Source organism: Lytechinus variegatus, chromosome 8, assembly GCF_018143015.1.
Source record: "Lytechinus variegatus isolate NC3 chromosome 8, Lvar_3.0, whole genome shotgun sequence".
Taxonomy (NCBI): Eukaryota; Metazoa; Echinodermata; class Echinoidea; order Temnopleuroida; family Toxopneustidae; genus Lytechinus; species Lytechinus variegatus.
In genome coordinates this window covers 30,280,989-30,353,077 of record NC_054747.1, presented here as the reverse complement: position 1 = coordinate 30,353,077, position 72,089 = coordinate 30,280,989, and the positions used below count along the sequence as shown (strand labels likewise).

The window sequence follows — 72,089 nt, the reverse complement described above, 5'->3', positions numbered from 1 at the left end:
GAACGCAATTTTTATTGAATTATCCGCATTACTCTTAGGCGGCTAATTGGAGGATAGGTTTATGAAAAGGGTATAAAACGAGCAAGAGAGACGGAAGGGAGGGGGAGGCAGTAACGTCTTTATAGTGAACTTTGGAATGTAGGACCTATTGAAAAGATGAAAGGATAACATGAATGAAATAGAAAAGAGAGAGAGAGAGAAAGGAGGGGGGGGGGTAGAATTTCCTGGGATGACATTGAACTAAAAAGATTAAATGAATAATGTGAATGAAAAGAACGAAGGAACATAGAGAGATAGCAAATTAAAAAAAAAAGAGAAATAATCAGGATAAACGCAGCATTGACAGATCATAGTGAATGTCTTTCTCTAATAAAAAGGTGAATGGCCTATTCAATGAAAAGAAAATATGACAGCTTACATTATTGAGATAAATCACCTAACCACCTGGGGATCAGGGTTTGAACTATTGTTGATGCTAATAGAAACTCTTGAATGTTATCTTGCCATAGATCTCGATCCTCTTTCAGGTTTCTTGGTCTGTTAAATGACCCATATAATCAGTGGTAAAGACAGCAATGCAAAGTTTGAACTTGTATCAACCTACCACTTGTAGGTGTATTTACATGGGTGACATATATCTGAGCTCATCTGGTAATGAGTGACAATTTATGAAAAAATAGCTCTGATTTTGATTTGATTTTCATATTGTCAGGAAACATATCGGTAGGCCTCAGGGAAAAAATGCTGTGTAGGTTGGGGCTTATGCGATTTTGCCCCCAAAATGCTAAGAAGTGCCCTTGAAAATCCCCATTCACTGCAATATTAAAGCTTATCCTATATTGTAGATGTGGCTAGTAGGCTGTGAAAAGGAGCCCCTTAAAGGTCAAGTCCACCTCAGAAAAATGTTGATTTGAAACAATAGAGAAAAATCAGACAAGCACAATGCTGAAAATTTCATCAAAATCGGATGTAAAATAAGAAAGTTATGACATTTCAAAGTTTCGCTTATTTTCAACAAAATAGTTATATGAACGAGCCAGTTGCATCCAAATGAGAGAGTCGATGATGTCACTCACTCACTATTTCTTTTGTTTTTTATTGTTTGAATTATACAAAATTTCATTTTTACGAATTTGACAATTAGGACCTCCTTGCCTGAAGCACAAAATGTTAAAATAATGGAATTCCACGTGTTCAGGGAGGAATGAAACTTCATTTCACATAACAATGACGAGAAAATAAAAATATTTCATATTTCATATAATAAAATACAAAAGAAATAGTGAGTGAGTGATGTCATCAACTCTCTCATTTGGATGTACATGTAACTGGCTCGTTCATATAACTATTTTGTTGAAAATATGCGAAACTTTAAAATGCCATAACTTTCTTATTTTACATCCGATTTTGATAAAATTTTCAGTGTTATGCATGTTGAATTTTTCTCTTTTTATTCAAATCAAGTTTTTGTTGGGGTGGACTTGTCCTTTAAAGATGAAAAAAAAGTAATGTCCATGTAGGTACAAGCAAGCCTGTTTAATACTGTGATGAAGAAATAGGGGAACACCATTGATCTTTGTAAAAAGGAATCACGTGTAAATGTGCATGCAACTTCCTTCAAAGTTTTTGTGATTACTGTTTTCAATTGAATTTATGATAAAAGATTGAGGGGGTATTGCAAGGAAATATTTGCAATCAATTGCAAATTTTAATTGTTACTTTACAAGTGAGCGATCAATTTCAACTACATGTACATGTATAGCCAATTGATTTATACTTGATGGTACAAGAGGCAGACCATTGATTAATTGCACAGTTGCAATTAATTGCGAGACTTACGATTGAATGGTGATCTAAAATTCTCTTGTAATTGATTGCCATTGGCTTTCAATTGATTACAATTTTTTAAAACACTCCATTAGTCAGTCAAGTTCACGGTACCTTTTCATAAAGACTTGTTATAATACAAACAAATTCCCAATTTCTATAACAGGTTTACTATCGACCAATCAATTTGAAAGATTTCTGTATCTTTAAAGATAAATTAAAGTAGTTGCAGTAAACACTGATTTCACAAGAAAGTCTGTAAAACCAAGTTTAATTGTCATTATATCATCGAGGATCCAGATCTGGTACAGTTACATAATCTGAACTTTGTGAAATTTTGAAATCTACGCTGAAAAATGTTCACACTGAAGATCACCAACACAGATAAGCGTGCGTGGGACAGTTTATTGCTTTGAATGTCGGCCCGACGCTTGACCCAAATCATGTGCTTATTTGCTAATTTCTAATAGCAATTACACAATTTCTTCCAGAATCCTTTGGCACATATTTCTTATTTTTACAAACAGACACTTTGGTGGTCATTTCATTGAATTCTGTACAAACTCATTTTGAAATCGTTGCCACAACTGGCATTTATCTTTAAACTGTTAAATATTGCAAATTTGTTACTCTGACAAGTTTATGAAACAGGACCCCAGATCTATTTAGAGCAGATACATTATTATCTAGCATTCAGCTTTTAGGCCTACTGTATCTCCATGCCTTCACAATGTCTTGAAATAATTTGGTCAGGTCTGTATAGCTCGAGAGGCAAAAGAAATGTTCACACTCTGCTTTCATGCCCTCAGTCTGGCAAGGAATGTGTCCTGTAACATCAAGCCCTGCTATTTTCACATTTTCCAATTTTCCAATCAGTGATGTCATGGACCATCAACTTCTTGACACTCTGTGTGATGGGTTACCTGGATACTGAAAGCAGACGGTCCGTTTGCAAACAAAGTTTGAATCGTTTCAGTTTCAGGAATAGTTATTTTGAACTTGAATCCCAGAAACTAGAGTATGTTTCAGTTTACGAAGTTATTTTTGTCTGAAAGGTGTGTCCACACACACCAAAAAAAGAAACCAATCATTGTCTTAATCCCCAAGTATGCAAAGATTGATAGTCTGAAGGCGGTGCTGCACCAGCCCGAGTTTGCTCAATCTCGAGATTTTAGCCCTATCAGCCCTCTTTACGATTTAATCTCGAGATTCAAGAAACCCCATCTCCACCTGGGCCAGAAGAGCAATTCGTGCTCGGGATCCAGGCTCAAACATCATGCTGTGATTTCCCACTTACTTGCTGCAGCTTGTTAAAGGTGTTGTTCTTCACTCACAATATGTGAAAGATGAATACAAGTATTATGAAAACAATCTCAAATTTTAGAATAGCTGCCTGCTGTTAACAAGCTATTATATATATGCTTGATGTTTTCACAAGAAAGGAGAATATTCTAAAGAGTGCTTTCTGGTCAAAGTGCAAGTAACAAAATGGAAGTTGCCGGATCTGCTAGTCTGCGGTTCAAGAAAAGAAAATCATTGTTTTTAAAGGTGTTTGAAAACAGTAAGGGTATCCCTAGGAGGTTGTTAAGATGTGATAAATTGAATCATGTTTATGTGGTTTCATGTTTATGGGTAGCTCAGCAGGATAGCACACAATGAGGTAGAGGTATGGAGCCTTCGGGCGTGTGACATTCAGACAGGTTTCACACCAATGAATGGCATTCATGTCATTGGTACAAGCAGTAGGATCCATGGTACAAGTATGCCAGTAGTTTTGGCCTCTTGTGAGAGGGAAGCTTCTGGTCATAGTCGATCATGATCTACCTGAGCGGAAGCAGTTCTCTTGACAACACATTTCGCGCATGCGCAATTATGATTAATATAGGTGCGTGATCTTGGATAATGAGCCAAGGTCACTCTTCCTTTGAAAAATCCAGGGGATAAAACCGGGAGACGGGGGACAATCGTCCAGACTGTTGATTTTCCGGGGGATGTCCAGGATGACGAGGGACAGTCTGAACAGGGTGTTAGTTGGGCTTTGAGGAAAGTGGATTCCTTTTCTCAAGTGGCCAAATTAGAGCTCTGAGCATCTATTAGGTCTATAGTTTTTTTGTAAGATAGTGGATGCCTCTTTTCCTCTGCCCATGCAGTGTTTTGTCAGGCCCTTCCTCTGGGATTTAAAGTTTCAAACAGTTTCTTGGGGTATACTACAAGGAATTTGAAGAAGATTGCAAGTAGAGAGTCACCTTGACAATGACGCTGGCCAATGCTTTGAAGAAATAGATTGCAACCTTGGAGATATTGATAATTGATGTCTGTGGAATTTTTAAACTTAATCTGGACACCTTGATGTAAAGTTTAGCAAATGACGTGGAACTGGTTTTCCGACTGCCCGTCAATAATCATTGCAATCAATCGTAGAAATCAGCCCCATAATTATTCGTAATCAAGCCTTATACTAGAAATCCTTTGTCCATTTTACATGTAAGTGATAGGCTTGGTGTAAAACAAATGAGCTGTAATGTAATAAAATTAATACTGGCAGCAAAACATGTCTCTGATAAAAACAAAAGGGGTGCCAGTGCCTTGCCTTGGGAACAACCAAGCATCGTGCTCTGATATTTCTATTATCATTTTTTTTGTCTGTAACATTGTTGTCTTCATCGCACCTTTTTATCATTTGCATCAAGTGTTGTCATTATTATCAATGTCAGCTTTTATCACAGTCATTACCTTCTTATACTCATCAACATCGTCATCTTAATTTACATGCCCTCTTCTACTTCATTGACATTTTTCTTGTAATGAATTAGTTAGTAAGTTTAGTAACTATTTTAGAAATAGTTTTGCATTTACAATGATTATTTTGAAGTGACAAACTTGACAACAGGCGCGCTGTTTCCTGGTGTGAAATCTCCAAGTTAACTCGATCTGTTAAATAGCCTGAAGGCAAAGATGGAATCTAGTTTCCTTCAGGTTTCTGTCATGTAATGTTCTGTTTTCACAACAAGGAAATAATATTTTTGTCAACCAAAGTAACCTTACAATTGATTTCAATTGAATAGTAATATGTAACTGTTGCACTTTACTGTTTGAAGAAGATTAGAAGAATAAATGGAGCAACTTCTTAAAATAACGCCCGCTCTTCGTGGAGTGAAGAGGCCGTTCTCATTACGCTTTCTAAAACTAGTTTACTGGAAACAGATTCAAGAAAGCACTTTGGAAGATCGCTTTGCTAGCGTTCTCACTTGATCACACGAAAGTGGTTGTCAATTTCACTTCACTTAAAGCGCTATTGTTGCTATGGAAACGCTCTCAGTGGGGTGACACTTTGGGTGACACGTTTCACGCGAAATTCGAAACCGCAGCATAGGCATTCTACACCTGTCGTGTGGAGTAGCGCGCTCAAAATGTGCGAAGATCGCTTCCCGAAGAACGGTTGTGTCCTCACTTTACGCTAAAACCACTTTTCCGATGTGACGCGATCTTGAAAACTACATCGCGAGGTGGTTTTCCAAACTGGTTTGGAAGAGCGCTTCGACCGTTCTCACTTAGCGTTTAACTAGTTTCCACTAAACTAGTTTCCAGTAAACTAGTTTTAGGAACCAAGTGAGAACAGCCTCTAATTTTCATTTCTTCTCTGTATTATCAATCTACATGTACATGTACATACTGTGTATATATGTTTTGATTCGTGAGCCTCATTCACATGTGCAGAAAACTGATTCATAAATGGATAAAGATTTGCTTTTAAGATATGCTGACAAAAAAGGATGAAACAAAGCTTAAATGGAATTGAAATGACGGACAACTAAAAATCTTATAGAGAAAAATGTTCAACTTTGATGCTATTTTTTACATGAAAATTCATTTTTCTACAATTGCAGGTCAATATCAGAGCAAGAGTAAAAACGAATTCATGAGACAAACCTAAAATGAAATCCCAATGAGGGAGGATTTGTTCAAAAGAAACATTTCCAACTCCAATAGTACCATTTTAAAAACAATTGCAGGTTAAAATACAGTGTGGCAGAGCATGATTTACATTGTCGCCAAGGAGAGGGGAAGTCAGAATCTATAAAGTTCTTGACAAAAAGTACTTTCGAACCAGAAGTTCGAGCATTTAATCGGTCATAATTTCAGACTTTGATGGTAAGTGGCTCTCATCGAGAGATAACACCTACCTATAAATCACAAAGGTTGGAGCATCAATGTCATCATCCCAACCACACACCAACTGAAATACGTGCCAGACAGCATGCAATGAAACGGTTACCATGGTTACGGATGAATGATGTTCCTATGCCCATCCCCCACGATGATCCATACAGATACAGGTATCTATTGAAGTCACTTGTGGCATAATGCACTGTCATAATTGATTTGTATTTGGAAAGTAATTACTGTAGAAGGAGCTAAATTGATTAACCATATCCTTTTCTCTGTACAGGCATTTTTTTTCTTCTGGGGCCTACTGTATTTGCAGCATTGGATGGGCTTTGACATTGTAGTGAATTGGGATTAAAAACATTTTCCAGGGCTAATTTCAGCAGGGGGGGGGGGAGAGTGGAAACTGCTGTGAATACCTGTCTCAGTAGTCAGTACAATCTTTTTTTCAAACATGTTGATGATTGGAGTTTATTCCTGAAACTTCTTGCAGGTTGCATTCAAACATCGTGGTATGAAGCACATGTGCTTTAATAGTATCTCTCTCTGTCTACCTCTTAAATTCTCTTTCTTGATCAATAGAAGTGCCATCCCAACTGACATTGGTGATCATCCTTAACTCTTTGCTTCTATACTTCTCTATTTCATGTGCATTTACCCTTTCCATATATGACCTACATGTGCCTTTGTGAGAAAAGTGAAAATATTCCTGGAGGATGGATCTGAATCTGATATTTTGGGGATTTTCTTTTTTTTTAATAATTCAATCAATTGGAAGATAGTATCCATTAATTAGGATTCAAATACTGAAATCCATATTTTAAATACTTTTACCAAACTTTCACACCAGCCTACTTCAAAAATAGCACATCAGGAAATTGATGTTCCCAGCTTCAATTAAGGGGTTTTTCCAGATATGATCCTGTATTGTGTCAATGTTAGAAAGGATCATAGTCTACTTTTCACAAGAAATGCATTCAAATACTTCCACACTTTTGGAGACAATATTTATGAAAATATATATCGTCACAGCTTTCCAAATGTATCACGTTGCGCCCATATCCATCTCAGTACCATGCCACACAGTGCCTCAAAGGATTCTTTTTGGATTATCTCCAGAATGTGAGAAAACCAATCAAATGGGATTATCCTAGATTTAGCTTATCCTCAGAGGAAAGTGTAAGCTTGATCCTTGATCTCTGTGTGTTAGCGTCCCACCCCCTACGTGGAGAGCTTGAGTGAAAATGAAGGAGGTCGGCACGAATGTTTCATTATTAATCCAATATTTCATCTGACAAAAGCTATTTACAGCATTCCACTCAACGTCTTGAGTGTTGTCCAGGCTATTTTTCCTGTTCACACTGGAATCATAAGAATACTGAAATTATGAATTGCTTGATGATATCCAGTCATTTGATTTCAAGTGTCTGAAGCTGCATCTCATACAAGCACTGAACTTCAGCTATAGAAACATGCACCTGCTGAATGGATATTTCCCCTTTTTCATACAGAATGCACATCTACAGTGTCCATTTACTAAAAAAGCCACTAATTACTTAATCAATTTTCACAAGACCTTCATATAATTTTGAAGGAAAAAAAACCTTGGCAACAGGCTATTGGTCATCATCATTGTGTGCTATTATGCTTTTTCTGCACTACGAACTCCATTTGCTAAGTCGGAGCCCTGCAGATTGGACAGGAACCCATTTTTTTTCTTTAGAAACTTCTTAATGTGAACAGGGTAAAGCAAAATGGATATCTCTTTGACTGAGATTGGCATAAGAGATCTAGGGAGAAAGGCTGCCACTTTGGTTTCAAAGCAGAAGTTCATGCCAGAATCGCTAGAGTTGGTAGATCACGTAGCAGAGTGCATCTATCCAGAACATCAAACCCATCTGTCTCCATCACCAGAAAGATGTGTTCTTTCTCCCTCTGCATTGGATTACTTAGGATAGTTTCAATGTTCACAATCACAGATTTGTGAATGGACACTTTTCAAGTTATTCACCTTTCAGGCTGGGAATTTACCTCATTGGTTTGGGTTGAACATTTTCACATCTTGCATTCACGAGATAAACTGCTTTTAGGAAGGCTATGTTAATGCGTACTTGTGCTGTCCAAATTCTGTTGGGAAGAAATAACTTTAAAAATATTTTTGTGAATATCACTGCATTTCCTGTGGCTAGGAAGGATCAAAAAGATTTTCAATATTGGGTATCTGGCCAGTGTAGGTCTACATGTACATATTCAGGTGTGTTCATCAAAGATGTTACCTCTGCTGTGCAACTTATCTTCAACATCCACTGATCAAACATCCACAGATCTGCTGTTCAAGCTCTTGTAAGATCAGTTGCTCAGGATCACCTTGAACAACTAGCACTGGTATTAATTTCATTTTACATAGCTCAGCTGAATAAACAGACAGAAGAGAGCAGTCAGTGAATAATTGATTCTTAAGGATGGCATGACAGCCTTGTTCGATGGACTTCTGGAATGCTGGCAAACAATGGCCATGAATAAATTAATTATTAGGGATATATTCAGTAGTACCTGTCAAGCCACCATCTATTGCCATCCTTGTGGTCCATTGAGAATTGATCGCTAGTGTGATGACAAGCTGATGAAAGGATTGCAACTCATGAATCATTATCACAATAGCTTTCAAGGAGAATATATGCTAACCAATCAATGGCATTTCTTCTCATATCATTTCATTCATGAAAGAACTTATCGCACCTCTGACTAATTGGTATTGATGGCTCGATGTGCTGTTGAGAAGCAACAGAGTTAACAGCGAAGAGCAACACAGACAGTCTGAGCTCTGGTATGAGTACTCAGTACACCTTTGCTCCAGGCACATGTACTCTGGTGAGCTGGGTATGTCTCTTTGATTCTCAACTATTGGCTTGCTTGGATTGCCCAAATAAATGTGGAATTATTGTGATCAGCATTATGGCCATGGATGAAAAACATTGTAGACCAACATAATGGAATAATTTTATCTTTTTATCATTGAATGCCTAATGGACAGTGACTCAGTAGTACAATTTATGCCTACAGTTGAAATAATTTTAACTGGTAAAACGTATTGAAGGTACAAATAGGGCGTCCATTTATGGAATCAATCAGTGAATTTTGAAAGTAATGAATGACTATGACATCCTATAGGGACTAGAAAATGGTCATTAGTTTAACTCATGTGAGATCTCTTCTCATCCCAAGATTTCAGCACTTGTGGAAGAACAGTATCGTCGCAGAGCCGATAGATGAACTTCTATGTGAAAGTACCTAGCCATTTGAAATAGTACTCACCAGTGGAATATTGTGGATTATACCAAATACTGTTGCGTATATTTCGATGCATCTTTAGTATGCCGAGGCAGGGGATTTGAATTGTTGCAATTAATTTCTTAGTGTTTACATGAGGACAATTCATGGCCACACACCCCAGATGGAGTTACGCTGTGAAAGGGTCCAGTTTGTGAAGCAATTCAACATGAATTCCAGAACAAGGTGGACCCATTACATGGATCCATATCATCAGGTTAGAGATAGTATACAAATAATGAATGTTTATGAGTGCAATGGACAGAATACTTCATGAGGTGAAAGATGAAATGATCCATGCAACGAGGCGTAGCCGAGTTGAATGATTCATTATTTCATCTTTCACCGAATGAAGTATTCTGTCATTATTTGGTTTATATGACACCTAAAAAATTATTTTTTTTTCTTATGAAATTCATAAAGTTTGATGTAAAACATGCACATGAAGTGCGAGTTCGGTCTGTTGATTGTTTCGTCAGTACAACATGGGCACTGCTGGTGCATGAGCTACAGTCTCGGTGCGCGAGGACAAAATCATATGGATCTAAAAGTGCATGATGAATGGATCCAAAATTGCACGGTTGATGACGTCGTTGCAAAATAGGCTGAATGAACGATAACAAAACAACCAATCAAATCACAAGGATCTATCTAGGTGTCATATAAATCTTGTTATAAATTTCCTTTTCAATTTTACTTGTAGAACTTTCCCCTTTGTTAGAGTCTATATTTCAAATTGAAAAGGGGAAATAATTCAAATGATGCTAAATGTCATCATAAATATATACATTGTTGATCTAGCCTAAGTCTCCCCTTACAGATTCTGTAAATGAATGAATAAAAAATAAAATGAAAATAATTAGATAAATGAAGTGAAAACATAAAATTGTTAAGATGAATAATTTGATACATTTTAAAAGAAAAAAAAATAACTAAAGAAACAAGCGAAAGGGGAAAATTTAAGTTATTATTAGGAAACCTACATGTAGACACAGGCCTACCTGTATAAATTGTATGTGTCAAATGATTGTGATTACTTTCACAATGATACATGTTGAGACTTTAAAAATAGATGCAGTAAGTACCCTATTAAGGTATTCTTATAAAAAGAATTGAAAATGATAATCTAAAGTGACTTTTTAAAGGGGAAGAGTTAATTTGAAAATGGGGATAGTATCAGTATCAGTATTGATATTTCATGCATTTATGCGTTGAAATGAAGAGGAAAGCAGAGTGTACATATGTATTTTAGTATAGAAAGAGTAATGGCTGAAAAGCAGCTAAAACAATGCTTACATGGATTGGCCAATTTCAGAACACTTGAAAGACTTGAGAAAAAGAAAAATAAATCAGAATTTAGTATTGGTTTTATGCTCATTTGGAGAGTTGGTGTGCATTCCCCACTAATAATAAGACATTTCAAGAACAGTTTCATCTTGGAAAGATGTGCATTTCCCTTGATTCCTTGAATGTGTGATTCATTGATCCAAGCATCCCACCGCTGCCACTCATTAATAAAGGAATACCCATTGATTTTATTGACTGTCCTCAGTGGTGAGGTGGGCCAAGAAATAACAACAATGCCAAACACAAGAATCAAGAACGTTGCTTGTATTGTACTCTGACAGCAGTGATCATTAGCAGAAGATGAATTTAATGACCATGCTCTTCTTGGGCTAAGCGGGTCAGTTTTGTTAGTCAAAAGAGAAAGATTACCCCAAAGCGAATTTCTCGGTATTGATCAGAGAGTTTGATATCGGTCTACCCTCAGTGATGCTTTCCTTTTAACCTCATTGTTGGCTAATCAAACTACTCATGCAAGTAAAGCTGGCCATTTGCATGGATCTGTCCATTTGGTTTTTATTACAGAATCTTTATTGGAAGTCTAGTTCTAAGGCACATGTCATTGCACAAGTATGCTGACGCAAGTGGTCGCAGTTTGCTAGTAGTACAACATACACATTATGTTGCATGTCTTGAGGCATGCCACAAAACAAATTACAGTTCATAAAAATACTCTGTGTCATAATGGAGGATTATGAAATATCTCATGATACATGTCAAATATATAGGGGAAGGCGGGGTAAGTTGAGCATAGGGGCAAGTTGAGCCACCAGCCCCAGGCCAATAATGAATGAGTCAGACATTGTGGTGGTGTCATGTATTGATGACCCATAGCATAACCCCTAACCCCACCACATTGTTTCCAACTTTGAAACAAAAAGTAGTTTTTTAGAGGGAAAAATGTGAATTTCAGCCAAAAATGTAAAAAAGAGTGTGAAATAGATAAGTGCTTTATAAACACACACGTCTTTAAATATAATAAAGACATGATAACAACATTATTAGTCCAGGTATGGATCTTCATTCTTGTCATAGTCTTTTATATGATGGATGCATAATAAATGTGTGGATACAAAATTATCGCACTAAGTTCGGACTGGGGTAAGTTGAGCCAAACGGCATGGGGCAATTTGAGCCATGGTAATTCCTATGGTAATGTATCTTAGAAAATAAACAAACCATAAAAATCGATTGAAATGCAGGCTGAAAGGAGCAAATTTACATGACTGCTCTTTTCCTTTTACAGGATGTTAGTATTTATAGAGAATTAGCAAGTGAAAAGACTTTAAACAAAAAATTGACATGCTGGTTCTCCCCCCATACATTTTGGACATAGTTTTTGTGGCTCAACTTACCCCAGAAGGTGGCTCGAACTTCCCCCATATATGGGGCAAGTTGAGCCATTTGACATCGTTTTTTTCAAAGGTCACAATGACTTTCAGTGTTGGGGTAGAAAGTTATATACAGTGCGTATCAAAAAAAACGGGACAGATTTGAAAAGTCTATAAAATTTGTGTTTCAAATTATGATCTCTATATTTTGGTGTCAATATGTGCTCTGGAGTCTTATCCTTCAAATGCCATTAAAATAATTTAGTTTCGTTCATGCTTGAGCGAACACGGAATGTTTTTGTTTGGGGTAAAAAAGGAGGCTTGCGCCAAAATGGCATAAGATGATGAATATGATGGTCGGACTTCTTGCAAATCAGCAGACTTCCTCTTAACCTTTTCATTATCTTTGTCATAATTTTCGAATTATGTGGTCAAAATTCATTTCCAAATCTACTTATTTGCTTGAATAGTCCTGTTGTTCCTTTTTGACATGTTCTCTTTAAGCTTTGAAAAATTTTAGTCCTTAGGCAACAACATTTTTGAAAAAGTCAAAGTATGGGAGAGCGTGTGTTTTTTTTTCAAATCCTTTCATTGTGTGCTACAAAGGTTATGGTGCCTTTGAACAGCTGTGGCATACTGAGGGGTGGGTGCTCCGGGTGCTCCCCCCCCCAAAAAAAAAATTATGACCAAGGAAAAAAAGTGGAAAGGAAAATAACAGAAAACATAGAAAGTGAAGTATGATATAATTTTCTGAATATTATGTCAAAATCACAAAATTTGATATTTTAATTAAAAGTGGAAATGTTAGCTTGCTCGCTTTACAACTTGCTCCTTCAAAACTGACTAAATACACCATTGCCATTGAAAGACATGAATCCTTTCCTATTTGTCCTGTCAATCACATAATTAAACATGGTGAAGGATTCAATAACCCTTGAAAATATGATTCATGTCTTTTATAGGTACCAAAACATCATTTGTTTCACATAATCATTATTAAAGGTATCATAACATAATTTGTTTCACATAATAAAGCGATTTGAATAATTACAAATTCTCCCAATTAATAATGAAAATCTTCTTACTTGGGTTGACAAAAAGTCTATTCTTTTCTTACTTATGAAGGAAAATTCAAAGGTAAAAGAAGTTTAAATGAAAAACAATATAATTCAGTTAAATAAATAAATTTGTAAATGAAATCTGACAGCATTATTCGAAAATTATGGCAAAGATAATGAAAAGATTAAGAGGAAGTCTGCTGATTAGCCAAAAGTCTAATTATCAAATTTCTCATTTCTGCAATTTTGGCGCAAGCCTCTTTTTGAACCCCCAACAAAAATGTCCCGTGTTCGCTCAAGCATGAACAAAATTTATTTTCTTGAATGGCATTTTAAAGATAAGATCCTAGAGCATCTGTTAACATCAAAATATAGATATAATAATTTGAAACAAATTTTTTATAGACTTTTCAAAACTGTCCCGTTTTTTTTGATACGCACTGTATAGGTGGAAAATATTTCAGAAGAATGAAATTTCAAGGCAAGGTACTTATTTCAACAAGATTATTAATCATATCAATTCGAACATGCAAAAAGCAAAAACTGTCACAACTTACCCCGCCTTCCCCTACTATGTACAATTCTGTTCTTACATGTAAGTCTGAATTTCAAGAGGGATGATCCTCCCCATCTGTGTAAGTTATTTAACTTCCTATTAATTTGCCAAACTTCAGCTGAATTTCGTATTGTCTCAAAAACTTTTCTTTATGAATTTACAACTGTAACATCTGGATTTTCATGTACACATTACGTACTGTATATATTTGTTTTTGTATTAAAGAACAATAATATTATGTGTGGGACAGTGAGTTGATGCCAACATAAAAACATGTACCAGTGATTGATACCAGATAGAAACCAAATACATGTAACCACTCAAAGAGAGCAGTCACACCATTATGATCAGCGCCCTCTTGTGGTAAGTTTTTGTATAAAGCTCAATGCATGCCAGTATCCTGTCATTCAGTGATCATTGTAGGTTTTATCATTCAAAGTCGACTCTCAGTAAAATTTATTTTAATCGTGAAATTAGAAAATGAATCCACAAAGACATTTTGTATTTATACGATGAACTGGAATCAGCCATAGACACTATTCTAATTTATTATTTATTTGTTTGTTCATTCATCCATTCATTTCATTCATTCATTCAATCGTTAATTCATTCTTTTTTCAGGGGGGATAACCCAAAAAAGAAGAAACATTTTAATACTTTTTGCAGTGGAACCACAATGATCCATAACCTATGAAAATACCATATTCTGAGAGTGGGTTAGCCTACACACAATTTGAATAATGTGAAATTGAATTTTTAATCTATTGTAATGATCTATATTTCAATTTTTTTTAACTTTTGTTTTATTCACTCTGTTGGCAAGAATCTTCATTTACTTTCTGTTTTATTAAGCGAAAATGATATATATTTTTTGTTTTGAAGGGCAAGCTTTTCTTCCCTGGATTTGGAATTTTTCTGTCATCATATCGCATCTATGAAAGAAAGAAGAAGAGAGAGAGGGGGAAGGGGGTGCATTTGTTTTAAGAAAATTGTACAGTACTTTCGTTTTCATTAAATTTTTATTTTAAAAGGAACTTGTCTCCAGACAAAGAAGCTATAAAGAAAGATTAATGATGCAGTTATGAACTGAAACTATGATTTTTTCTAATGAGTGGATAATTAACATTGATACTTCATCACTCAATTTTAATCCTTGCTTGCGCTTATCTAAAACAAAAGAAAGCGATCGAGAATCATTGCTTTAGAGGATTAGCCAGCGGATTTTCTCATTATATGCAGGAAGTCTTAACACTTTGAAGATACATGTAGTCAAAGAAAATCCAGTTCTCAGGATTTTTGCACATCGATGTGTTAGTTTTGTTACGGGGTGTGAAAGCATAATAATGATACGGATGAATGAAATTAAAGGTCAAGTCCACCTCAGAAAAATGTTGATTTGAATCAATAGAGAAAAATCAGACCAGCACAATGCTGAAAATTTCATCAAAATCGGATGTAAAATAAGAAAGTTATGAAATTTCAAGGTTTCAGTTATTTTTAACAAAATAGTTATATAAACGAGCCAGTAACATGCAAATGAGAGAGTCGATGATGTCATTCACTCACTATTTCTTTTGTTTTTTATTGTTTGAATTAACCAATATTTCAATTTTTACGAATTTGACGATTAGGACCTCCTTGCCTGAAGCACAAAATGTTAAAATAATGGAATTCCACGTGTTCAGGGAGGAATTAAACTTCATTTCACATGTCAATGATGAGAAGATAAAAATATTTCATATAATAAAATACAAAAGAAATAGTGAGCGAGTGATGTCATCAGTTCCTCATTTGCATACCGACCAAGATGTACATAACTTTTTTGTGAAATAAAGTGAAACTTTAAAATGCCTTTACTTTCTTATTTTACATCCGATTTTGATGAAATTTTCAATGTTATGCTTATTGAATTTTTCTCCTTTTATTCAAATCAAGTTTTTGTTGGGGTGGACTTGTTTCTTAATGGGGTCAATCCATGTCAAATCAACCAATGCTTGTCACCCGACCCTCTTCAATTTTCTTTAAACTCGCACCAAATGTTGCCCCAAGTGTCTGACGGAAAAATTTGAAATATTTTGCCCCAATGTCAAATGGTTGCTAAGATACGGCCTCCCATAGCAACCAATGCGCACTCAAAGAAATTATTTTAAATAAAATTGCCTATTTTTGATTGACTACTGCAGCAAAGTTTGATTGATTACAGTCTTCATTTTAAGTAAATTGGAAGAACTTTTGGTCTAAACATGCAGAGTATACTGTAGCGCGGACCTGTCAACCGGATTTCGCACACGAGGTCACCGAAAATGGCGTTAAGCATCCATGTCAATGATTTCAGAAGCATGTTTGGAGGCTCATAAATCCAAAACTAAATTAGCTTAGAACCAAATATTATGCACATTTATGGACTTTCATATACTCAACAGAATTACAAAAAATTGACCCAAGAGTGTGTGTCGTTTTCCTGTAGGGCGCCCTCAAAGTTGGATTTTTTTCAAAAGATGCCAAGTTCAAGGTCACGGATCACCTCCCGTCCCATCGAGGAGGGGGACCAATTTCTGTGTTTTGATAGACATTTACCCATATTTTCAAGTGTTACTTGAGAAATTTTGCTACCGGAATGTTTAGGGGCTGATTTGCGCATTCCAAAATGGTCGTAAACACCCTAAATTTGACGTTAATGACTCGTATATGCTTTTCAACACTTTTCAAATTGTGATAACTCAAAGATGAAATGCCAAAAGACATTGATATCTTCTGTGATGATAGTCTGTAATTGGTATTAAAAGGATATATCTTTAGAAACAGTTTTTATTGTTGGTAATGACCTTGAAAACACACCTAAAATTCAATAAAAACAGTAAATTGGCTAATTTTTCAGAATCATATGGCATTCAAATGGTGTTTACATTGACTTTCAAATGGGTGTCATTTCAATACAAAGGGTGAGCTTAAGCCAAAACTTGAAAGACATGTTCAACTTTTGTTCTACTTTAAGCAACATAAAATATTTGAACTCAAAACTATATCATTTGACCTTGAAATTATTCCAAATATAGCTAATTATTGCTTCATAAGTAGCATATTCAAATCGCGCGTGTACATTGCACTTTGCAACACATTTCAAAATGGATTTTCTCATAGAGAGAATACCTGATCAGGCTGATATTTGCAGTATTGGTAGTCTGTAATGAGTTCTTGGAGGATCTACAGATTAAGTACCTATTCTCTCATGACAATGACCTTGAAAATACAGCTGAAAATCATGAAAATCAATAAATCATACAATTTTCATTAGTAATCAAGTGTTTTTACCCACTTTTCATTGTGTGTTATTCCATCTTAGATTGTGAGCTCATGCTGATAATTGCAAATCATGTTCCACTTTTGGTCTACTTTAAGCTACATGAAATATTTGAACTCAAAACCTTATCATTCGACCTTGAAATTGTTCCAAATATAGCTATTTGTGCTTCATAAGTAGCATATTCAAATCACACGTGTACTTTGCAACACATTTCAAATTGGATTTTCTCATAGAGAGAATACCTGATCAGGCTGATATTTGCAGTATTAGTAGTCTGTAATGAGTTCTTGCAGGATCTACAGATCAAGGAACTATTCTTTCATGACAATGACCTTGAAAATACAGCTGAAAATCATGAAAAATCAATAAATCAGACTGAACTCAAAACCATATCATTTGACCTTGAAATTATTTCCAAGTATTGAAATGTGTTGCTAAACTAATGTACATGCACGATTTGAATATATGCTACTTATGAAGCAACAAATAGCTATATTTGGAATGATTTCAAGGTCAAAAGATATTGTTTTGAGTTCAGTCTGATTTATTGATTTTTCATGATTTTCAGCTGTATTTTCAAGGTCATTGTCATGAAAGAATAGTTCCTTGATCTGTAGATCCTGCAAGAACTCATTACAGACTACTAATACTGCAAATATCAGCCTGATCAGGTATTCTCTCTTTGAGAAAATCCATTTTGAAATGTGTTGCAAAGTACACGTGTGATTTGAATATGCTACTTATGAAGCACAAATAGCTATATTTGGAACAATTTCAAGGTCGAATGATAAGGTTTTGAGTTCAAATATTTTATGTAGCTTAAAGTAGACCAAAAGTGGAACATGATTTGCAATTATCAGCATGAGCTCACAATCTAAGATGGAATAACACACAATGAAAAGTGGGTAAAAACACTTGATTACTAATGAAAATTGTATGATTTATTGATTTTCATGATTTTCAGCTGTATTTTCAAGGTCATTGTCATGAGAGAATAGGTACTTAATCTGTAGATCCTCCAAGAACTCATTACAGACTACCAATACTGCAAATATCAGCCTGATCAGGTATTCTCTCTATGAGAAAATCCATTTTGAAATGTGTTGCAAAGTGCAATGTACACGCGCGATTTGAATATGCTACTTATGAAGCAATAATTAGCTATATTTGGAATAATTTCAAGGTCAAATGATATAGTTTTGAGTTCAAATATTTTATGTTGCTTAAAGTAGAACAAAAGTTGAACATGTCTTTCAAGTTTTGGCTTAAGCTCATCCTTTGTATTGAAATGACACCCATTTGAAAGTCAATGTAAACACCATTTGAATGCCATATGATTCTGAAAAATTAGCCAATTTACTGTTTTTATTGAATTTTAGGTGTGTTTTCAAGGTCATTACCAACAATAAAAACTATTTCTAAAGATATATCCTTTTAATACCAATTACAGACTATCATCACAGAAGATATCAATGTCTTTTGGCATTTCATCTTTGAGTTATCACAATTTGAAAAGTGTTGAAAAGCATGTATGAGTCATTAACGTCAAATTTAGGGTGTTTACGACCATTTTGGAATGCGCAAATCAGCCCCTAAACATTCCGGTAGCAAAATTTCTCAAGTAACACTTGAAAATATGGGTAAATGTCTATCAAAACACAGAAATTGGTCCCCCTCCTCGATGGGACGGGAGGTGATCCGTGACCTTGAACTTGGCATCTTTTGAAAAAAATCCAACTTTGAGGGCGCCCTACAGGAAAACGACACACACTCTTGGGTCAATTTTTTGTAATTCTGTTGAGTATATGAAAGTCCATAAATGTGCATAATATTTGGTTCTAAGCTAATTTAGTTTTGGATTTATGAGCCTCCAAACATGCTTCTGAAATCATTGACACGGATGCTTAACGCCATTTTCGGTGACCTCGTGTGCGAAATCGGGTTGACAGGTCCGCGCTACAGTATACTCTGCATGTTTAGACCAAAAAGTTCTTCCAATTTACTTAAAATGAAGACTGTAATCAATCAAACTTTGCTGCAGTAGTCAATCAAAAATAGGCAATTTTATTTAAAATAATTTCTTTGAGTGCGCATTGGTTGCTATGGGAGGCCGTATCTTAGCAACCATTTGACATTGGGGCAAAATATTTCAAATTTTTCCGTCAGACACTTGGGGCAACATTTGGTGCGAGTTTAAAGAAAATCGAAGAGGGTCGGGTGACAAATTGTCTGAAAATTGGTTGATTTGACGTGGATTGTTACTTAATGATACGAAAAAAATAAAATCGATCGCAATGTTTGTGATAACAAAAGTTATACAAATGTTAATATCATGACAATAACATTAACTAGTTGGGCTGTATCTAGGCCTAGAGTATGGTAAAAAACAATTTTACACTCGACAAGCATACATGTACACATTCCTTTTAACATTATTAAACATGCAACTTGAAATAAAAGCAACAAGCCAAACAAAAACCTCATGCCTATTAAATCAAAGGCTTTTCTCAGGAAATTTTCTTAATATGTTTGCTTTCTTTTTTTTCTGCCAGCTTTCAGAACAACCAATGCTCTTCTTTCTTACTAGGAGGAGACATATCCATGTATTCCCTTTCTTTTAAAGGACGTAAAAGCCAATGTTTGTCAAAGTTGTGCGTCATTCCCCAAATACTGTAAAAGAATAGATCTAATTGTTACTTTTTAGGGTGTCATGCCATGTGTGAAATCCAAAGGTGAAGTAGGTGAATTCAAAATTACACACCTTCGAGGTAAATACAGCATATAGGCCTAGCTGTGAAATAATTAAAACCGAAATGTAATCATTTAAACCACAAAAACAACAACATATAGCTTGAGGAAGTTTTGTGCAATATATCATCTTCAGGAGTCATATTTCTACATGGCTGTGATGCCTTTACAACCCACTCAGCTACATGTAGTTTGATATGATGATATATTGATCATCTGCTTTCATACCTACATATATATATTGGTAGTGTACTATAGACTTATGTGTCAATTTTATTGGAGCTAATGTTTGTTTGAATGTGCATGCAGAATCAATCTTGCCAGATAAGATTTATTAGTCATACTGTACTTGAAGGGATGGATTGTACTTGATATGATTTATTAGTTGCGCCAGTCAAAAGTTCTTGAGACAATAAAGTCAATATTGCCTTGTGATGCGACCTGATTGGAACCAGGTAGCAAAGTGCATGTTTATTGGAACGGGTTTTCATTACAGCAGGGCCAATCTAAAAGTATTGCCGAACTGTCCTGGGGTGTGTTGTATGAAGCATCTTGTTGCTGATTTTCAGAGACAAAAATGCTCTTGTCCAATCAGAGGCAAGGATTTCAGTAGCTTGAAACAGTTGTCAGTGAAAACATGTTTCATGATATATGGCAGTATTTTATGCTGGCATACATATTGCAGATTGTACCATTTGTATACATACCAGCCTACATTGTATGCATATGAAGAACATATTGGAGTTTGTCCGTGTTTTTGCATCAGTAAACTGTGAAGAGAACTTGTTTGAAACGGGATGCATGAAGAAGCAGTTATAACTGTCAATTAATTAGAACATATTGTTTTGTCTTTTGAAGAGTTGTGCTACCTGAGAATGGACATACACGTAGGCCTATGTAGCCAGAATTAGCCACAGAGACTGGTGAACTGAAAAAACAATTGTTTTTACAGTGTTAAAGTGTTGTTATTGTTGATCATGCCTAAGATATGGTGTCTGTCTTGTCTGCATCATCAAGATGAGGTGAGTACTGTGAAAATGAATTGTAAGGTGAAATTCAGAGATTAATTCGTTTTTTTATAAAAAGAATGAAACTTGTAATTGGCGAAATTTCACTACACAGTGTATGTAGGTACAGATGAGATTGGAATTCAATGTATCCAGTGCAATATTGCTAGCTTCAAACAGCCTGCATTTACTTTTAATTGTTTAGAACTGAAAGAATACAAGTTTTTCTTTTATCGCCATGGTTATAATGTTATCCAAAGCATGAAGAAGAATTCAGATTGTCTCTTTCATTTCCTGTTTTAATTATTCCACTCTGCTTTCTTTCATTGTGTAACGTTATGTGGTTCTGTGGTTTTATTGTGGGTGCACTGCATGCTTTTCAGCTTTGGAATGAATCGAGGTGAAAAGTTTACCTTCATTCTCAGTTGTAATTATGGTGATCATGAGGGTGATTTAAATTAATGTACATACTTGAAATTGGCTATAGTTGAAAGCTACTATTCATTCAATTTGATTTGCTGAAAGCTGACTTGTAGTAATTGTGCATTTGTTGTCCAAGCATTTTGAAAGTACATGTAGGACCCCGACTGAGTGAATGCATGTTTGTTGTGTTACATACACACCAATGGTGTACATTCAAACTAGGAAAGAAATTACACGGGGGCTAGGGGCAATTTTGCCCCCAAAATGCTCAAAAGAAACGTAGGAAGTGAAAAAAAGAAGAGCCCCGGGAGGTTCCCTTTCGTGACAGTGTCAAAGCTTCTCAAATGTTGCACATTCTTTTAGTACATTGGGAGAAGTAGCCCCCACCCCCCCCAAAAAAAAAAGAGAAAAAAATTGCTTGATTTTTACTGACTGATATTGATGCTGGATAGTCTGTCTTTGGAAATAATGTAGGCATACTTCTAGATTTTGTTGTTCTGAAGTGGATTTTTGCCTTTCGATTTGTTCCTTGAAATAAATAGATGAATCCTTATGTTCTTCTATTCCCCCCCCCCCCCCCCCCCCCCCTCTCCGCGTGCCTTCCCAAACATGGATGGTACATGTAGGCCTATGTGTAGAAACATTTCTCAATCAGGATTATTTGGCAGCACATATCTGTAATCAGTTTTTGAGAGGGAATTTTCCTCTTTTTTGTTGGGTCTTATTCATTGAAAAAATACTTCATCTAAGGGGTTAAAGCTTATTATAATTTGCCAAATTGTGTTTTTCAGATATTAATGAATATCTAGGGGAAGTAGAAATGGATTGCTTGGAATACTATACTAAATCATTTCGAGACAGACGTAATGCTTTAACACTGTACTCTAATAAAGAGAAAGAATTATGCAGCGCCTGTCTCTAAAAAAGACATAATTTAAATATTGAATAATGAAATGCAGTTTGCAAAATTTGCTGGTTGTTTCGTGCCTGCATTCAATCATAAATCAAATTGATACCAACTTTCATTATTCCAATGACATCCATCTTTCAAATGACCATTAAAAAGTTGACTTATCAAATTATATTTTCACTTTGTGATCTGAGAAATCGTGTCCGCCTACTATCAAGATAAATTTCAAAAAGTTTTTGTTCAATTAATTTTTATTGACTTGAACATTTTTTTCCCAATGCCACACTTCATACACACACACACTACAGTACATGTACAGTCACAAGTACTCTTGCAAAATAAAGTTATTCAAATTGGAAGTGATAAAATTGCATGTTCAAGTTAATAATTCATGCGTAAATATCCATATTGCTTTCCATTTTGTTTCAAAGGCATGCTATTTTGGAGCTGGGCTGGGTCCAAATAACAAGGCAGCAGTCACGATTTCTCTTATCAATAAAAATCAGATGCTGGTATATAGTGAAAAATAAAACAAAATGGTAGTTTTTTGTAGGTGCAGACAAGGAAATGTGGAAAGAAAAAAGTAACAAAGAAAGATGAATAAGAAAGAGATTTAGAGATGGTGAGGCTGTTGAAAAAATCCCTTTTTTGTTCTCTTTTTTTTGCAAGCAATTTTTTTTCTTTTGCCATACATATAGCTCTGAAAATTGTTTCATTTTTGTTATAGGGACAAATGGTGACATTGTAAACCAATTTTCTATTACCCTTTACCATTGAGCTTATGGAATGTAACTTTACAGATTGTTAACATTCAACAACAGGTTTGATCATGTCATCAATCATGGCTCAGTAACCATCATGGATTCTTCTGTAACAGTCTTCAAACAGGCTCTTTCCAACAAGATTGCGCAAATTAGGATTAGAAAAAGGAAAATATGTGCCGAGATAGGGGCAATATTAGCCCCAATATTTAGAAAACCTAGTTTGTAACTTTTTAGCATTCAACAGACATGAAGCATATGTACAAAATCATTTAAATTCACTTTCAAACATTAATCAAAAGGTGTCCTTGTAACAGTCCTTGGGCTCCTTGCCTACACAAGCAAGGTACATACTATGTACATTTTCTTGAATATTTTTGTCAAAATTACCACATCCTTACCCCAAAATAATGTATCGGCAAATGTATCTATAAAGGGCCACATGCTCGGTACGATATAGTATTACCCCAGCTTTAGCATGGCTACCTTGATTACGTGCCCGAGCATTCACAAAATTCCTTCCTACTGGGTACCTGTTTACTACACCTGGGTGGAGAGTGCCAAATGTAGATAAATACCTCAAGTGACAAAGAGAGGGATTCAACCCTCGGTCCTTGTGGTTCAAAGTCCGGAAGCATATCCTCAGAGCCACATCAACTGTACAATAAACAAAATAAATCTATACATTTGTTGATAGTTGAAAGGACACAGCTAGGTCACAGATTTTCATATGGTTTTGAGGAGATTCTTGGGTATTTTTTTCTTCTCTTTTACCTAAAAAAGCACAGGTCCATGAACATGTAATTCAGAAGAAAGAGCGCTATTTCAAATTCTTTATTGAATGAAAGTCAGTTCGAAGGTTGATGAGCAATTAGGCATGACAAAAAATGCTTTATTTGGTGTTGTTTGTTTGTGATTTGAATTGTATGGTAAGGAGAATCCACTTTGAACCAAGAGTATTTCACACTGGGAGAAATGCATGTACAGAAATTTTATTTTTGTATGAACATTAAATTTCATTTTCATGTATTTTTTAAAGGAAAGTATAAAGTAACGATTCAAAATTCATTTTGAATTTTCTATGCATTGGTACTCATGCCCATGAAAATTTTATTCTTTAAAAATGATATGAAAAAGAGAATCAATGGCTACAGTTTGTATTTTTAGAGTCTACACCTAGTTGCTCTTGACCCAGTTGAGGTACCAGTTCTGGCGGAACAATTCGTAAAGAAGCTGTGAACACTGAAATTGGTAGCTTCGCTTGGGTAGTGAGCGTCTTGAGCACATGTATGCCCAATGTTAGAAAAAACAATTACACAGGGCATGGGGCAAATTTGCCCCGGAAGTGCCCTAAAGATCCCTGGAAAACTATAAAAAGACAGCTAATGAGGTCAATTGTAACTTGTAATAAAGTTTGTGATTGATATATCTCCACCAATGTACATGTAATTGATACTTGCAAGGTGTTGAGAGGGACATATCTGGCACTCATGACCAAAGAGAACCCACTCCTTATAGGATGATGGCTCATCTGAATGTTTCCTTACATTTATTCTACTCCTATTCTCCCGATTGTCTGCAGTCTGAACTGGGTTTTGAAGTCAATATAGAGAGGTGTTGATGGATGGTTTACACTATGGATTAAATCTAGAGGAAAGGATTTCTCTTTGTCAATCTAAGGATCAACTTGATTGTTAGGATTTGAATTCAGGAATGTGCTGGTATTACTGTAGTATCAAATCAGTTTCAGTCATAGGGCTGAACTATGGGAATATTCAGTAAAAAGGACTCCACAATGATGCCTTTGGCTTTGAATGTTGTATTTTCCACCAAGCCTACTGAGTTTTTAATATTGATAGTCCAGTTTGTTCTGCACCTGTAAATTAGTAACAGCAATGTTATTTGGAACATCAACACATAGTTGGCCTTTAACTTCATCATTTGTTGGTTGAGGCTTAATGTAAACATTTAGTTTATTATCCCACAAGTCTTCTGTGAAGTCAAATTTGGTTTCAGGTTTAACAAGTCATTTTCAGACAAAAGGAACATGTACATTGTAACATGGCTCTAAAAGTGTGTGTGTTTTTTGTGCAATGGACATTTCATGCCAAGGAATTGTACAGGAGTACATCCATGGAAATACTGTGATAGTTTTTAAGTGGACGGATCTAGAGACTTACATCTTAAATGTTGGCCAAACATTTCTGTCTCATGAGTTGAGTAACATTTGGATTCTTGAACAAGGCTGTGCAGCGTACTGGTAGTCTTGAACTGATGTTCTACTTTTGTGCATTTTCATGCTTGTGTATGTTTGCAATACCAGTAACTTCCTGTGGATATTGGATCAGCCATTCATTGTTTTCCATTTCATTAGTAAAATTTGTTGCATGGATTAATGCTCAGAATATCGAGGAGATTTTGCCATCTTCCCACACATTTAATGTGGGAGGAGAAAGAAGGGCCTGTCTGATTGACCTTTTGATACACAGGTTCAGTGCTGCATTCAATCAGCAGGTTCTTTTTATTTGACAAAAACTTTTTTTTATAGTGTTTGATTTGCTTTGCAGTGGTTGGGCTTGAAATATATCATCTTCGGTGAAAAGAAATTTTACTCGCTTCCAGTCGCAGTCTTTTGTGTTTGCACTGAAAGTTTGGATTCATGTTTGTGATCATGGCTTAGAAAATCAACTGAACACACCCCAGAGAGGTGGCCGAAGCTGATGAAATAATCATTAACTTCAAGGATGAAAATCTGCAGTAGTTCGGCTTGAAACCTGCCTCAAGTGACAGTCTATTTTGTTTGCACTGAAAATTTGGATTCGTAGCTTTTCGAAAATTATCTGAACACACCCCTGAGAGTAGGCTGAACCTGATAATATATTGCTATCAATCAAGTTCACTCTCTGCTGTAAGGTGGCAGACGTTTACACCATTCAGCACCGTGCAGCTGTCTCAAGCATTTTATCGTGTGTTTCAATTCAGCGAGCTACATGTGAGGAGCTATCGATGCTTCCCTTTGTCGTCACCGCTTAGCATGTGTGTTGTGTCTGGAGAAATGGATATACACTGTATAGCAATGTCAAGTTCATAAACCTGTATAGAACGTATTGCTCTACTAAAAATTTATCCTTTGTGACGAACGGTACAGATGCCTTTTCTGCTTGAAATTAAAATCATTATTCTATTAGACAAATATTTGATAAACATTTTAAATAGATTTTCTATAACTGTACTTATCACGGTTGTTCTGAAAGCTGTAAAGAGAAGCACTGTCTGAATGATATGATTTTTTGGTTTGAATTCAGTGGATTTTATCACATTTTCTGGGATTTTTGCTCTGCATATTTAAACTTCTTCAATTCATGCGCATACATGTGTTTGTAAATGTATTTTGATTTGCAATTGCTTTGGAAAGCAGTGAGGGGATGATGATTTGTTATGAAAAATAATAATCTGCAGCCGTCTCCTTACAGGAATATTATAATTGGACGTGGCGTGGCTGGAGTGCACGTAAATTAGATGCTACTTGGTGTGTAATTAATTGGCTTGTGAGACTCCCAGTGCTTCAGCCAGCTGATCTCACAAACTAAACCAACCACAGCCGACGGATGTACTGAGCAGTGCACTTGAACCTGGTTGTATAGAGGGTATGGTCCTCCGCTTAATGCAAGATTCAGACGGAGTGTGTCAGGCTGGCGTGAGCGTGAAATTGTGCAAGCCTTTATATGAGGACAAATGAGATACAGTCTGTCGACTCGATAGTGGATACACGTGCATGCTGCGGGATGGAAACGCATGAATCTTAAACCTGCGAGATGTAGTTTGTGGATAAACCAATCGAAAGGAATATCTTCCGTCATTGTTTATTATTCGATGTGGATTATGAACTCATCTCGCTACATCCAGTACATGTGTCAGCATCAGTTGATTAGATGCTTGTTGTACATGTATGTATTGATTCATCACTCAAATATTCAGACGGAGCGCTTGCACATCCTCCGGCACGGATGCTTAATGAATCCAGCTGCTCGCGTCTCTCTCTCCTCCTGTCCTAGATTATGATGGAAGTGTGCCTCCACTATCCATCTAACATGTAAACTTGATTTGCTCTCTGACACTGTGACATTTGTATGATTGAAGGGCAGTCAGAGGGTCTTGGTTGTGACCTTGATGCAAGGAGGGGGCAGCGGCGGAAGGAAGCGATGACGTGGAACTGATCTTCGGCTATCTACATTAGATGGCAACTTGTTTTGATCTGTACAGGTTTATAATGCTCTGTTGTTATCCGTTGTCTTACTGATGTATATCACTGGAATCAAGTTTGTGTGCATAAAAAGATCCACTCATTCAACCTGGACTTCAAGCAGGATCCTTCAAAATTTAAGCCTTTAGACATCTTATCAACGACAGCGAATGTTATCCGATTTCCTTCAATGTCGACTTGAATCCTGTTGATATTTTTTGCATTGTTGTTGATTGTTTTTTTGTCGCTTGACTGTTAAGAGCTTTGTTCAGCTTGCGAAATTCTAATCTTGATAGCAGAGGTTCATGGTACCACTGTTGGTATTTCTGTTGAATCACTGTAGATTTGTGATTTTTTAACAGAATTACATCTACTTCATGTACACAGGTTTAAATGTGTTGTAGCTCAAGGACATTTTTATGTAGTTCCTCTTTTTGCTCCCATGCACCCGGAAAGATATCATTGAGTTTTTTGCAATGTATTGGCTCTCAAGTGTTTAATTACCTCAAAATCTAGTTTCACATCGTTTGAAGCTAAGCCTTTGGCTGTACAGAAATAACGGAGTCTGCACAGCTGTAATTTTACATACATGAATTAGACCTGCTTGAGACCATTGACTGAAAGGAATCTACATGTGTATGGCTGATTAAGGACAATTTACAAAACAAGGAAGTGATTATCTAAAGAGGAAATGTTGTATGAATATTTGAATTGAGAAATACTGTTTTAATATCTCACAGGAAATAGTTTAAGGAGGAAGGAGGATTCCCTTTTAGAGGTGATTTTCTTGCTGTCTTTATGATCGAGAAATAATTGATTTCCTTTTATTTGACGATACACATGAATTGGGATGATTTGTTTGATTGTTCAGAAGTTAGAAGGCAATGGCAGCAACATTTGAAAAATGAAGATGATCTTTTGAGATGAATTCATTGTACTTCTCTTAAAAATGGAAACCCATTTTGACATCAAATTTGACTTCGCAAGATTTTTATCAACTCGGTGAATGAACTGAAGTGGAGCCACTTTGAACAAACTCCTTTGAAAGAACAGTATTACCTTTAATACCTTTGGGCATCTTTATAATCTGTGCACACATGCACTTGTGCAGTGTATGTCCTCACAGCATTGTTTGATCATAAACTGTGAGCCAATTACCGTTTATCGTGACTGTCTTTGACCTAAATCAGGAAGCACTTTAGGGACTGTTTTTCCATACCTCGGTCCCATCTTCTTGATCAGTACCGCAAACATGGCGTGTGAATTCCACATATCAGGGAGCGAGTCCTCATGCAGCCTGCGCTTAGAGCAGCCACGGCCAACAAACAACAGAACATCGCAACTCTTAGCGCTTCTCAGAGACTTGGTGCTCAAGCGATGGGAGGTGCTGTATGCTTGGCAGATTTATCAACAGGTAGGTTTGATCTGGGTTCAGTGACACAAAGGTTAGCGATTAATTGTACGCTTAATTTCCAGGATTGATTGTACGTTGTAGTCAATGCAATAAATCGTTGAAAAATTATCTACAATCAGCTTTGTTTTACGGGCCCCTAGTCAGAATAAGGTTTTATATATTGTTAAATGTCAATACTTGAAGACTGAAGAGAAAGTAGGCCCACTTAAAAGGCTTATGAAATTTCATACACATCTGGGAAGGGGTATGGGGCACTTAATTCTTAGGCCAGTGTGTCATGTGAGTGACGAAGCAGGTTGTTAAAACCACAATAAGATAAGTATATTTTTAATTCAAATATATCCTTTTCATATATTTCAGCATAACTTGTTTTTCTTTTCTTCCCCCACATACAACTTCATCAAAGAATGTCACATATTAATACAGACCAAATGGGTAAATGCTGCTATTGCAATCTCATTGACACAGATTTTTTTCTTTGAATTCTGTTTTTTTTTCTTGAGACACATTTTTTCTTTCCAGGGTCTCGGACACCTTAATAGTATCATTGGCATATCAGATATATGCCAATGTATATCTAATCTTATCCAGGAAAAATAAATCTTCTTTTTTTTTGGGGGGAAAGGGGCTACATGTAGGCTTTTACAGCGAAACCATTGATTTGCAACAAAGCTTGGGAACTGCATACAGGAGCAAACGATGATCACATCTACATGTATGAATATGTTTAATTTCACGTTTCTTGGCATTTAGATTTACCACATGTATTCCTCCACTGATCCGATCAATTTTCTCATTGCCGCCAGGCATGTATCCAATTACATGCTCTTGCTTCATTCATATGTAGGGCCTACTTGCTTTAAACCTTCTTTTGATATTTTACTTTTTTCTGTTCAGCATTCTGAATTGCATTGATTAGTACCATGCATTCTCTTTTAATATTGGACATCTTTCATAATATCTCTTTTGCTAGTGTATGTTTACTGAGGGGATTGGGATGTACCATAGGAGCATGGAAGTACTACTAGAAATGCTTAATCACAAAAACGACACTGAGCTGATCATTATTATCATCATTTATACAATATCAAATATACTGATAGAAGCGAGTATGCTCTCCTTGAATGTAACTGTTCATGTAAATGATGTAATCCTCTGAGGGCTTATTTTGAACTTGTTTTCAATAAGGAATTGCACACCCAATTTGTTTGATTGTCAATGCATGGAGGTATTGGTATAACTCTATGATCCAGGGGCAGATCCTGGAGGGTGTTTCATAAAGCTGTTCGTAAGTTAAGAGCGAATTTAAGAATGACTGGTGAACCTTTCTTACGCACAAAGCTATCACCAATGAGCATTGAATGGTGCATATTCACCACAAGAAAGGATCGCCAGTCGTTCTTAAAGTCGCTCTTAACTTACGAACAGCTTTATGAAACACCCACCAGGATTATTCAAAAGGAGGGCACATTTTCCAGAGGAAAAATTGGACCCAAAAATGAAAAAAAAAGGTTTTTCAACCTAAAATAATGACATTTTGTCCAAACAAATTTTTTGACAAGCAACAAAAAAGATCTTCACTTTCAAAGGGGGGTGGGGGACACTTCTGTTATAACAGCATTTTCACATTTCAAATTTTAATTGTGCCTATCAAAGGGGGGGGGCGTGGGCCGGCTCTGTGCCCCCCCCCCCCCCATGGATCCGCCGATGCCATGATCAATGTTAGCACCAATATACTGCCATTTTAAAAGTCAATACAACAGAAAGCTATTTACACTTTGATTTGAGGTACAGGTGTATAACATATAATGCCAGATGTTTCATAATTTCTCAGTTTTGCTGAAACTGAAAAAGAAGAAAAGACTTCCATTTGTATATGATATCACATGTTTACAAAAAGTGTGTGCTTTTCGCAGTGGAGAAGGTCAGACAAAAGACAACTATTATCCTGTTACACCCCATTTGTTATGTTATTGTCCTCTAATAGACAAATCGAGGTTGATTATGAGGTCAAATAGGTCATACACAGTTAAAAATTAATTTTCATAGAAAGAAAACAATCTCCATTGCCCTACATATTTAGCATCTTCATAGATATTAAAGTGTCAATTATTCTACATACAGGTATCAAGTTATTAAACTCACGGGATCTAGTTAAAAGCTACATGTTAAGTTCTGATTAAGATTGTAAATCACTGAAAACATCTTGGATTAGAATTAGCAAACAAGCACTGACAAAGAATAAACGTTTAGGATTAATATTCCTATAAATGCAGCCAAATTATATTTACAGATTAATAAAGGAAAACACTTCAGCGCAAAAACATTTCCTTGAAGTATGGCAATAAATTTCCTATGTGTTTGCACTCTGATTCCCGATCAAATTTCAATCCATTTCTCTGTGCAGTGTCATTTGCCTGGATTTTTTTTATGAGTTTTGAATTCTTCCCTTCTCGGGAATCATTAAATGCCAATATTTCAGGATGTCAAGTCCAGTTGGACGGCACAACTCAAGAGAACGATAGAATACATTGACATTTATGTTTTAAAGATATCTCTCAAGCAAGATAGAGTACTTTACTTTCCTCATCCTGATCGGTATGAATTATTGATGAATCCATCTAGGAATCGGGAGTTATTGCATATTGTATCATCAAAACAAGAGTTTGGGGCTGGGATGGGGGGACTCACCAGAAGCACATCATTGCTATTCATTTCAAATTAATATAAAATGATTGTGAATATTATGTATTAGGGCATCGATAATTGAAGATCATTTTCAAAGTTGTTTCCCCTTTCCAACATTTTCAATTATGAATTGGCCTTCCCTAAATGTTGTTGTTATTGGATAAAGAAGAAACAACATTATTAGCATAGATAATGAACCATTAGATATCTGGAATGTAAAATGATAAATGTGAGATTATTCTTTCTTTCAAATTCCTCCATTTTTTGTATTCCAACCTCAAATTGAAATACTTGTGTACATTGGAATTGACATTTCATCATTTTTAGGCTACAATATTGCAAATCCAGCAAACAAGTTATTTTGTAGAGGGCATTGACATTTCCATTGTCTTTCAACTAGTAAACCTATTGGTAATAAAGACATTAATCAAATAATTTCATTATTGTGGTTGTAGTTAAAGAAGAATATATCTTTGTAATTGTATTTGTTGATTTATTGCTAAATTTTCAATACAAACTTTATAATAGTAATGAAAAATTAAACGGAGCTATCCCTAATTTATTTTTATTCAATAGAGCAAACTTTATAATAGTAAAGAAAAATAAAACGGGGCTATCCCTAATTTATTTTTGTAAATTACAATATCATTAATATCCCGCAGGCATATTACAATAACACATCACGGCAGTTGCAGACATCCATGACAAATACTGCATTTATTATTGCTTCCATCTATATGGTTTGACTCGGGGAATCAATAAGCTACCATCTGCTACCACCAATATCACTCTTCAACATGCCCCGCCCACCAACCATTGATCTTATCCCAGCATCATATAAACTCTATTGTCTATTCTTGGATGACTCACATGTCGTTTGGGAGTGGCTTTTGTCATGAAAATTGAAAATATTATATGGCCATCATATTCAAGGCTGACAATTTTATTGCCTTTCTAACTGTAGAAAATTAACTTTCAGAGATATACTGAATTCTAATCACGAGATTTTATGCTGTGGATGATATGGATACAATACATGCAATTTCTTTTTCATTTTTCTATTTGTCTTAATATTTATTCAGAATCAACATTAAAAATAAGCACTACGCGTTGATTATATTGACATCGTTTGGGTATGCTTGCTGTAAATATCATGAATTTAATTGTCATTTTATGATAAGTAGCTGTTGTAGTTTATTACTCCTAGAAACCATTTTAAAATGGAACAAGTCTAAAAAGAAAAAAAAAATAAATTGTCATAGAAAATTGGTTGAAAGCATATTGTGACACAGTAAAAGTACATTCTAGCTGTTGGTAAAATTGAAATTAACACCCCTAATTGTAGTATTAAATATGAATGATAAAATGAATGATTGTACTGTACATGAATTTCAAGAATTGAAGAAATGCATATAAATTTCATGATGATTTATTTTGTAATTTCTGTGATAAATTAGTCAATACAAATGTGAAAATAGGAAAAGATATAACTGGAGCAATATGTCCACGTAGTGTTGTTAGGTTTGAAAATTCTTATAAAAAAGTATTTTCAAAATGAAATCAAGGAAGAAAATGTGAAAAGTATATCAAAAGCTCTAGAAGTAGAAAAGGTTCGAATTACATCCATGGACTGTAAAAATCAAAATATTGTGTTTTATGTGTAGTTGGTATCAATATTATCTGACCCCTTATATCTCACATACCTGGATGACACTTCAACCTTGGCTGTTGCCATGGAAATGGCACGCTTTCCCAGTAATTAAATCCATTCAGTTGCTGTCTGAAAGTAATGATATGACACAATGCTGATTGTATTTATATCAAATGAACCAAATGGTAATTTGGAAAGTACTTGAAAGGGGTATAGAGAGATGACACAAAGTTGATGATCATTCTCGTGTATGTTTACACACAACTACATGTATACTAGGCTACCTGTTTGTGCGTCATCTGATGGAAGAAGAAAATACAAATTATGCATTTGTCAAAGAATCATATCAATTATTAGAGAACAATTCACCACAGTCATACTTTGTTTTTAATTTGTCTCATAATATTAAAATGATGTTTGCTTCGATTAAGTGAATTAGGGAATGAAATAATTTATCTGCAATCATATTTTGTTTTTGAAAATCATATTCTATTATTGTTTACTAGGATGAAAAAAGGTTATATGATAAAAACCACAACTACATTTTTTTCTCTTTGAAAATCATCTTTTAATGTTTGAAAAACACTTTCACATACTTCGATCATCATAAAGGTTTTGAAGTCCAGATAAAGAATGCCATTTAATTTGTTGACTAGATTACATAAGATCCCCAAGATGTAATCAGTGTGTCCAAAATTAGACAAAGTTACGTAGAACTCCCGAAAATGTATTATGATTCTATAAAGCCTCTGAAGTTTTATGGGTCATTTCATTGGCATTCCTTGGAACTAATGACTTGTAACCTCTTGTTTGCTATGAATATATCTACATGTTGCAAGAATTTGTTTTGGTTTGGAATTGTCTAATAAGGGAGTCATTCAAATAAAAACACTGTCTAAACCATTCTAAAATACAAAATTAGTTTATTTCAGGGTTATTTGACGGTTATTGTAAATTACATGATTTGGAGCTAGTAATTGCATGATTGGCTTTGAAAAAACTTACTGATTTGACAAAAAAAAAAGAGTCAAGTGATTTAATATCATGTTTTTATGCAAAATTTGAAACAGCAGCAATTGTGTGGAGTAGCATGCCCAGCTTGTGCAAAGATCGCTTCCTGGGGAACATTCCATGAAAGGACTTGTCGGAGGCTTTATCCGACAGTTGTCATAGTGACCGTGCTTCTCAGCCAATCAAAATCAAGGAAAGTTGTCAGATCTGACCACTTGTTGGATGAAAATCTTGATACAACGCCCCCCCCCCCCCCCCCCCCCGAAGAACGGTTTTGTCCTCATCACGCTTCATCTAGTTTAACAAGGCAAAGTGATTCTTGAAAACCACATAACAAGGTGGCTTTTCAAATTGGTTTGGAAAACCCCTTAAAGATCGCTTACAGGACCGCTTTGAGCGTTTTAGATCAATGTTAATGGGGTCTGAGATAAATTGGGATATTAATTTGTCAATGAGAACGGGGTTCAAGAGTATGCCAGTATCCAGTCTCAAAAGGGCAAATATAACAGGTCAGTGAGCCTGAAAAGGGCTGATATTCACAAACGCCTTTCAGAAGGAACTACCAGGGGGGTGCCATGCTCTGCGACAGGTCATAAAAATCTATTCAGTCCTCCCCCTTGGTTTCCTCAGCACTATGCCATTCTCAACAAAGTGCTTTTCTCCACCTGAGGAGATGAAAAGTGTAGTCTTGCCTTTTGATCGTTAAAATTCAAAATTTATTACAACAAAGCTCTGCCTTATGCTGGTTCAGTAACTATTGCAATATAAACATTTCCATTTATGTAGGCCTGCATGCATAGTGAATATCATGGATAAATCAGTTCTTTCATGAAGTCCCTTGAAATGAAGGCTAGCTCTCTAAACAAGATAAAAGGATTCAGGCCACTGGGAGGAATATCTACAAGCTTGGAAAGTGTAACAATTCAAAATTGTGGTCTATGATTTTAGACTAGGATAATCAGGACTTGGGATAATACAAAAAGTATATGTGCACAATAAGATGTTTTATATGATTGTGCTTTATTCAAACACGTTGGGACTAACTTTTATTTCTTGACATTGTATATCCGTGTGAATCGAGGTAGAAGTAAATTTTACAAAGTCTTTGCGATACTGTGCATAGGATCAGTTCATGCAGTTCTGTTGTCATGTAGGCAATGTTGGAATAATGTCTGTTAAGCTCTCCATTATTTTAAAGGGAATGCCAATTTAGTGTCAAATTGGCTCTGAAATGACAGATTGTACGTGATGGTTGAGGTATACATGTAGAGAATCATTTGCATCATTGTTATATGGGAATTTCCTGGATTGTTAGAGAGTTCAAAATGAAAATGAAACATGGAGAGGAATGTTTTAGTGGATCATAACTTCTGTTGCCCGTTTGACCCCATGACACGCTGGCTGAATTATGACAATGTGTGATTTATCGCTTGCTACCAAGTTTTCCTTTGACAACCACTAACAAATGTCATGTTTATGAAGTCTCTACCATTTGGAACATGTTTTATGCGCTATTCCCACCAAATGCAAGTACCAAAATATATCGTTTAGGACATGGTGTCTATCGTTTCAGCAAAAATAAGGATATTTGCTCATATTGAGTTTTCATGCAGTTGGCATTGAACTTGAAATATTTGCAATGATCAGTGTTGACATTTGACATTTATTTTCTGTATGTACGTCAGCCAGCACATGCGTATGTCGAAGCTTAACTTTGTGCTGTTGGTATTTTCTTTGAAGAAGATCGCAATCATCTCATTTACTATTCATCTGTGTGTTCCTGGTAAAATCATGTTCAACTGGCAACTTCATAATAGAAGCTAAAACATTCTTGTATCATCATCACAACTACATTTTCGCTTTTTTTATCGAGAAATCTTCATATGGAAAGGGATTAGCCTCTTTTGTTATACTTTTGTTACTCAAGGAATATATTAAGAAACAGGGCCAAGATACAGTTCTCTGCCTGCAGGCCTACAGTGATCTCTACTGCACGTTTCGCATGTCTTCTTACCAAAGGGTTTAGCAGTTCATGTACTCTGAAAAGACAGAAAAAAAACATTGGAACATTGCGAGAAGACGGATATTGTAACAGTGTCCACCGATTATTACCTGGGTGGCTGCTCGACTGTTTCATGTGTACAGGAAAAAAATAATGAGTTTGTTGAATTTGTAGAGGTCGTCTCCTCCTCTGAGATGTGGTTTGCGTGGGTTTTCTTATCGGAACTGTCATATTTTGGAAGGAAATATCGCGAGGATGCCGGCATTGGATATTTGGAAACTTGTCAAACTAAATTCTTGGCTTACATCGAGGGTAAATGAAGTTATTTTGATCCTTATATAGCGAGAAATTTGCAATTTTGTTGTTTTGTAGTTAAGACGATAGGAAAATAGCAAATTTTGTCCATTTAGTCTACATAACAGCTGAAAGAAAACAGTGATTTTCCCCCTCTTTCACAGCTTTTCTCAATATCAGCGGACTTTAAGGTAAATGCCAGTTTTGGTAACGATCTCAAAATGACTTTTTACAGAATCCAATATAATAACCACCCAAGTGTCTGTTTATATGAAAAAAAAATATGTGCCGAATGATTCTGGAAGAAATTGTGTAATTGCTGAGAAATAAGCAAAATAAACGCGGATTCGGGCAAGTCCGTCGGTCTTTATTCCAGCAATATAACCTGTCCCACGTGTGCCTATCTGTTGGCAATCTTCAGTGTGATTGTTTTTTTCAGCGTAGATTTAATGATTTCACAAAGTTCAGTTTATATATTAAACTGTACCAGATCTAGATCGGCGATGATATAGTAATACTTAACCTTGGTTTTACAGACTTTCTCACAAAATCAGTGTTTTACTGGAACTACTGTAATTTAGCTTTAATTTCATGTAATTTGAATAGATTTTTATAACTCAAGAAATATAAAGAAAGTATTCAATAAAAATATGTAATTGATTAGAATATATACAGTGTATATACTTTAACGCCACATGAATACTTGAAATGGATGTAAGTTTCATGTTTAACATTATATTCTAAAAAGAAAATTGACTTTCTAAATCCCCACTCTCGTTGAGATGGATGTTTCATTACATCGCACTCTGATGTAGGCCTATGGCATATTATGAAGTCATAGAGCTGCTACATAGTGGCCTTCTACTTCATGTCACATTTGATATTCGTTGGGAGCAGCGGTTTGACGTCATTACTGTATCTTGATAGCGAACCGTGTGACCACTTAGACCTTCGACTCGGGAGGTAGATGCTGAATTTTTGGACAACTTGATTCGAAGCATGCTGTCTCTTTCTCTTGCAAAATGACTTTTTTTATTATAATGAAAAATTTTGCTTTATGAAAATATACATGGATCTCAGAAAAAATGCACACTTTTTTATAGCACTATGACTGGCAGGCAACTACAATGTACATGTAGCTATCAGCCCCTACAGAAATTTAAGTGTGCTGCATGCTAGTAACTAGCATGCGACTAACAGGGCGCTCGCTTAACAAGCGAGTGCATGCTAGCGAACAGTCCCTGCTCGCTAAAAGATCGCTTAACTATTACTCTGCACGCATATTACACGCTTATTAAGCTAGCCGCATGCTAGTTACTAGCATGCCGCAAGCTTGTCGCACGCTTGCCGCAAGCTTGAAAATTTCTGTGGGGGAGAGAGCACTGTGTACTCTACACAGTGTGATCACATATGGTCTCTGCAGTATAAAGAAGTGGTTCACACTGTTCAGTTGCTCACAGTTAACATTGTGAATGTTAAATGTTGCAGTGTGGACACTTGCAATTGTAGAAATATGTTTACAATAGTTGATTCATAATGTCATAAAACTCAAATGTAACAGTGTGTGTGAAGGCAACTCCCCTTTTAGAGGAGGCACGATATAGCACAGTCGGTACATGTAGAGCAGGGGTTTCGGATTTCGGGAACCTGGGCTCGATTCCTACTTGATGTGCCAGTGCCCTTTGATAAAGCATTATTCCTCATTACCAGGTCCCTCGGAGAGGACCTTAAGCTGTATGCTGCCCTCGTTGCTTGCTTACAAGCATTGTAAAAAATCACTAGGTACTTGGGTGTCAAATTAGGTGGTTTCAAACCGCCTCGATCATAAGAATTGCCGTTAAATTACGAGAACTTTTTAGGAAAAAAATACCATTAATTATTCCTGCATTCACACTACCGCCCCAAAGCATACCCTTTGGGAAAAGTTCCTGAAGTTACGAGATGCGCAGTATGGTCTGATAAGCAGGCAAGGCGCGAGATTCAAAATCACTAGCTCAGCAGCACCCACGGCACCCGCACCAAATTACATGCTGGGCTAAAAGTTCCCGTAAATTGCTTTCACATCGCCAAAATACCTGTGACCTTCGAAAATCCTTGTGAAAGTTCTCGTAATTTTGAGTACCTACTATTTAGTGGGTATTTTCTTTCGGGGAGATAACGCGTAATTTGCTTTCACATTGCCAATATTACCTGGTACTTTGTGATCGGGTAAATTTCCCGATCAGAAAATACCTGGAACTAACAAACTTCGAGGCAGTCTGAAACCACCTAATGTATATACACTATGGGACTCACTTTCAGCAGGGCTTGCATAATATATGTATACACAAATCTTGTTTTTATTTTTATTGTAACCACAGCTGCACATGTAATAAAGTAAGGCAGTGAACAACGTGTTCTGTACAAAATCTCTCATCCATACATGACTTTAATAAAGAAAATTAAAAAATGAATTTCATCACAAATGACTGCTTTTTGACCTTGAATACTGAGATTGCAGTGCAGATACATGTTCTACGTGTATTGCCAGAATAAACAAACAAACATCCCCCTACTGTTTGTATCCACGACCTCTTGTAGTACATATAGATAATCTAATGTACTTTCCATGATGTTATTTGATTCATTAACGAGTCAAAAAGGATTAAATGTCACCTTCTTCTTGGTGTTTGAGGATTTTGGGCCAATAAAGCCTGGCATCTCCATTTAATACTCCTTAGTATGTTTCACATCAGTAGTGTTCCTAAATTTTTTTTCGTGTTATTGCATTTTTTTTAAAATAAAATGTATGCAAATGTATGGTAAGATTACATATATTTTTTTACGTGAAAATATGACAGTGGATTCACCTGGATGGGTATGGGTCAAGGCACTCTAAGGACTGTTCTTTGGTTGACTTTGGCCAATTCCTAGCAGCACATCCAGGTGCATCCAGTGTCTAGTTATTTTTGCGTTACTGCAACAATCATTTTCATCTTTTTAATAGAAGTATTAATAAATGAGCTGTCTTATATTGTATGTTGGATCTGCCAAATAAAATAATGATAAAATGATAACAAACATTCATGTTGCCATTTCTTTTCTCTCTTTTCAGCAACAATTGCAAGCGAATAGAATAATGATAAAATGATAACAAACATTCATGTTCTTGCCATTTCTTTTCTCTCTTTTCAGCAACAATTGCAAGCGAATAGAATAATGATAAAATGATAACAAACATTCATGTTCTTTCCTTTTCTTTTCTCTCTTTTCAGCAACAATTGCAAGCGAATAGAATAATGATAAAATGATAACAAACATTCATGTTCTTGCCTTTTCTTTTCTCTCTTTTCAGCAACAATTGCAAGCGAATAGAATAATGATAAAATGATAACAAACGTTCATGTTCTTTCCTTTTCTTTTCTCTCTTTTCAGCAACAATTGCACGCGAATTGAATAATGATAAAATGATAAACATTCATGTTCTTGCCATTTCTTTTCTCTCTTTTCAGCAACAATTGCAAGCGAATAGAATAATGATAAAATGATAACAAACATTCATGTTCTTGCCTTTTCTTTTCTCTCTTTTCAGCAACAATTGCAAGCAAATAGAATGATAAAATGATAACAAACATTCATGTTCTTGCCATTTCTTTTCTTTTCAGCAACAATTGCAAGCGAATAGAATAATGATAAAATGATAACAAACATTCATGTTCTTTCCTTTTCTTTTCTCTCTTTTCAGCAACAATTGCAAGCGAATAGAATAATGATAAAATGATAACAAACATTCATGTTCTTTCCTTTTCTTTTCTCTCTTTTCAGCAACAATTGCAAGCGAATAGAATAATGATAAAATGATAACAAACATTCATGTTGCCATTTCTTTTCTCTCTTTTCAGCAACAATTGCAAGCGAATAGAATAATGATAAAATGATAACAAACGTTCATGTTCGTGCCTTTTCTTTTCTCTCTTTTCAGCAACAATTGCAAGCGAATAGAATAATTATAAAATGATCAACATTCATGTTCGTGCCTTTTCTTTTCTCTCTTTTCAGCAACAATTGCAAGCGAATAGAATAATGATAAAATGATAACAAACATTCATGTTCGTGCCTTTTCTTTTCTCTCTTTTTAGCAACAATTGCAAGCGAATAGAATAATGATAAAATGATAACAAACATTCATGTTCGTGCCTTTTCTTTTCTCTCTTTTCAGCAACAATTGCAAGCGAATAGAATAATTATAAAATGATCAACATTCATGTTCGTGCCTTTTCTTTTCTCTCTTTTCAGCAACAATTGCAATCAAATAGAATAATTATAAAATGATAACAAACGTTCATGTTCTTGCCATTTCTTTTCTCTCTTTTCAGCAACAATTGCAAGCGAATAGAATAATGATAAAATGATAACAAACATTCATGTTCTTGCCATTTCTTTTCTCTCTTTTCAGCAACAGTTGCAAGCAAATAGAATAATGATAAAATGATAACAAACATTCATGTTCTTGCCTTTTCTTTTCTCTCTTTTCAGCAACAATTGCACGCGAATAGAATAATGATAAAATGATAACAAACATTCATGTTCTTTTCTTTTCTTTCTTTTCAGCAACAATTGCAATCGAATAGAATAATGATAAAATGATAACAAACATTCATGTTCTTGCCTTTTCTTTTCTCTCTTTTCAGCAACAATTGCAAGCGAATAGAATAATGATAAAATGATAACAAACATTCATGTTCTTGCCTTTTCTTTTCTCTCTTTTCAGCAACAATTGCAAGCGAATAGAATGATAAAATGATAACAAACATTCATGTTCTTGCCATTTCTTTTCTCTCTTTTCAGCAACAATTGCAAGCGAATAGAATAATGATAAAATGATAACAAACGTTCATGTTCTTTCCTTTTCTTTTCTCTCTTTTCAGAAACAATTGCAAGCGAATAGAATAATGATAAAATGATAACAAACATTCATGTTCTTGCCTTTTCTTTTCTCTCTTTTCAGCAACAATTGCAAGCGAATAGAATAATGATAAAATGATAACAAACGTTCATGTTCGTGCCTTTTCTTTTCTCTCTTTTCAGCAACAATTGCAAGCGAATAGAATAATGATAAAATCATAACAAATATTCATGATTGTTGCCTTTTCTTTTCTCTCTTTTCAGCAACAATTGCAAGCGAATAGAATAATGATAAAATGATAACAAACATTCATGTTCTTTCCTTTTCTTTTCTCTCTTTTCAGCAACAATTGCAAGCGAATAGAATAATGATAAAATGATAACAAACATTCATGTTCTTTCCTTTTCTTTTCTCTCTTTTCAGCAACAATTGCAAGCGAATAGAATAATGATAAAATGATAACAAACATTCATGTTCTTGCCTTTTCTTTTCTCTCTTTTCAGCAACAATTGCAAGCGAATAGAATAATGATAAAATGATAACAAACATTCATGTTCTTTCCTTTTCTTTTCTCTCTTTTCAGCAACAATTGCAAGCGAATAGAATAATGATAACAAACATTCATGTTCTTTCCTTTTCTTTTCTCTCTTTTCAGCAACAATTGCAAGCGAATAGAATAATGATAAAATGATAACAAACATTCATGTTCTTGCCTTTTCTTTTCTCTCTTTTCAGCAACAATTGCAAGCGAATAGAATAATGATAAAATGATAACAAACGTTCATGTTCTTTCCTTTTCTTTTCTCTCTTTTCAGCAACAATTGCAAGCGTATGTGGCATGGGTGAACTCCCAGCTGAAGAAGAGAGCAGGATGTAGAATGGTGGAGGATCTCAGGAGGGACATGCAGGATGGCGTGGCCCTTGTTCATCTTGTGGAAATAGTTTGTAAGTATTTGACTTTGAACCACAAGGTCCGGGGTTCAAATCCCACTGCAGCTCTTGCCTTCTTTGACAAGGCGTTCATCAACATTAGCATTTGCCACTCCCCACCCAGGTGTAGTGTTATCTTGGTGTGCATATTTTCAATAGGAGCAAGTGTATATATGAATATCATAGAGCTGGTACAGGAGATGAGGCAGAAGCACATCCCAATATTAAAGCCAATTCATCGTTCCACTCTGCGCATGATCAGAAGATTCTGTGCATGATTAGAGGAAGGTCAAAAGTGACATGGTGGTTTAAAATCTAACGAGATAAGCACCAACTTTGATGTCTTGATTATTAATATATTCTTTTGAATTGTAGTTTTCATTTACATCCACAAAAAAAAATTGCGTCCACGAATGACTGACTGGTATCTTTCACAGTCTGCCAAGTACATTACAACATCCTCTAATATGCATTCAAAGTAGAAATGCAACATATACCTTCATGGAGTGTTCATTGATGTGCTATTTTCGTCACCTGGTCTATTCAATTTCTTCCTGCCAATATGTAAGGCATGCATACGTAATATCTTGCTTTGAAACCTGCCTTTCTTAGTGAAAGAAATTAAAGGTCATTTGACCAATATTAGAACTTGTCTATATTATATTGATTAAGAAAAGATCTATCTTCATGACTGTAAACATTTAAAAAAAGAAGAACCAGCCAAACAGTTTCATTGAAATCACACAACAAAAATTAGGTCTTTAAAATAGTGGAATAAATATGTTGACATCTGTGAAATTGGCAGAAGTAGCTTAATTAAACCTTATACTATTAAACATCACACTTGTTTTTATTTTTATTGACTGTGTATTAAAGCAGTACGAAGTTGTTATGTGTAAACTTGAATGGCATGTATTGCAACTACATGTATTTAAGAAAACTACATTGATTAAAAAGATAAATACCTCTTGTGGTAATGAGTTCAAACAGAATCTGATATTAAAATGACACCCAAGTGTTTAAATCTGTGCCAAATGAATCTGATAAAAGGTGTAATAGCTAAGAAATAAGCAAAATAAGCACAGAATTCCATTAAAGGATAAGTATTATTTGAACATTATTTGTAATACACCGTCCCACATATATGCCTTTTTGTGAAATGTTATCAGTTTGTGTTCGTGATCAGAATTACCGTGTTTTTGATAAGATTTCATGATTTCACAAAATAAAAAAAAATTATTTCAATAATTTATTGAAAATTTCAAAATTATTTTTCAATTTCAGAACTAGATCTATGATAATATGGTGGCATTTATCTTGATTTTAAGGACTTTCTCATGAAATAATTATGTGACCTGTCATTTCACATGTTATCCCCCCTTTTTCAATTCAATTCAATCTTTGTTGCAACCGTATAGGCGTATACAAGGTTGGATTATGTACAAATAAATATGGTTGACAATTATAATTTTCATATCTTACAAGATTGATAATTTCCATATTAAAATTGAATACACATCATATTGAAGAGTATCTTAAAATATCTCAAGATAAAAAATATTATTATACATTTAAAAAGAGAAACACATACACAAACAAAAATAAAATCAAGAAATGCTGTCCAAAATTGCACTCCCATTATAATGACATTAAAGATAAATTCCAGTTTTGGTAACGATCTCAAAATGACTTTTTATAGAATCTAATATAATGACCACCAAAGTGTCTGTTTGTATGAATAAAAAATATGTGCTAAAGGATTCTGGAAGAAATTGTGTAATTGCTGAGAAATAAGAGTAGTAAACTGGGCTTGGGTGGTAGTATGGGTTGGGGGTTGGGTACTCAGTCAGGACAACCATAGACAAGAAGTAGGGGTGGGTCAGCCATTTATTGACAGCCGGGTAGATCATGCAAAAACAGGGAAAACAAACCCCTGTAAATAAGGGACCAATAAATATAAAAAAATAATACTGATCCAAGATCACATGATTATCATATCATATCTTGATAAATGGTATATCATTAATCGTTAAATTGTATTTCATTAATCAATTGCATGATTATGGATTTAATTCAATAACAATTTAATTCAAGTACCAGTAGAAATTATACAACATAAATTGCATGTAAGTATACATAATTCATTTCTTGCTCATAAGGCTATCACATTACTAAGAAGAATTATTGATCACTTTTCAATGAAGTCTTATGTTCACAAAAATATATTCCAATTAACCAATGATAATAATCACAATAATGTAGCACTGATTTTAAATCATTCTTTCTAAGCACATTATAATCATAGCATTTGAACAGTTATTGCCTTAATTATTATACATGTAAATCATAACAAAATAACCATAACTTGGCCATCCTGACTAACTCACCCTACTATAGGCCAAGAGAGAACAAGCTAGAGTACATCCACCAATCACCCTCTGGAGACCTCACTCGGCATCACTCATACATGGTAGTACGTCAAATGAAATTCCCTAAAAATTGACATAACAAAATTAGCTAGTATGGTTCCTTAAAGCTCATCTAATTCAATCGAGTCTGAATTTCCAAGACTACTACTACCACACGGCAATTATAATCAAAATAAACAAAGTTCATTCACTTTCTACGTACGGCGAAGGGGGGTATACAAAACTGATCATGACAAAGTACTGACAAGAATATCAACTTCGTTTAGTATGCTCGATCTCATTATAGAAAATAAACATAATATAATTTCATTTTATAAGCAGATCATGAGAAATCTTCACCTTGTAATGTGAAATTGACTATAACAATAACATGAAGCATATAACGATCATGTACCAGATATACAAAATTTAATTGACATTCAACCCTACTTTCTGTGATAATTGTTTTCTTAAGAATAATATCAACGTAGTCAAAATCTTAGCTGCTAAATTGATAAAACGATATAACTTAGAATCAAACTTACACGCCTCCTTGTCGAACTTGACTTGGAAGGACGAGGATGTACCCCTAATGTGCACTGTCGTCACAAATCGCTTTCTGATTTATCCTACCGCCGTAACAACATAAACGCTTATTCTTTCGCGCCACCTACACTTGAACGCTATCTGATGTAAATATCCTTCCACAACATCACAAATCTTTATGACATATTACTAGATTTAGTATGAATAAAAAGTATAATGAAAACAACTATGGATTTAACATAAACATTCACATCATGAATTTATGAGAATAATCAGCTATAAGTCTGAGGAACTACTTTTACTTCTTTGAGTAAAACATCATTGACGTTACGTAACAGGTGAGTAAACAACGGAGCATATCGACCAAAATGAAATACACTTTCGCTTTAAATTCTCGTAAGGTGTCTCCGCTAAAAAAATAATTTTGCAATAAAATTCAATTTACCACATGAGCAAAATAAGCGCGGATTCGGTCACTTCCGTCAGGTCTTTATTCCAGCAATAATAATACACTGTCCCACGTGTGCCTATCTGTGTTGGTGATCTTCATTGTGAACATTTTTCAGCGTAGATTTCAAGATTTCACAAAGTTCAGTTTACGTAACTACCAGATCTAGATCCTCGATGATATTCTAACAATTAATCCTGGTTTTACAGACTTTCTCATGAAATCAATGTTTACTGCAACTACTGGCATTTCTCTTTAAGCCTGGTTTTACAGACTTTCTCATGTAATCAGTGTTTACTGCAACTACTGGCATTTCTCTTTAAGCCTTGTTTTACAGACTTTCTCATGAAATCAGTGTTTACTGCAACTACTGGAATTTCTCTTTAACTCAGTCCAGACCAAAGAAAGAACCTGAAACAAAATATAAATCATCATTGCAAATTATATGAGCACCAGGGAATATTTTTATACCTACTTTTTGCATGCAGCTGGAGAAGCCCTGTCTCGTGTTGACTACAACCCGACATCGGCAACAGTGATGAGGGAGAATGTTGAACGTGTCCTCCAATTCATGGCATCGAAGAGAATACGCATGCATCATACCTCGGCTAAAGGTACGCCTTGAAATTTTTGGCCCGAATTCACAAAGGTGGTTTTTAAAGCCATCGGTAGAACCCATGGTTTATGCAGATTTCCTGTACAAATTACGCTTATTTACTGGGTATTTAAAAAAATGTCTGATGCTAATGCGCACTTTTGTCACAGTGTGGCATATTGACGCCTGTTGCCGTGGTTAATTAGGATATTTTATTCATGAGTTTACTATTTTGAATTAACGAGTCGACTTTTCAAACAGTGGACTCATGAATAGATTAGGGTACCATGGCGACAGGCTTGAAGCGATAAATAAGCGTAAATCCGGTCGGTGAAGCTGTTGTTCGGGATGATCTATTGTTTCACCTCCCCCCCCCATTTGAATCATGATTTCTTGAAATATTTTGCAGACAGCCTAGCTTTACAGTTGAGCATAAAGCAGGCCTTATATTTTGATATTTGATGCAGGCCCAGTTTTTATTGAAAAGCTTTGATATTGAAGAAGATATACCATTTCTGCTTTTCATTCACAGATATTGTTGATGGTAACCTAAAATCCATAATGAGATTGATCCTCGCGTTAGCGGCTCATTACAAACCAAGCAGCGTGAAACAAGCATCCCAGGCCTCCCCTATGGGTGCCTCACCGGCCACCCCGGGAACACCCAACTCCACCCCTCAGAGGAAGGGCCAACGACAGCAGCCCTCGTTCACCGCCATGGCCGCCAATGCTGCCGCGGCCATCCATGACGCGAGGAAAGAAGCGGCCGGAGCCGGCGGTTCATTGAGGAGATATAAGGACATGACGCCGACCCATAAGCAAGGGTATGATCCAATGTTCTCTGTTGCCTTTTGTATGTTGCAATTTAAGGGACTGCATGTGGATATTAAACCTAACCAATTCCATACCAATTTTTCTTTCAAGGATAAATTATTTTCTTTTAATGTAACTCTGGCCTAAAGGCTGAATGAGGCAGAGAGTGCCCCACAGAATAAATTAATTATTATAGGCAACTTGATGAGACTGATATGTGGATATGGATGCCATTGGACACTATTACAATGCATGCCAAGTACATTCTCAAATGTTTTACTTCAATGGTCAAATATCAGGAGTTCAATTTGGTTTTCCTTTTGTTTCCTACGTGTTGGGACTGATTCATGCATTTCTAATGCCTGTGGGAATAACAAAACTCAATATTCAAATGGTTTAACTGAATATTTACTGCTGGTTATATGATCAGTTCCACGAAATTTGAATTCTACTGCCAAAGTATATTAAAACCTTTAACTGTTGATTTTTCTATTGGAGATAGCTCCCTCAGTATTGCCAGTATGTTTAATTAATTAACTAGTAAAATTAATAGTTGTATGCCATTTTTTGTAATTTTGATTACTTTGCCCCAGTCACCTTACACGTTTGAATGTTTTGGCACATTATTTTTTTTGTAGCACATTTGTTTGCCTTTTGTTAGCAGTATGCACGAGCATTTTGAATTAATATTAACTTTTTTTTTATTATACTTCACCTCGAAACCATTGTAAGAATGTTGTAGAGTCATACAAAAAAGCAACTTCATTTCAAATTTGCAATCAGTAAAAAGAAACAAGAAAAGGTTCATGATAATAAAATTCTTGCCAAAAATGAACATCATTCATTTTGAAAATGTTGATAGCATGGTAGTATGATGAAAATAGTAATTATGATGATGGCAATGAATACCATTCTAATGAAAATGATAAAGTTGATAATAATCGTGATGTTAATCATAACTGTGATAACATTATCGAAAATCATAATTAATTACGATTGTCAAGATCATAATGATATAAATAGTGGTAAATAAATCAAATACCCTTATATTGATTATTTTCCTTTTTTATGCAAAATCTTTAGGATTCCAAAATGCCCTAGGCAGCTTTTTATGAGGAAAAAAATGTAAGAACATGTAAAGCTAATATGTGTTTTAATGCAACAGATTGATTCAGTGATATCAAACATAGATGAAAGAGGATATTTTTTCTTTACTGATCAATTTATACATTTTCTTTATAGAAAACTCCCCGAAGTAGTCCAATTTGTTTAACAATTATTATTTCTAACCCGAGTGTCTAATGCGTGTTTATTTTGTTTTTGTTTCTTTTCCTTTTCACATCCCACCCCTGTTCCTCACATACTAATCCCCCTTTTCCCTTGTCCAATATTTGCTCTTCTCATTTCTTAATTTTATACCCATAAATACCATCTAAATTACAATTAATTCAATGTCTTATAATGTAAATATTTGATATTGACCATTTAATTGTGCCTGAATGCTTATGATGAATGCTTATGATTATAAATGACAATTGATAAGCTATCAAATTTCTTGTTCCTTTGGAAAACAAATGTTTTATTATGTATTTCAATATTCCTTTATTCAATAAATCTTCAAGAAAATAAATTTTTGTACTCAATGATTTGTAACATTAAATTTTGCATGGCATTGGGGTTTGTTTTTATTCTATTCAAACTCGAATGTAATATGCATTAATCAAAAACAACAAAAAATCACTTGAAAATACTTACAAAATCAAATGGTTTCAAATGCTCATTTTGAAAATCAAACTGGTTCAATTTCTCATGGCCTTTCTTCAAATCAAATTTGAATGTGATCTGCATTAAAAAAAAACAATGTTTTCCGTTGACTTGAAAATTGTTTCAAAATTGTTTCAATCAAAATTGTTGGATGTTCACAAAATGTAAACGGGTCCAAATATATTTAATGCATGTGGAATGGTTCCCTATTATAGGTCCACCAACCACCATGCAATCTCCCCCTCCCCCCTCCATGGCAGCCCCCACCCTGGGGCGCATCATACAGGGATGGGAACCCTCTATCCCAGCACGCACCACTCCTATCACCACTACTCTCCGACCACCTCAACGACCCATGACTACCAACACAGAGTCTTGCCAAGGTACTATTGAACCTGATGGTTATGATGATGGTTATGAGTTACAATGCAATTATGCCACTGTTGTTTTATTGGTTGTTGAATTGCATTGTGGGATGTCAGTATTCTACTGTCACAGACCGCATTGGCTCAATTGTCAAATAATTTTGTTTTTATTTTTTTATGTTTTGTGGCAAGATCAAATGGTTTGTAATGTGCATTTAGTCTTTTTTAGAGAGTGTCAGGTTCTGAGATCAGCAAGAATTTCACTCACATTTTATCTGTGCTAGACAAAGGTCAAGTATTGGATACTTGAGTGTTGCAGTCTTGGGTTTTCCCTAAATCCACAAAGTGTTGTATTTGTTTGTGCTAGTTAAGGTCCAGGAAAGGGCACAGAAATCATGATGAGTTCAGAATTCAATAGTCAGCATTTTTGGCCAGGAACCCTGCTTTTATTAAAATCTGGTACCTAGGAACTGTTCTCATAACCATTGAAGCAACTTAGAAATTACATTCATCATCTTCAGCTTTTAGTGCTGGGAGAGGTACCACTTTGGATATTCATATTTTCATTTTATTTGGTGATCTCATTTGAGGTACAAACACAGAAACGTTTGAGTAGCATTGATTCAGAAATGGCTAAAATAATACAGACATTGAGTCTCATGCATGGGTCTGTAAAACTACTCAAGTGAGGAACCACTAAGATGTCCTTTCCTGTAAAAATGTGTGTGGTCCAATACAGTGGTGCTGAATTGTTAGTGGACTCCACCAGAAAATGAACTTATTTAAAGTTTTCAAGTTCTGCCATTTTTTAGATATTTAATTGTGAAATCAGGGCCCTGTCTTACAAAGAGTAATGATTGATCCAATCAATCGTAACTCTGGAAATCCATCAGTGTCAATAATATTTTCTACAGGAAATTTGCAAAATGTCCTTGTAAATAAAAGAGAACACCCCCAAATTGTCAAGAAATCAATGAATTCATGGATATGCATTCATATCTAGAATTTTGTTTGAACAAGCATGCCTTTCATGTTAACTTTGCTGGCTTGCCATAGTTGTGATTGATGGGATCAATAACAACTTATTGTAAGATGGGGCCCTGATGATAGAATATTACATTCAATAAGATTTGTTTCTCTGAGCTCACGTGTTGTTCTCTACCTTCAACATGAAGGAGTGCATTTTGTGGTGGAGTTGACTAACTTCTGAGCACAACTGTATCTGTTAACTTTACCACTGATGATTGAAATTTAAATCAGTTTAATCTTTAATCTTGTGTAGCACATGCTTGTATTTCTGAGATGTTTTAGGTGTTAGTGTGAGTCCGAGAATGCTAATAGATACTGTAGCCGTTTCCATTTAATTCTGACATTCTAACAATGATTTTTCTCCTACAGAGGTGATTCTGGTGACCATCCAGAGGGTCCAAGAACTACCGGGGCTAGTAGCCCCTTACCGCCTACAGCCATGGCCCCTTCCCCTAATACAACCTCAGCCTCGGCCAGCCCTATGGTCAACAGGACTGGTCAGCATGACCTTAGGAGAGCAATGAGCCCAAGACAACAGACAAATGTAGCTCATGCATCAGACTCGGATCAAGGTATGATGCACACACCTGTTCCATCAATGGAACATTCCATGATGAGTAAAGGCTCCATGTGTTTTTATATCATTGTAGGGTCTTTCCATGTGTTTCAAGGGGTATTGTCTTTACTATCATTGCTTAGATTAAAATATGAAACACCCCCCCCTGTTCCATCAATGGAACATTCCATTATGAATAAAGATGTGTATATAAGGGTCTTTCCATTTGTTTCAAGGGGTCTTGTCTTCTCTCATAGACATAGAATAGAGTATGAAAGACACCCCTGTTCCATCAATGGAACATTCCATTATGAGTAAATGATGGGTTATAATGTAGGGTCTCCCCATTTGTCTCAAGGGGTGATATGTTTTCTGTAGTAAAGGTGAATAATATTTAAATCAATTTGTATGTTATCTTAAAGGCAAATTGAAAAGTGTTGTAAGAGAGTACTTTTTGTGGTTTCTCTAAAACTTCAGGGTATTTTTATTTTATTCTACTTTTTTGGTTCAGAGACAGACACCTACCTGAAAAATAGAGCTTGAGTCTGATATCAGTATTTAAGTTTATTTCAGAAGTTTTAATATCTTTTGGAAGAGTGCACTTCCATTTCATGGTTTCGTGAAATGAGCGATTTAATTTCCTACACAATTTTAAAAATAATTTCTACTGTGACCTTTAACCCAACAGGAAGTGCAGGTGAAGATGGTGGTCCCCATTCACTTCCTAGTTCACGGAGGTCATCTATCTGCCTGAGTGAAGCATTGATAGAAGAACAAGCGCTAATGGGAGATAACATTGAAGATACTAAGAAGTTACTACAAAGTTTACAGGAGCTGGTATGTTAACTTATTCAGCAGATAGAATGATGTGATGCATGCTCGTTCAATATCTTTATTTCGAATTGAATAATCAACATTGGAAGCAGTTCCAAGATGGCAACTGTGACTGGTGGTAGATTGCAATGACATGTGTATCCATTCATTCTCGGTGGATCAATTTTATTTCTGTGCAGGATCCCAAAGTGTAGGTGCACTCCTGGCAAACTGTTTTTTCTCAAAATGTTTTCACGAGAGCGTTGCACCATTTCAGCAAAGAGAGAATCTTGCTTTTACCGGTACTTACTTTTTTCTTTGTTTTGTTCTCGAAGCTTCTAAACGGTAAAATAGCTGAAGAAGATGGAAGTTCGGAAGCAGAGGAAGATCAGATGCAGTTTCAAGGAACAACAGCCAAAGAACAAGTGGTAAGTATGCGGATCCTTGCCTTTCATTTGTTTAATCAGGTGGTTTTGACCACTCTACAGCATGTCTATTAATCATAGGGATTTGTAATTGCTTTTGGGATTTCAATGGAAATCCAGTCGTGTGAATAAATGAAGAATTTGCATATGATGAACTAATTGTGATTCTGAATCGAGTAAATTGACATAAAAAAAGTATATGCAAAAATGGATTAGCATTGCAACGAAAAAAGAATGAGATTCTCCTGTTGTCTGAAAAGGATAATGTGCTTCAGAATTTGGTTCATTAACCTTTCTATAAACAGCACAATGTGTGGTATCATGATTGAAATGCAAACAAACCGGTTGAGGTGCCCAATATGTCTCCTTAAACTTTTGTATGGATGCCATTTTGTATTTCGTCGCACGCACCACGAAGCGTCCTCTCTGCGCACTTCGATGCGAAAGTTAAGCGCACTGTATCTATTCCACGAACTGTCCTCTCTGTTACATTGCCCACTGTGGCGTAAATAATTAACTTCAAGAAAATATAAAGATACGGGATGAAACTTTGGAACCTGAACTTTTAAACGAAGACACTGGTAAATATTTTGCTCTCCTTGTAGGTGCACTTATTGCTGTTTTTTTTTTTTTTTCTTTAAATGCGTTTTCTGCAAAAGTAACTTTCGCATCGAAGTGCGCAGAGAGGACGGTTCGTGGTGCGTGCGACGATTTGCTAAATCTCAATGAAATCATCCCTATTACACAACCTTTTATTAAAAAAAAAGTTTATTAGAATATCATTCTCTTTTCATTATTTATTTGTCTCCAAGTTGATATCGTGTTGTTCTTTTTGGAAAAAGTTAAATTGTTGAGCATTCGCTTTTTTAATTTGTTGATAGGTTGTGCTGCAAGCAAGATTAAACCAGCAGCAGTACGAGTGCAATCAACTACGAAATGAATTATCCAAAGTCAAGCAAGATTGTCGCAATCTGCAAGGTACCAAGGCAGGCCTACAGTCAAGGTTGACGGAACAAGACAATGCCATCCTGCAAATGAAGGCTGATCTGTTGAAGATGGGGTTCGCCCAACAGAACCTTGAGGCCGAGAACGTAAGTTGATAACAAAGCAATCTGCGCTTGAAGTTATCTAATGTAGTTTCAGCACTGGGCCCTCACCAGTCAGTGCCACGTTCCGCCAACACAAAGGAGCTGTGGCACCTTTTATCGCAAACAAGGTACCTGGTGGCGTGCAGTGGCTCACACTGCCTTCCAACTGGTAAATGGTGGTGCGTAGCGGCGCCACAAATCGAATATAAAAAAGTTAACAAATTAAAAAAAATTCAAATGTTTGAAATTTTCGCTGTGCAGGTCCAGTGGACTCCTAGCATTTGTTTCATTGCTCTAAAAATATAGGAGTTTGTTTGATTTTTAATCTTCTTATTTGATTCATTAGGCGGAGTTGAAGAGAACTTTAGAAGAGAAAGACAGACAAGTGAACGATATCAGTCGACAGCTTGGCCAGAAAGATAAGCTTCTCGGCCAGCAGCAAGAACAGATTGAAAGTTTGACGCAACAAATGCTTCATCTCAACTCATTCAAGGTGATACCCTGTCCATAATAGTAGTAAAATATTAATGATGATGATTATAATAATGATGATAATTATTTGGGGGGGGATTTCCCTTGTGGTCAAGGATTTATTCATGAAAAAAACTAAAATTCAGCAATACAAAATATACAAACCAAGGAAGTATCCTTTTAGGGATCATAATGGCATATACAATCTGATGATTGATTTGTAATATTCAGTAATAAGTTCTCTTGACAATCCATGTATTATATAAAGTTACTTCAAATGTAGTTAAATAGTCTTCTCGGTAGCCTATTGTCTACTTTTTGCATCTTTTCAAATAATCAAATTATTCCTGTTATCTCTCTTTTATACACATAGATGAGATCATTTTCTCTTCTATCATACAGAGTTGAATTTCTTTCCAGAATAAACTTATAAATGCACAGTAGAGCTACTAACAATGATAATTATATTAATGATAATGATAATAAAAATAAAAGTAATGATAATAATAATAAATAAAGGTGATTTCTAAGGTGCCAATTCCATTTTAATCCAAAAAAATCAATGCTCAAAGAACAATAAATGTTCAAAGCACTCAAGGATTTAAAAAATGAGTAAAACTGAATATCAATTTTCAAATTTAATTATACAGAATCTACTGTAGCACATAGATCATTATTTTTTTTATTCTTATAATTTTAGACTCAGTTGCAGAACAGACTTGAAGAATCAGGGGGCTCTAACATGGAACTTGAGTCACAAATACATGAGCTTAGCCAGAGACTGAGTACAGTTGGAATAGCTGAGGTAGGTCATATAAAGAACTACATTAATGATAATGGTATTTGTAAAGTGAAAATTGTGTTTGAAAAAGAAATCTGAAGGCAATGAGGAAGATAAGAAAAAAAGGAAACAAATGAGAATTGGAAGGATCTAATACGGAACTTCAATCACAAATGTACAATCTTACCCAGAGGCTGTGAACAGTCGGAAAAGCCGAGGTAGGTCAAATAAAGAACAAAATGAATAATTACGTTATTTGTAAAGTGAAAATTGTATTTGTAAAAAGATCTGAAGGTAGTTAGGAAGAAGAAAAGGTGATGAAGAAGAAGAAGAAAAAAAGCTCCAATGTGGAATTTGAATTTCAAATCCGTGAACTTTACAAACTTTCAATGATTATGGTAATTGTATCTATTTAGTTGTCAAGTGAGAGGCACACTATTATATATATGGCGCTGATTCATCAAGATTTGTGTCAAGCTACTGTTTCCAGCACATAGTACATTCAAAGAGATATTCTCGCTGGGTTCCTATTTTCCTCATATCGGTTCAATGCAGTGCATAGTGGATAAATTTATTGATGAAGGAAATTAAGAACTGTTAATTCCATTTGAACCCACAACTCCCTGTTTGAAAGAGTAAAATCAGAACCACCAGACCATGACGCTTACTGAATGTAAAGTCTTATTTTGAAATGTTTGTTTATTTTAATGAAATGTGTTTAATTTTTTTCTCCATTTGTCTGAAGGCGAACTTAGCAGCGCACATATCAGCACACGACAGAAAATTAGGCAAACTAGAAGGTCACCTTCACACTCCGGACAGACCATCCTCACTTGGAGAGGTAATTTCTTTTATTTTTGTAATGTTTATTAAAAAACTGTATTTCTTTTTAAGATCTCTGTGTGTGTGTTTATTTTACTCTATTGGGTCTTTTAATTTTGTTTTGCCTTATTTTAAGATCATATTTTGTATTGCTTTGTTATGATTGTTATTATTGCTTTTCTTTCTTATATTTTTATTTTGTTTTGATATTCATTTATTCATTTCTATTTAGTCTATTTATTTATTTTATTTTTATTCATTATTATTACCTTTTTTTTTTCCTATCCCTCCCCTCCTTGGCCCTCTTAGAGCCTTTCAAAGTTTGGACATCTTTTTACTCATCCCCTGGAAGGGGGGGGGGGTGTTTAGCCCATTTCATTACTAGCTATCATATTTGTCTCTTCCCAGTTTGTGCTCTATCCCTCCTCCCCTCCCTATTCCATTTAGACCCTATCAAAAATTGGACATCTTTTTACTCACCCCCTTTGAGGTTTGGTCATTTCCTTACAAGCAGCAATTTTCCTCTTTCCTCAACAATTGTCCACATTAGTGATACGTTTGTGTCCAGCCATCCCAAAACCAAAAAGAAGTTGCCTCATGGTCAAAACAGTAATGTGGTCTTCAAAAGCAAAACTTTGTAAATTAAGGTTATCTGAAATTCTTTTTTCCTCTCACTGTTAAAATTGTAAAGTTGTAGCGTTGAATCAGACACATGATGCAAGAGCTTCTTTGACACCATCTTTTGCGGACTACTTGAGGTCAAGTTTCATTGAGATTGCAGTATGTACATCTCATGCTTGAGTGAACCCTAAACTTCAAACCTTGTTTTCTCCTTATTTCCTGAAGCTCTCACAGAAATTCTTTTGCATTCAATCTGGTATTTATGAGGGTTATTGTAGGTCGATTGTGACAAGTTATGTGTCATTTTAAAGAATGTGATGTTGTTTTTGAAGCTCAAATATCCAATATTCAAAACTAAAAATCTGTTTTTAGTTTATTATTGGTTTTGGGGGTGTCCGGTCACATTAAGCATTGCATTCACCTCTGTTTTATGTCTGTACCTTACAGGGTTCTGAGGATGTCCAAACCATTCGCAGTACTCTAAGAAGTCTTCGTAGTAATATCAGTAGCCACGACCCTAGCCATCACCTATTAGATTCTTTAGAACAGGTAGGTGTCGTCCGGATGGGCAGTTTTGAGTGCAAATAAAAATAATTTCTTGTTTTAGGGGCTACATTTTACAACCTATTGCCTGAATCTGCAACATAGGATAAGCTTTACCTTTGCAATAATTGTAGATTTTGCGAGGTTTTTGAGTTTCCAGGCCTCTTTCAAGATTTTGGGGGTGAAATTGCCCCGAGTCCCCTTGTAATCTTTTCCCCAGATGAGCACCTGGGTTCCATTATACAAATGTTAGCAATTAATTGTACACTTGATTTTCACGATTGATTGTACATTGTAGTCAATGGAATCAATCGTAGAAAAAGGTGTCTACGATCATTGCTAAATTGTGTTATGGGCCCCTGGTCATAAAACTTGTTCCAATAACATGCTGAAATCATTCATTTTGATTGGCCGATAGTAAAGGGGATATCTCACTGGGCTTGAAACTAGTTCGCAACTACAAATTTTGCTAGTTGCAGAGACGTCTCCGCGACATCCCTGAGACGTCTCATGAAAATTACAGAGTCTCCGAGGAGTCGCAAGAAGATTAAACATGTTTGTTAAGGGGGTATCTCACTGGGCTTGAAACTAGTTCGCGACTACAAATTTTGCTAGTTGCAGAGACGTCTCCGCGACATCTCTGAGACGTCTCATGAAAATTATACAGTCTCCGAGGAGTCGCAAGAAGATTAAACATGTTCAATATTTTTAGAGAGACTGTTTCTAGTCTCCGCGACGTCTCCGAGAAGTCTCCATCAGTTTCTGCGACGTCTTGGAGACTAATGATATCCGCGACTGCTGAGACGTCGCCGCGATGTCTCAGAAACGTCTCAGAGACATCGCGAAGACCTGCTGGAGACCAAATAAAAAATATAATAATACATTGCGGAGACGTCTCCGCGACATTTCTTCACACTGTTTGACCCACTTCAGAAACCACGTGACTGAACGCGTGCTGATATCCCTCCTCCTGCTCCAAGTTAGGTGTATGATCTTTCAAACGTTCCATCGAGACGTCTCCTTGGTGAGAGCGCAAGCCATTTTTGTCTCCGAGACGTCTCCGCGACTGCTGCGACTGATAAGTTGGAGACTGTCGCGGCGACGTCTCCGTTGGTGAGATAGGGCCTTAAACTTGTGCTTTGTTAATTATAACAATTCTTTATGAATTTGGACACTGGATTTTTTTCTCATTCCAACAATTTTGAAGGTTCTCAATTTATTGCTTAGCCAGGATAAAAAAAGACAGTGTTGAAAATGGATATTCTTCATCAAAATGTTTTTATTCATTTTTACCCCTGCTCTGAAAATTCTTTGATTTTCTAAATTATACGGGAATGCATTGCCTACATTGCTAATTTCTCCATGCAAATATGCACTTTCTGGAACAGGGTAGTCCCTGCAAAAATTTTATGAAAATTCCAAGATTTGGGTGCTGTTTCATAAGACTTGTTATAATAGCAAATTTCCAATAGCAGTTTAAAGCTACTGAAATCCTTTAATTTGATTGGTTAAAAATAGAAATTTCACATTTATAACAAGTTTTTATGAAACAAAACCCGTGCAAAACCAGCATTTATGTTATTTTTTTTCATCACCGCAGGGTATTGTATCTATCATGGATCAGCTTCAAGACTCACATTATAACAACTCTCGGCCAATCAGTGAGTCTAGCTCGACGGAGAGCGCCATCAGGAGGTACAACCAGACCAGGTCATCTCCGTCTGAGGACACTCTGAGTGACCATAAAGAATCACTTACAAGTGAGTCCTACTAGCAAAAGTAGTAATAGTGGAAATGCTATTAAGGTCAACATAGAACTTAATAACTTCAATTGACTTGATATTTAGGGGGTATTCTGGTAGCTATGGTTTAGTTAAACCTGGGATAACTTACAGGGTTCCCATCCCATCAGGGAAAATCAATTAACTTTTTTCCAGTCGGGGAAAATTCAGGGAATTCGATAAAATATACCTCAAATCATGGAAAAATGCCTCAAAAAATAATTATTTTGATGTGTGAGATGGTAAATTGCCAATTCGTCTACTGCCAACTCGTCCATTCACCACATGGTCTACTTTCATTTAGTCTAATGCCATTCCGTCTATCAACATTTCATCTAGCAATCCAATCTTCACTTTGTCTAATTACCATTTCGTCTATGACCATTCCGTCTCATAACCAGTTGGTCTAATAACCATTTCATAAATGAAAGTAGACCATGTGGTGAGTGGACGAATTGATGGCAGACAAAATGATAGTAGGCGAGTTGGCGATTGAACGAAATGGCATTAGATGAATTGGAAATAAACCTATGAGATGGCCATATCAATAACTGCTCTTGAATATTGTTCCTTATTTTTCTCTAGGCTTAGACAGACTGAGTCCTGCAAATAATAACTTGTCCCAGCCATGTACCAAGGTTTTATATTTCACTGAAAGAACTGTCACACCATTCATGTCGTCGATACCAAAGAGGTAAGCAAACCTGGTAAAATTTGGCAATGATTATCTAGCATACTCATAGCTTTTTTATTTCTTCAAAAAATGGCTCTTTTAGCAGTTATCTTACAAATATAGTGATTGCCTTAACCCTAATTCTCCCGGGGTATCTTGATTCTTTTCATTCCGGGGGGGGGGGGCATTATGGCCCCCCTTAAGATCTTAGCCGCGGATTGCGCGATCACAATGAAAATTTGCATGATGGTAGAGAATGACGTTATCTACGCAGTTGCATTGGTAAATTTCACTGAATTGATATATTTTTATTTTATATGAATTAATTATGCTAATTTATTCATGAAATCATACTGTTTGCTCTGATTCCCTAAATAAAGCTCCTAGAATGCTATTTTTTGGTAAAAATATTCTTTATAGCATTCCTAACAATTGTGAATGAAAAACCTCTGGTACCAAGACCGATTTCTTATGTATTTTATTGTTCTTGTTTTTTTTTCTCATGTATTTCTTTGTTTTTTTACTTTATTTTTTTCAATGGAAATCGTTCCAGACTTAATTCTGATCATAAACAAGCCAAAATTAATTAAGTTTAACTAGTAAAAGTAGAAATAATTATACATTTATGAATTTTGGCTAAATACACAATTTGCATTGGATTTGTCCATGAAATCACGTTTATGAGCAATTTTGGGTCTGACATGCACTCACCTAATGTTGCGTAATGTCGTAACCGCGTACTCGGGCATCACAAATTTGGTCTCAAATTTGCGCAAGACTCGAAAGTATAAAGTCAGTGATCGGCGAGGTCAAAAAATTTTGCGCTGCAAATATATCGCGAAAATTGTCGAGAGAATTAGGGTTAAACCACAGACAAGGATTGTATTCTGAAATATTAAGTCCATTCAGTGATTTGAAGTAGGTTTTCTCTCTCTCAAAAAAACACACACACATATTTCATTTTGATTGAAAACCCAATCAAAAGAAGCCTATCATGTGAAATTGCTCAATTTATACTGTGATGTAATTTTTATTTCATATCCTCCACAACATGTATATAATTGAGTAATGAACTGGAATAGTGACATATGCATTTAGGGGGATTCACAAAGTTACAAACTATATGAGGATTTTTAAAAGTTTCCATCTCATTATTCCCCGTAGAAGATCAACAATGCATATCGGTTTATTCTTTCCTTGTGTATTTAGATTAGGAGAAGTGACCCTTGGTGACTTCAAGCAGATCTTTGATCGAGATGGGGCATACAGATTTCACTTTAAGGCGTTAGATCCGGAGTTTGGAACGGTCAAAGAAGAGGTATACCTCTGGTCCCTGTCTTACAAAGAGTTACGATTGATCTTATCAATCTCAATTGTATGGAGAACCATCCACATCATAATTTGTTCGCAGGAAATTTGCACATCTTCCTAAGTAAACAATGAACATCACACTGAATCTTCAAGAGAATGAAGAATGTATGATTATACATCATATCCAGAAAATATATTTTGAACAAATTTGATCAGTCACAACTATGGAAAGCCAGCAACACCAACATCTAATTTAAAATGCATGTTCAAAATGTTTTTGTAGATGTGGGGTAAACTCATACATTCATCATTGTCTTGACAATTCATTGTGCTTCTCGTTGTTACGAAGAACATAATACAAGATTCCTAGTACAGGAAAATGATGACAATAATGGATTTTCATATAGTTAAGGTTGATTATATCAGTCACAACTCTTTGTAAGACGGGAACTTGGTATTCTACGATGATGAAGATAGTGCAGATGATTTTGATGTTGATGATTATGGTGATGATCACTGTGATTGATGATGATAACCATAATGATGTTGATGGTGATGAGGATGATTAATGATATTGAGGATGCTTTAATCTGATGATGACAGGGATGAATAAAGTAATGGTTGTTATGCTAATGGGGATCGATGCTGATGTAAACAGCAAAAGTCATCTTGTTGATGGCAATGGTGATTATGGTCATTATTGATGATTATGAGAAGAGTATGAGTAAAATAAGAGCATTTATGTAGCAGTTTATCTGTTGAAAGATTCTAAGGTGGCCAGATCTTAGGAAAAAAAAAGTTCTGATGATAATGATGACTGATGCTGTTGGTGGTGGTTATTGATAATGATGCTTGTCAAAACAATAAGGAAAGGGATTTTGATCATTATTGATTTTAATGATGAGAAGAAAATGAGTAGAAAGTAAGACAATTTATATAGCACTGTTTATCTGTGGAAACAAGTGGCCAGTTCTAAGGTAGAAACAGTTCTGATGATAATGATGACCGGTGGTGGTGGTGATTGATGATGATGTTAACAGCAATAATGATGTTGATGTTCAAATCAAGAGTGATTATGATCGTTATTGATCATGATGATGAGATAAGGATGAGGAAATAGAAAATCATTTATTTAGTACTGTTTATGTTTGGAAAAATTCCAAGGGAGAAACAAAAGGCAAGTCCTGATAAGGCTTTTTCAAGACTTCAAGTAATGATTCCCGTACTTACTAATATTAAGAAATTCTGGGTGTATCTCCTATGAGATAATAAATATCCATGTCTCTCCTACTTCTCACCCCCAGGTGATCAATGATGATGACATACTCCCTGGCTGGGAAGGCAAAATTGTAGGCTGGGTAGATGAAGACACAGGCTGATGCAGAGGGATTGGCTCCACTACGCAGAATAGCTAGTTCATGTTAAATACCCTCCCATTTGAAACCATGATTGTATAAGGATTATTTAAAATCCATCGCCACCTCACAGCTCATGAGTGGTATGTGACCCGATGTGGCAATGAAATACAACCTTTGATGTGAACTTAGATTCGTGGAACACACTACTGTCTGAATCAACGTAATATGTGTATAAACCTTGAAATTTGTAACTAATAAAACCTGTAATGGTAATCCTCTCTATAGGTATAACAGAGCTGCCAAGTAGTAAAGATTTTCCGTATTTAGTACTGAAAAATGAGAAGAATCGGATGGCTTCATGCAAAATACTGATTTCTAAAGTGTTAGTTTTATGTGTTTTCATATGGTTTTTCTTCGAAAATACTGATTTTCAGCTTTAAAGATAATGAAATGTTCTTGTTCAGGTTGGCAGCTCTTTAAAACTATAATCACAATCCTATTTTTTTGGGGGGGGGGCAAGATGATCTATAGGCTGCTGTACAAATATACGAAATAGGGGAGGAGGAGGGCTTGTATCCCGTATCCCACTATTCCCTACCCCCATCGCTGCCATGACTAATCATCGTCAAATGCTATGTTGACAATATGACTTTTTGTATTTAGTAACTGAAATGTCTACCATATTGGGATAGTTCATCATTGTAAACTTTGCACATCTTATATCGCATCTGGATGTTTATGCACTGCAATTCACACAATGGCTGTTTACCATACTGGAAGTTGATTTGTCTTCTTGGATAGTATAACCAATGCCCATGGTCAACTCGATTTCTCTATAGATCCGCCGAAAAATATTTTCGATTTCATTGGAAATGGTGGTGACGATTCTGGTGATGTTCTTCCATGTGATTAGATTTAGGATGAAAAGGAACTAGTACTGACTGATCCATTATTTCTTTGAGAAATTTCTTTAATTTGGGATAGTATTAACTATGCCCAAAGTCAACTCGATTTCTCTATAGATCCCCCGAAAAAAATGTTTGATTTCATTGGAAATGGTGGTGACGATTCTGGTGATGTTCTTCCATGTCATGATTTAGGATGAATATGAACTAGTTATGACTGAGCCATTATTTCTTCAAGAAATTTCTTTAATTTCCATGGTCATTCAGTGATTTTTTTTTTGTGGGGGGGTCCATTATCATGTGTGCATACAAGTAAGGTGTTTTCTTCCTGGGGTTCAGGGGGAAATTTCATGAAACAATACGCAGTTGTTTTCACTAATTATTGTTATAAGCTACTGCAAATCCATGCCCCTGATTAGCTCAGAGTAGATACATCAGTGAAAGACAACTGATCAAATTTTTAATCAAATTCTTGAATGATATTCTCATCTTCCATCTGATTTTTGTAATGCTACAGTCACACCGACAAAACCAGCTCTAGACCCACAAAAGCTGTAACTTTGTTACCAATGGCATACCATAGATCGGTTTATTACCAATGGCACTCCATAGATTGCTTTGGAGATGGTTTCTTGATGTGACTGAGGCATAAAGTGATAGGACTTCAGTCACAATTGAAGTATTGCATTATGTTTACAAATATTCTAACTTTTTTACCCTCTTTAAAGTATTTCACGCCGATTTCATGCAACTACTCAGAGAAAAAAGAATAAACGGAGGCTTGGGGCGATTTAATCCCAGAATTGCTCAAAAGAGCCCGGGAAAATCCCAATTCATTTGCCATATTAAAGCTAACCCAAAATGTTGGAAATTTCATCAAAATTTGAAATAACTGTGTACCTGAATTTCAAAGCTCTGCAATATTTGGTGAAAATAGTTGTATACACATGGTCATGCATATTCATTAGGTGGGCTGATGATGTCACATCCATTTTTAGCCTGGAGTACCCCTGTAATCAGATTCTAAAAATATTTTGTTTCCCTGAGCTTGGGGGGGGGGGGGGATAATATGGATAACACTATTCTACATTTTCTTCTAAGGCATAATGCACCTGTCAAGTTGTTTTTCAATCAGGAGTGCTCAGTAATATCTAACCTGCAGTTTGCAATGCAGTCCTTTCTGTATGCTTTATTCATCTTGTGCTCTTTTATGAATTGGTAATTATACCATATGCATGCATTTGGACAGTATTATATTTATTTGTTTTGTACTAAAATTAGTTTTGGGAATGGGATAATGGTGATGGAAGATTCCCCAGTCCAATGCTGTAGTATCGATTTTAAGAACTCTAAGTCACATGTATCTGGTTCTTTCGGTTTGAGATAGGGGAGTCATATTGCCATATTGTGAGATATACAGTAATCCTTCCAGTGTTTGTAGCTTTCTGTGCATTTGAATTTCTTCTGTCAATTATTACATTATTTATTAAGTTGTTTCCTGTTTTTCACTTAAGTGACATGCATGTTATTTGTCATCTATTGCCAGTCTTCATGAATAATGCTTTCCTGTAAATTATTTTTCTTCAAATATTCACAAAGATATATGATCAATGTACAGCGTTGAATATAATTTTGAGAGATGTTGATGATTATGTTGAAAACAAAAATACAAATATACAAATTCAATATTCAAATGTGTCATACTTACCACCTAGTCATTTTTGTCTCACCTGCATAGCAGAGTGAGACTGTAGGCGCCGCTTTTCTGGCGGTGGCTGCGTCAATACCAAATTTTAACCGAAGGTTAAGTTTTTGAAATGACAGCATAACTTAGAAAGTATATGGACCTAGTTCAAGAAAATTGGCCATGAGGTTAATCAAGTATTACTGAACATCCTGCCTGAGTTTCATGTCACTTGACCAAGGTAGTGGGTAGTGGCGAGTGAAAAGTATTGGGGTTGCTTGGGTGAATGTGAGTAGGTTAGGTGTGGGTGAGAGTGAGTAGGGTAGGTGTGGGTGAGAGTGAGTAGGGTAGGTGTGGGTGAGAGTGAGTAGGGTAAGTGTGGGTGAGAGTAGGGTAGGTGTGGGTGAGAGTGAGTAGGATAGGTGTGGGTGAGAGTGAGTAGGGTAGGTGTGGGTGAGAGTGAGTAGGGTAGGTGTGGGTGAGAGTGAGTAGGGTAGGTGTGGGTGAGAGTGAGTAGGGTAGGTGTGGGTGAGAGTGAGTAGGTTAGGTGTGGGTGAGAGTGAGTAGGGTAGGTGTGGGTGAGAGTGAGTAGGGTAGGTGTGGGTGAGAGTAGTAGGGTAGGTGTGGGTGAGAGTGAGTAGGGTAGGTGTGGGTGAGAATGAGTAGGTTAGGTGTGGGTGAGAGTGAGTAGGGTAGGTGTGGGTGAGAGTGAGTATGGTAGGTGTGGGTGAGAGTGAGTAGGGTAGGTGTGGGTGAGAGTGAGTAGGTGTGGGTGAGAGTGAGTAGGGTAGGTGTGGGTGAGAGTGAGTAGGTTAGGTGTGGGTGAGAGTGAGTAGGGTAGGTGTGGGTGAGAGTGAGTATGGTAGGTGTGGGTGAGAGTGAGTAGGGTAGGTGTGGGTGAGAGTGAGTAGGTTAGGTGTGGGTGAGAGTGAGTAGGGTAGGTGTGGGTGAGAGTGAGTAGGGTAGGTGTGGGTGAGAGTGAGTAGGGTAGGTGTGGGTGAGAGTGAGTATGGTAGGTGTGGGTGAGAGTGAGTAGGGTAGGTGTGGGTGAGAGTGAGTAGGTTAGGTGTGGGTGAGAGTGAGTAGGGTAGGTGTGGGTGAGAGTGAGTAGGGTAGGTGTGGGTGAGAATGAGTAGGTTAGGTGAGGGTGAGAGTGAGTAGGGTAGGTGTGGGTGAGAGTGAGTAGGGTAAGTGTGGGTGAGAGTGAGTAGGGTAGGTGTGGGTGAGAGTGAGTAGGGTAGGTGTGGGTGAGAATGAGTAGGGTAAGTGTGGGTGAGAATGAGTAGGGTAAGTGTGGGTGAGAGTGAGTAGGGTAGGTGTGGGTGAGAGTGTGTAGGGTAGGTGTGGGTGAGAATGAGTAGGGTAGGTGTGGGTGAGAGTGAGTAGGGTAGGTGTGGGTGAGAGTGAGTAGGTTAGGTGTGGGTGAGAGTGAGTAGGGTAGGTGTGGGTGAGAGTGAGTAGGGTAGGTGTGGGTGAGAATGAGTAGGTTAGGTGTGGGTGAGAGTGAGTAGGGTAGGTGTGGGTGAGAGTGAGTAGGGTAAGTGTGGGTGAGAGTGAGTAGGGTAGGTGTGGGTGAGAGTGAGTAGGGTAGGTGTGGGTGAGAATGAGTAGGGTAAGTGTGGGTGAGAATGAGTAGGGTAAGTGTGGGTGAGAGTGAGTAGGTTAGGTGTGGGTGAGAGTGAGTAGGGTAGGTGTGGGTGAGAGTGAGTAGGGTAAGTGTTGGTGAGAGTGAGTATGGTAGGTGTGGGTGAGAGTGAGTAGGGTAGGTGTGGGTGAGAGTGAGTAGGGTAAGTGTGGGTGAGAGTGAGTAGGGTAGGTGTGGGTGAGAGTGAGTAGGGTAGGTGTGGGTGAGAGTGAGTAGGGTAGGTGTGGGTGAGAGTTAGTAGGTTAAGGGTGGGCGAGAATGAATAAGGTTTCGTGTGGGTGATGGTGAGTAGGTTATGTGAGTGTGAGAATTGATAAGAGTGGGTGAGAGCGAGTAGGGTATTAGAGGGTGAATGAATGGAGTTGGTTAGGGCGAAGTAGGGGAGAGTAAGTACCCACTCTCAGTCCCACAGAGATACGATCTTACGTATAGCCCCCACCCCCTTCGCTTTACCACATGCTCTAATCAAACTCACTCATATATCATCTCCGTCCTCCTACCTTCCCGAGAGTTTCACACAATTTCATTTGCTTCTCAGTATACACATACAAACATATGTACCGAACATCTGATTTAATACTGCAGAAAGAAATGAGAGAAGCAATGGCTCCAGTCGCGTACCGTGGGTCACGGCATGAGGGGGGGGGGGCACCTGCAAACATTTTGAGTTACTTAGTGGTTGCGCGAAGGGTGCTCAATTGCCAGGTATACTGACCTAATAAAGTCATTTAAAGGACTGTGCCATTAAACGGATATGGTTATCACTGATCGTGATCGTGAGGCATGAGCTGAAGTCTGTATTTATTTACCCCAAACAATGACATTTTAAGGACTATTTTTTAGCAATCCAATGAGAGTATATTTCACCATAGTCCCGTAATTCTAGTGCCAAGCGCTTGCTGATTTTGTTCGAATTACATCTAAACGCATGAAAAATGTTTTGTTTTTGTAATAATGAATAGGATATTTATATTGCGCACATTTCCACCTTGTTAGGTGCTCAAGGCGCTCCTATATTACCCGGCTAAGCTAGGCGTTCATAGCGCACACAGCTTCTTAAGGAATTACTTCCTACCGGTACCCATTTACCTCACCTGGGTCGAGTGCAGCACATCGTGGATCAGTTTCTTGCTGAAGGAAATTTTTGTAATCATGATTAGCATACGCGTCTCACTAATCAAATATTGCGAGCGCGAGCTGAAGATTTCGTTAATTCAGATCTGAAGAGAGGCATTTAACCCTAAAAAAACTGGGGGTGGCTGATTCACCCCCCCCCCCCTCGACATTTTTCGCGATAAATCCGCCGCTTTAAATTTTTTGACCGCGTCGCTCGCTATCTTATTACTTTCAAGTCTCGCGCAACTTTTGAGACCAAAATTGTGACCCCCGGGTACGAAGTTCCGAAATTACGCAACATTTCGTAAGTGCATGCAGACCCAAAATTACTCATAAACATGAATTTGTGTACAAATCCAATGCAAATAGTGTTTTTAGCCGAAATTCATAAATGTATCATTATTTTTCCTTTTACTGCTTATAGGGGAATGAAACCTTTGGAACAAGCAGGAGTCGAAACAGCAAAATCAAAGAATAAGAACAAAGAAAGTTTGAGAAAAATCGGACAAATAATGAGAAAGTTATGAGCATTTGAATATTGCAATCTCTAATGCTATCGAGATCCTCTCATTGGCAACGCGACAAGAATGTGTGATGTCACACATGAACATCTTTCCCTTTGATGGACTATGAAATACCCTGAAAATGTGTCTTTTTGCTTTTTCGTATGGTGATACAAACTCTTTATCCATGATGTATTCTTTAATATTCTGTATCACATGCCCTCCTATAGAAAGAATACATGTTCTAATGATAGATGTAATGAAAGAGGCAATTTAAGTCAAATATATACTAAATTAAAGGCGAGAGTTGTTCAAGAGTGACATCACACATCTTTGTCGCATTGCCAATATGAGGATCTCCATAGCATTAGTGATTGCAATATTCAAAAGCTCATAACTTTCTCATTACTTGTCCGATTTTTCTCAAACTTTCGTTGATCTATTTCTTTGATTTTTCTCTTTTCACACAAGTTATCTTGGTCCAAAGGTTTCATTCTCCTTTAAAATAAATTGATTTTATCTTTTTATAGTCAATATTAAGTCCCCGACAATTTCCATTGAAAAAACAAAAAACAAAAAGTCGAAAAACAGAAAAATACATAAGAGATTAAGAAAACGATAGAATACATACGAAAATGAATATGATATTGACATTTCTTTAAAATAAATTTGCTCAGATGCCTATCTAGAGTATGTGAAACAAAAATTAGCATTTTAGGGGCATTATTTTATTAATTAAAGCAAGTTATGATTTTACACATAAATTAGCATAATTAATGAGCAATGAGGTTTTTTGCAGAATTTGATAATATAGTTTTGAAGATAGTGCCATGGGTAATGCGCGTGCCAATTTTTGTAGCGATCGCGCGATCGACGGCCGAGATCATAAGGGGGGGGGGGGGAATCGGCCCCCAGTCTTCTTAGGCGTCGAAATAGCCCAGTCTATTTAGGGTTAACCCTACCTTAAGTGGGCTATTTCAAACCAACATATACCCCACCCCCCTCAGATCTCTGCCGTACGAACGCCGCGAAAATTTGCACTCGCGTAGAACCGGATGTAAACTACAAAACTGTATAGTAAAATTTTCAAAAAATAATTGCTTATATTTTTCAATAATTAATTATGCAAATAAGCGTATAAAATTTGCCCTATTTTTTGCCTTTAACTCGATTTCTATAGCTTTTAGAATGCTAATTTTTTATTATCATATAGATTTTTGAAAATGAATTTCTACCAAATATCTACAAAAAATTGCCAAAAAATCATTAATTTTTTATGTATCTGATTGTTTTTCATTCTTATGTTTCTTTGTCTTTTAAAACCTTTATTTTTATTGTTTTTAAATGAAATTTGTCAGGAACACTTTTTCAGTCATAAATAATATAGAATAGATCCATCTTAACCAACAAAAGTAAAAATTATCATACATTCATGATTTTTGGTAGAAAGACACAATTTGCATTAACTTTGTATACGTAATCATGTTTTAGAGCAATTTTAGGACCGACGTGCGCTTACATAATATTGCGTAATTTCGGAACCGCGTACCCGGGCGCGCGTCGCAATTTGGTCTCGAAAGATGCGCAAGACTTGTAAGTAAAAAGTGGCGAGCGGTGCAGTCAAAAATGTTTGCGCGGCGGCGTAGCGGCGACATTTGTAGAGGGGGAGGGGCCAAATTGACCACCCCCCCCCCCCCCCCGTTTCCTAAGGGTTAATTAAGGCTTGTTCTTAGGAACTCATGAAGACCATACGTATTTCATTAATCAAATGATGCGAGCGCAGAGCGTGAGCTGAAAATTCTGTATATATTGACCCGAAACAGTGGCATATTAAGAACTATTCTTTAGAAATTTATTACACATCTCACCAAAGTCATCTAATTCGTGTGCCATGGGCATGCTGATTTTGATATAATTACATCTAAACAATGAAGCATGTTTTTAGTAATTAGAAAGCATGATTAAATACGTATCTCACTAATCAAATATTGCGAGCGCGAAGCGAGCTTAAAAATGTAGGAAGAGGAGCATTCTAAGGCTTGTTTGTAGGAATTCACCAAGACCATTCGTATTTCACCAACCAAATGATGCGAGTGCGAGCTGATCTGAAAGTCTTTGATATTCAGATCAGAAAACGGGACATGTTAAGGCCTGATTTTAGGAATTCATGAACATCAGACATATTATCTCACCAATCCACTAATGTGAACGAGCGCACGGAATGGATGGGGCAACCTTTAAAGGGGGCAATCATTTTAAGTAGTCATGAAAAAGAAGCATAATACATAACACAATAATAACTCAAAGTGCGAGGAAATATATTTGGTAAATATTGACTTGAAAATGGGATGTTTTGTACAACATGATTATATATCTCCTAAAACAGACAATTCGAGCACCAGGAGAGTTGAACGCACATGCCCTGCGCAAATTTCAAGTCTTATAAAGTATAAAGTACATAGTATAAGATATCATATTATAATGTACAATAATCTATGCTTTCCCACTACGTTTCTTCCCCCCCCCCCGTTTTTTTTTCCTTTCGCAGATGATTGGGGGGGGGGGCAGGTACCCACCCCCGTTGTTACGCCACTACGCCACTGTATGGCTCTTTAAGGTGCGTTCTATAAATATTCACAAGAGTTAAAAATTTTAAGCAATATAGGATGGTTTTTACAAACACACCATAAATGTATGTGTGTATTCCACAGTGCTATTTTGTGTATTTTATAATTGAACATTAAGCAACATTATTCGTAGTTCTTGTTGTAGGCTAATGTCAGGTCGCATTTCATAAGTTGGGTGTGCAAAAAGGGTGCCATGGATTAAATTGTTGCTACATCACAGCACCTAGACCAGATTTATTGAGTAAGATCTCATTTTGAAGCTGGACCTTTATTAGGCTGAATAAATTACTATAAAAATATCAATTTCATATCAGGAACAAAAACTATAGCACATTAATTTTGAAGTAACAGGGGCGGCAGAGCCGGTGGATGCGGTGAATGATAGAATGTTAATGAAACTTAATCAACAACTTCATATAATATGTAATATGACTGTCAGTCTCATATTTCTATACAGTTTGATAGCAGATGATAACTAAATGTAATAAACATTTCACGACCTTGAAAATATGCAAGAATAAAATACATGTATATGTCAGCTCTGATCTGCAAAGTAAACTGGATAAATTTTTTAATTATCTCATTTGTAAACTTAATTCTCATTAAAGAAAAAAAAACATGTAAACGATGACAGGCATTCTGGGGGCAAAAATGTAAAATTAAAACTTAATTAATCAGTGTAATTAATATGCATACAATAACACATAATCATTTGAGTTATGTTACAGATTTACTAATTGATGTTACAAGATTAAAACTGCAAAATACAAGTGTGATCCAATGTTGCATTAACTTTTGACACCATGTTATGTGCAGCAAGTTCAATTTGAGAAAAACACATTTCACAATTGAGATTCACAGAGACGTGTATGTAATAATTAGTTGTTAATTAGTCATTTTAAGGAAAAATAAGGTTGTTTGAGACTTCAAATCTTTTCATTATCTACAGAATGTTAATACCTATAAAAATATTTTTAAAGGGCTGTTTTTACCCTGTTCGCGAAATTGAATCACCTTATGACATGCGACCGTGTAAAAGTTACAGAAAATTACCTTCTATGTACAGTGTTTAGTATATAAATGTAATTGCCACTGACGCAGATCTTAATATAAATCATAGGCATTTATACTTCACCGAGACAGAAACCGAATGCTGCAGACCCGACAAATGCTGCAACTATAGGGGAAGGCGGGGTAAGTTGAGCATAGGGGCAAGTTGAGCCACCAGCCCCAGGCCAATAATGAATGAGTCAGACATTGTGGTGGTGTCATGTATTGATGACCCATAGCATAACCCCTAACCCCACCACATTGTTTCCAACTTTGAAACCAAAAGTAGTTTTTTAGAGGGAAAAATATGAATTTCAGCCAAAAAAGTAAAAAAGAGTGTGAAATAGATAAGTGCTTTATAAACACACACATCTTTAAATATAATAAAGACATGATAACAACATTATTAGTCCAGGTATGGATCTTCATTCTTGTCATAGTCTTTTATATGATGGATGCATAATAAATGTGTGGATACAAAATTATCGCACTAAGTTCGGACTGGGGTAAGTTGAGCCAAACAGCATGGGGCAAGTTGATCCATGGTAATTCCTATGGTAATGTATCTTAAAAAACAAACAAACCATAAAAAATCGATTGAAATGCAGGCTGAAAGGAGCAAATTTACATGACTGCTCTTTTCCTTTTACAGGATGTTAGTATTTATAGAGAATTAGCAAGTGAAAAGACTTTAAACAAAAACTTGACAAGCTGGTTCTCCCCTATACATTTTGTACATAGTTTTTGTGGCTCAACTTACCCCAGAAGGTGGCTCAAACTTACCCCATAAATGGGGCAAGTTGAGCCATTTGACATCGTTTTTTTCAAAGGTCACAATGACTTTCAGTGTGGGGATAGAAAATTATATATAGGTGGAAAATATTTCAGAAGAATTAAATTTCAAGGCAAGGTACTTATTTCGACAAGATTATTAATCATATCAATTCTAACATGCAAAAAGCAAAAACTGTCACAACTTACCCCGCCTTCCCCTAAATATTATCGTTGGCATACCATCCATACCATCGGTCAGTCTGTAGTCAGTTGGTGCGAGTGCATAATTTTGGTACAATATCTAATCAAATCACATTTCGTCTGAGTGGAATATCATGAGCATCATAAACTCCTAGATACAATAATCATATAACTTAATCTAATGATCGAAATTATATGCATAATAATACACTCAAACTACGTAAACTTTTAAAAAGGCAGGGCAAAAAACGCAAATGTTTTAACCATCACTCGGCAACACACCTTCCATACATTGCCAAACACAGTACACGGTATTTTGCCCCAAATTTCAAGTGTGTATATTAAATTTCCTACATAAAGTTATCAGTACGGCATTTACAGGTGGATTTTTGAAGTGGAATAAACTTGAAATTGTATACACATCAATGGCAAATATTGAAAAGCATTTGAATTTTCTTATATTCTCTGAAAGAATTTCACTTACTAAAA

General features: G+C 36.0%; 2 protein-coding genes across 5 annotated transcripts in view; one reads left to right on the top strand and one right to left on the bottom strand.

Moving 5' to 3' along the window:
- Positions 1 to 19,553: 19,553 nt before the first annotated feature.
- Positions 19,554 to 63,686, top strand: LOC121420318 (dixin-like). Of its 4 annotated transcripts, none has more exons than XM_041614906.1 (17): positions 19,554 to 20,687; positions 41,770 to 41,899; positions 45,775 to 45,900; positions 46,414 to 46,705; positions 48,674 to 48,841; positions 50,222 to 50,424; positions 51,097 to 51,245; positions 51,557 to 51,649; positions 52,528 to 52,737; positions 53,081 to 53,227; positions 53,906 to 54,010; positions 54,732 to 54,827; positions 55,877 to 55,978; positions 57,573 to 57,732; positions 58,339 to 58,447; positions 59,636 to 59,744; positions 61,042 to 63,686. In XM_041614906.1, exons 1-17 carry the CDS (start codon positions 20,643 to 20,645, stop codon positions 61,114 to 61,116), a joined length of 2,319 nt encoding a protein of 772 aa, XP_041470840.1. In that variant the 5' UTR covers positions 19,554 to 20,642; the 3' UTR covers positions 61,117 to 63,686. The 4 variants fall into 4 exon arrangements, with proteins under 4 accessions (XP_041470840.1, XP_041470837.1, XP_041470841.1 ...); XM_041614903.1 differs by lacking the exon at positions 19,554 to 20,687 and adding an exon at positions 25,970 to 28,423; XM_041614905.1 differs by lacking the exon at positions 19,554 to 20,687 and adding an exon at positions 35,704 to 36,087.
- Positions 63,687 to 71,624: 7,938 nt separating this feature from the next.
- LOC121419637 (scavenger receptor cysteine-rich domain-containing group B protein-like) overlaps positions 71,625 to 72,089 on the bottom strand; it is an 11,964-nt gene continuing 11,499 nt past the window's right edge. Inside the window, exon 7 of the mRNA XM_041614093.1 lies at positions 71,625 to 72,089. This exon is cut by the window's right edge and continues 908 nt beyond it. The gene's annotated coding sequence lies outside the window, so the exon portion shown is untranslated.

Coding starts and splice junctions, on each gene's coding strand:
- LOC121420318 (XM_041614903.1), top strand. CDS start 28,262: ATGGCGTGTGAATTCCACATATCAGGGAGCGAGTCCTCATGCAGCCTG. Junction 48,842..50,221: donor CAACACAGAGTCTTGCCAAG/GTACTATTGAAC, acceptor TTTCTCCTACAG/AGGTGATTCTGGTGACCATC. Junction 51,650..52,527: donor CAACAGCCAAAGAACAAGTG/GTAAGTATGCGG, acceptor ATTTGTTGATAG/GTTGTGCTGCAAGCAAGATT.